This window comes from Miscanthus floridulus, chromosome 1 (assembly GCF_019320115.1).
Source record: "Miscanthus floridulus cultivar M001 chromosome 1, ASM1932011v1, whole genome shotgun sequence".
Classification (NCBI taxonomy): domain Eukaryota; kingdom Viridiplantae; phylum Streptophyta; class Magnoliopsida; order Poales; family Poaceae; genus Miscanthus; species Miscanthus floridulus.
This window is the reverse complement of record NC_089580.1, coordinates 15,044,479-15,115,805: the sequence shown is the minus strand read 5'-3', so window position 1 is coordinate 15,115,805 and position 71,327 is coordinate 15,044,479. Positions and strand designations below refer to the sequence as shown.

Sequence of the window (71,327 nt, the reverse complement as noted above, 5' to 3'; positions counted from 1 at the left end):
GTCTAATCTTGGACTTTGCATTGTGTTGTCATATAATGCACTTTAAGTATGGACGTACCTAGGGCATGTTCTGCGTTATTTAGTTTGTCGTCATGTACTTTAAATGTTGTTATGTTGATTAATGTGCTCTATTATTAGACCTTTCATAGTGTTGTTGGTTTTATTATTTGTTGTCATAATATTGAGTTTAATATTGCATAGGTAGTGAAACGAGCTCACGTAGTGCAAATAAAACGTAACAAAGTAGTGGATTACCTAATTCAACACACACAACATTAGGTAATAATGTATCTAGGGTTGCAAAATAGACGTAATATATACTAAATCAATACGTAAAAAATGATAAGGGGAGAGAGGATACCTTGCTCGCGAAGATGTATGGATCAAATCCAAGCATCCAAGGTTAAATTCATCGATTCAAGAGATTGGCCGGGTTAGGTAGAGGAAGAACCCGAGAGGGAGGAGGAAGAAATGAAAGCAGCCTCGGCAAGGGAAACTTGGCCGTGGGTTTTGAATACATGCTCGGCGCTAGGATCCACAGCTCCGAGCTCGGAGCCACAGATCTTGGTTGGCTCTGAGCTCGGCGCCAAGATCTGTGGCTCCGAGGTACCGGTCACGCCAACGTCACCTAAGATGCCCTGCTGTGCACGTCCAGGCACCTCGAAACCAAGATTTGTGGCCCGAAACGTGTTACCTCGGAGTCATAAGTCCTGGCGCCGACTCCCAGAATCTAAAGATAAGTTTACGTCTCCTAAGACGCCAAACATAAATTTTCTTAAAACAATAACTAAATTGTAAAAAATTTGGTGGCAGCTGCCGGTGGCGTAGCGAGACGATTCTGCGGCAACTGCAAGCAACCTCTGGCCGGCTCTGGCAGTCTGCCCCTGGGTGATTCGTCCACTCTCAACTGATCCAAGCTCGAACCGTTTTTTTCTATACACAAAAGATTTACGTATCATTACATCCGAAGCTAGACCATCCCAGCAAAAGCTCCAACGGTTTGTGTTTGACCGTTTCTCATCATCACAAAATAATACGTAGGTGTTAAAATTCTGTCACCACTAAGTGATATACTCCTAAGTATATTTGATATTTTTCGTTTGATCACCAGTAGAACAGGACGCAAACAAAGCCTGGCACGCACTCATCTGTGTACTCCTATCTGATATCGACGAGGCAGAGAAATCCCTGGCCGGCAACGTGACACACGATGAAACGCAGTGGTCGTACTAGTAGATTATTAGACTAGATGGATGGAGGTGGTGACTTCTCTCATTTTCCCTTTCCAAGTCCGGGATCAGGCCGTCTCCGTCACGCGGGTCTCGTGACATAACAGGTTGCGAGACTTGGCTTGGTACACGGCCATGCCGTGCGGCGTACGTGCAGTGCAGGTGCATGAGACCCGGCAGTTTCCACGGAAACAAGAGAGAATTCTGCGCCACGCGCTCAACCCACTCCATCGGAGTCGGCCAGCCTAGCCTAGGACACCAGGAAATATCAAGTTTCTCAACAAAGTCGGTGTGCTATTCCTTTTTTTGTGTGTGAATAGTCGGCGTGCTATTCAGTCACACCAGGTGCGAATGAAATGATGGTCCGACCCCAAAGTCTAGAGGCCTTTTTTGGTTTTTATTAGCCAGTCAGCCTTGCCTGACACGTGACGTCCAGGCACTCATCTGAATCTGTTTGGATGAATCCTGGTCCAGAAGCACTGAACTGATTCCGGTCCAAACAAGTCTTTAGGATGTGTTTGCTTTGCTACTCGTCAATCTTGCCTAGAGCTAGGAGCACTCCCAAGCCTGACCATGGAGCTGTCAGGAGGCTCTCAACCAAACAAGTTTTCATCTTAGACGTCTAATGTTAAACACCTAAAGTTAAAATTAATGTCTGAATTCTTCGGTGATTATCAAAACCTACAGTTTTGCATATGAAATGGTGCCAACCGATGGGTGAAGTACTTTTTATTAAAGCGAATAAAAATCAGAATGACTAAGAGTATCCCAAAGAGGCTCTTCATATTTTTCCTAAATGTTAGGAATAGATATTTTGGTAAAAAAAACTATCCTTCAACAGCTTCTCTAAATGGTCATCTAAATATAGTAATCTTCTATTCCGGATTTTTCGCTTGCCAAAAATATAAGACCAGAATGGCTCTCTAGAGTGTGCATGAGATATAAAAAAACTACTGGAAAGTGATAAGATATAGAAAATAATTTTTATGCAAATAACTCTCCGAATGATGATTTAGAGAGTGAAATTTAAAAAGACTATTGAAGATGCTCTAAAGATGGAACCTGCCGCGCCTCTTCATAATCGTAGAAGGAAAAAAAATGGGAACCACAAGTCTTAGAATGTCCTCAAGCGTGAGGAAATTTTATATTTATAAACTTCCCCATTATTCCAGCTGTCTATACCATGCTACCATATATTTATTTAAGACTGGTCTCTTCATGGGAGCCTCTATGAATGATGCCCAAGCCATTTAACAGTAATCTATGCCTTGCCTTTCTGTGTGTAACTATTATGGATTAACCCAGGAGTGTACTTCGCATGCATGCTGCAATGCTTGCATATCATTGTCAAGTTGTCAGTCATCAGGCACTCGCACAGCACAGCAGTCAAAAACGAGCTGCGACTTGCGAGGCACAAGACACGTACAGGGAGAACTTTGGAGGGCAGCAAAAAGTAAAACTCGAGTGTGCCAAATCTGCCTCTTTTCTCTGTTGCTTTTTGTCACATCTAAAATAAAATAAAAAGGGAGAACATCAAGCACCCTTATTTGCTCCCTTCGTTTTCCCCCCTTTTGAGCGCATAAAATGCCTTCCACAAATATCTCAAAACCCGCAAAAACCTGTCAGATTTTGTCAAGGCAGTAGCAGAGCTGTATAGCAGCGGCGCGGAGTACTTATTCCGCTAGCAGGTAGCGTGCCCGTGTGTTGCTATAGAATAACTAATAATTTATACTAAAAATAGACGGATCGTACGATAAGATAATAATACTGTTAAATTAAATACCGATGTTAAAGTAACATTTAATCTAAAAAGTAAAGTTTATAAATTTAACACAGTCACGGAGTGCGCGGCGTCGCAGACTCATAAACTCTAGAGCTTCCAGAGATTGGGTCGAATCCAACCTAGAGCCTCGGAGCCGTGCATCTTTTTCTGGATGGGCTTCACTTCGGATGCGCCGGTAGCAATATCAACGATCTCCGGTCGATGGACCAAGTCGTATGGATCCCCATACAATGGCTCAGACATGTAGATTTTGTTCTCCTTGTACTTGGATACACTTGTTCCACTGAAGCTTTCATTGAAATGTTTAGACACGAACAGTGTCTGATCACCGATGTCCCTCATCCTAGACCACTCCGGCGTACGGTCGTGGAGGTTACACATGTAGATCGCGCTGTTGTAGGTGAATCTCTGTGTCTCGTGGAACGTGCTCACCATGGCACCCACAATGTGCAGCTCACCCTTTGATTCTAGGTAGCTGCGGTGGCAGAGCCCCGTAGGTGGCGACAACGATGGCAGCAGCGTCGCGGTTGGAGTCGCGCCGACGACGTTGCTGCTGCAAACGGAGATTTCTCCAGTGCAGTCGATCGCCAAGAACTTGTCTTGGCAGTGGACGATGGACCCCACGGAGAACTCCAGTTTGGTGTCGAGCAGCGTCCATGCGCTGTCGACTCTAACCTGGCAGAACGCGACCTCCGTGGAGCACCCAAGCATGGCCTGGCCACGCACTTGCGGCCGGCGGCGTCAGGCAGCACCGAGAGCACGATCTCACGGAAGAACACGTCCCTCATGTCTTCTAGCTTGATGGCTCTACCTGCGGCATCCGCGTCCCCCTAGCCATTGGTGGGATAGAGGACCCACCGGCCGTGGACCCTAGACACGCGTTCCGATGAGGACGCCACTGCGACGTGTTCGCCTGCTGGCGGGAGCTCAACGCGGGGGGCACGGGCACCGGCGAATGGATTCAGCAGCGTCACGGACGTCGCCTCGTCCATGAGCGCCAGCCACCCACACGAGGAGCCGCACACCACCTTGCCGCGTACGTCGGGCAGCGTCTTGGACAAGACCTTCTTCTCCGGGACGCAGTAGAAGCCGACGCGGTCCGAGTCGGGGTCGAACGGGAGCAGCAGGAGCGGCCCGAAGATCACGAACGGGACGGCGGCGCGCCATGGGGAGCAAGCGGATCGGAAGGACGCCACGTCGTGGCCTGACGCGAGACGCTACCCAATGGACTCGAGGAGATCCTCTGGCAGGCCGAATCTCCCGTCAAGGAGAGGTAGGGACCTTCTCTTGGAATTAGGAGGCTGAGCCATGAAAGACAGATGACATCAACTATGGTTCACGCAAGAAACATCAAGCGAGGGCGATGGAACACGTGAGCGTGAAACCAAATGAAAGGAGTAAAAAGTTGTCCCTTTTGCAAATGCAAAGAGGAAAAGTAATTAAATGTAGGTAGTTTTGACAAAGTTCTCAGAAATGCAAAGATGTTGTTTTTGTCTTAATTCTCTTTCCTTCTGTGTTAATTCTCTTTTCTTTTGCTCGTTGTCATGTATGCTGGTGCATGCAAACATGCAATATGTATATAGATAACACAATAACTTTCTACTTCTTATTTTACCGTGATTCCTCTATCACATGATATACAATATTCAATTAAGGAGAATGGTACGATCAATCAGTAATTAAGATGTCGTAGGATGTAGGCGTGAGCAGATGGACGAACCAAAATAAATATTGTACCAAAAAATATCCGCACTTTGTTTTTTTCGTAGTTGTAGGATAGATAGACATGTGAATATTCGGCGCACTTTATGCGTCTGTTCCTGTCAGGCTGTCACTGAAATTCTCAGCAAAAAGGTTCTAGCTGTTTCCAAGCGAAAATCTCAGCAGAAACGTGTATCCCGTCCTGCGAATTTGAGCGGTTGGTTTGGCCACCGCTGCCTGCAAGAGTCTCTGGAATACATCACGGTACGGTTGGCCGGTTGGGGTACGTTGAGGTCTTGTGTTGAGGAACATTTGCCGACGGTGAGTCGGTGACCAGATCACGCCTGGAAAAGCGGATGCGAGTTCCTCCACCAACTTGTTGGACGCCGGCCGGCAAATACCGCGGCAGTACGTATACGTGGCTACCGAGCTGCTGCGTCATGTCACCCTCGCGTTTCAACGACCTCTGAAGCCGTCCACGTTTGAGAGGAACCTCGCGAAAGCGGTGATGTATGCATACATTGCCGGCGAGGTGTTTGTTCCGGAGTCGGGAGCGACTTTTTGGGTCCATTGCAACTTCGCAGCTTGGCGCGTGGCTGCATTTTGCGCCGCTCGTGTAGCTTTTTTCCCCATCTTTCTCCTTTTTTCCGAAATGAAGGGGAATGCAGTAATAAAACTTGATCAAGTACGGACCATGTATCATCTCCCTCAAAGATACGGAGTGGCTTCATGAAAACAGATTAGAAACGATAATACGGCACGCCTAGCGTCTGGACGTCCGGACGGACAACGCGTGTTCGAACGCTCGCGTACGCTGCTGCTCTACCCCTACCCATGCGTCCATCCACAACTCCCGCTCACACACACATGCACGTGGGCACAACTTCTATCGGACCCCCCCCCCCCCCGCACGCTTGACACGCCCGCCCCCGCCCCCATCTGTTTGCCTCGCCCTCGCAAGCGCACCCCTGCCCTGTCGTGCCCCCGACGCGGCCCCCAGAGCGCCACGTGCCACGTCCACTGGCTCGCCACGCCAAATTTTTCGACGCCCCCTGACTCTCCGAACAGCATGAAACACTTGAGTGCAACATACATCATGAAACATTTGAAACATACAGTTGCAACGTGTGTGTGAAAACATATGCAACATCCAGATATAACATTTGCAATTTGCAACATGAAAACACTTGCTGCAACAAAAGACTAAAACAGATGAAACATTTTTAAACATACTTTTACAACATATGTGTGGAACATATATTGCATCAAGATCAAACGCTTGCAACAATACATCTGGGATCAAACGAAACATTTCGAACAAAACGCTTGCAACATCCCCTAATCTATTTTTGCAATATTCATATGGTTCAACTGTAGCATACCTCTGAAACGTCTAAAATAATTAAAACGTACAATTGCAACATAGGGGAGAGAGAGCCTGGCGCACGGAGCGTCTGGTCGCCGGATCTGTGGGTATTGGGGGCTCCTGGTGGGGGAGGACGCTGGTGTAGGGGGAGGGGTGCCGCCGGGGTGGGGGAGGAGGACGCCGAGTGGGAGGAGCCGCCGGGGTGGGAGGAGGAGGACGCCGGGGGTGGGTGAAGGAGCCGCTGGGGTCGGGGAAGAGGATGCCGCGGTGGGAGAGGGGGATGCCGGGGTGGGTGAGGGCGCCACCGCTGGCTAGGGAGGGAGTCGGCTGCACGCGCGACGGGAGGGGTGAGAGGCGCGAGAGCCACTGGGCGCGAGCGAGCCGGTATGTAGCAACGGCGTGGGTTGGTGTGCACGGCACGGCGGAGCCTTGCATTGCGAGCAGGCGCACGTCGCAGGATGGAGCGAGGCGGTGTGGGAATGAGCGGACGGTGCGACAAGCAGATAAGGTCGTGGAGGACGATGCGTGGACGCGGTAGCCAATCGTTATCTGCCGCGTCCGGAAAACGACGGACATTCTAGTCAGAGCATTATCCACGATAATAGTACCCATTATGCATAGCTCAACTTCATAGTTTTTTGCTTGAGCTCTCCGAGCAGCTCTAATAGTTGAAACTATTATGATAGGCTATTTCGCAAATTAGCTCGTGATGGTAGATGAAACGATTGAAATGATTATAGTACCCTTTATGTTTTCTCCTCTTCCTATTTCTTCTTCCTTGTCCACAACATGCTTGGGCCAGCATCCTCGACCTCGAGCATCCCAGGTCGCTTGCTCGCACGTGCCCCCGCGACCATGCTCGCGCGAGCCCCGCTGGTGAAGCCAGTGTGCCTCGGTTGTCACACTCACCTGTGCCTCAATGGCCGTGCTCGCTTGCGCCCCTATGGTTGTGCCTGTCCGTCTCGCACGACAGCTCCACTCCAGCGTCCTTCACGCAAAGGCAAATCCAACGTCCACACACGCTGGGGTCACAAGTGAAAGGTGAAGCTACGAAAAACTATTATTTTTAGCTTCATATAACTTGATTCCCATGTGAGAGCAAGATTTGGTCTCGTTTGGCATAGAGTTTTTTTTTTGTTTTTGTGCTCAAACCGGCTATAAGCTTACAGTCTGCTTCTCCTCTCTCTTCTTCCTTCTCTCCTCCACCTCAGCATTTAGCTAGCTTACAACCTGTTATTATACTTGCTCTTAAAGGATACTCCCATATGATAGTAAGATTTGGCCTCGTTTGGCACAGCTCCACTTTACCAGTGAAGCAATTTTTTTTGGCTTCAGCTCCATGAGCAACTTTATCGATTAAGCTAAAGTTGTTTTGGTAAACTGTTTGGTAAAATAGCTCTATATGTAGAGCTCTTTAAAACATGTGAATCCCACGTAGGGCTGACCAGAACGAGTTGAAGCTAGAAAACATGCTATTTTAGCTTTATCCTGCACAAATGCTTTGTGAGAGCATGTTTTAACGAACTTCACAGGTAAAATTGTTTTAAAAATATCCGTTTGACACAAAACAGCTTCAAACAACTCATGAAGTCGGAGAAGCATTGCCAAATAGAGCTAGCTTCATAGGAGAAGTTTTTTTTTGGAAAAAGACCTATTTGGCCAAAAACAACTTCAAACAACTCATTAACCATGGGAAGGGGAAGATTAGGATTTTGTACCGTTGATCTTGACTCCTGAGAGCAGATTAGAAACGGCAATCATTGGTAATAGGTACAGTGTGTAGAGGGATTGCACCAGATAATTGCAGGTCCTAGTCAGCAACTAGGATTTAACTTCCAGTTTCAGCACCGGGAAGGGAAGAAAAGGTCTGCACAACGTGACAATTTTATATCTGGTTCCAGAAGACACCGTTCGGTCCAAAGATATATATAAGGCCACCACACAAAAGAAATCAGCAAATGAAGGCTTCACGGCTAAACACACCATGAGTTGTTTTGGTGACGTCTTACCGAATATAGGTTGCATTGGCGCCTAAATAAATAGACCCAGTGACCTGCTCAAAAAGAAAGGAAAACACTAGTGCATGGAGCACTAAGACCCAGTCTTTTTGTTTGTGCCGTGACAGGGACAAAGAAGCAACACTGCAGCTCAGCAAATGGCAGCAATGCAAGGCCCTGCAAGTCTTGGCCATTGGGAGTGCAGTGTAGGGCAGACCAGTTCTTTCGGTGACACCTTCAGTTCTGCCGATCTCTCCTGGACATCATATCTGCACTAGCTCTGAGTGCGGAAGCTTTAACGGATGGGCGTGCATGTCATGGTCAGATAAACTACAACGTGTCACTGAGAAAATGAGTGCAGTTCCTGTGATAGCGAAACAGAGGAACTTTCATAGTGGGATAGATGGCCTCAGCAAAGATGACAACAACGACGAGCACGAGCTGGGGCAGACCTGGAGACAGGCTAAGCCTAAGCCCAAGGATGGGCTGTATCTTTCTTTCCTGGGCCCTCAATCCCTTGATATTCTGGGCTTTAGATCATAGGCCAAGGCCCAAGGGCTGACATCCACCACTCATATAAGTTCGATGAGAAGCGCTAGCATACACTACTTTCTACACAAAAGCAGCAGTATGAACGGTGAAGAAGATGGACACTGCGCATTCAGCACTTGGGGCCTTGGGCACCCAAAACTAAACATCAAAGACACCTTAGAAATGTACTAACACGAGAGTGCCACGTAGGAAACACAAAGCAAACTTACAATAAAGTGGATATTCCAAAAATCTTAGTGTTACTAATTAGAGATCCCAAAGAGTCTTCGATCCTCACGAGACACAATAGGATAAAAGATAAATCTTAGAACTCACAATAATCATAAATATGTGGCCTTTGGTTTGGTACAATCTAAGGGCAAGTTTAGCGGGGCTCCGACTCCTAAAATGGCTCCGACTCTAGCCCATCTTGCGGAGTAGCTTTCCTAGTGTTGGTTGGCAAAAAGGCTCAAGTGGTTGTTTTATTATAATTTGTACCTTTGTGAGGAGGAGCCAAAAAGAAGTCATGTTTTTGCAGTTCCGACTTTTTAGTAGAAAATCGACTCCGACTCCTCGAGACTTCTTCATTGAAATGGTTTCTTGGATGACCATTTGTCAAACTGAGTCCTAATTATCATCGTCATAACAAGGGTTCCTTTCGTAACAAGGAACAAGGAATTTCAAATCCAACAACGGATTGGATTTTGAAGAGTTTCAAGTGTTCTGCTGAGACATCCACAATTAGTCGATACAGTGTCCTATGTTATCCAATCACGGCTGGTCTGCTGGTATTTGAATGACAACTTCTCTTGTAACCCTCTTAATATCGCCCTTAAAAACCATAAGCACTTCTCACAAAACTTATGGGTAGGTGAACGCAATAAACGCAGCGAAATAAAATGCACATTCCAACGATCTTATACGGGTACAACATATAGGCATTCAGTCTCCCATTCTCGACACATCTTGCACCTTCCCTATGAGCGGACGATCTCAACAACTACGAACAAAATACAACGAAAAGATTACAATACCGATGGACAGCGACAAAATACACTACTACTACGGTTACATCATCCAAAGGCAACTAATCTACTATGGACCACGCATCTTCATTCTCGGGCTCTACGGATTCTTCTACCGCCCTGGCTACGGATATGCCTCTTCTCTTGGCAATGACTGAGTGAGAGGAATCAAGGGTTCTACTTCTGACACTTCCGAAGGTGGAGGTGTTGGCGGTACTGCAACACTGGTTCTCCTTCTTTCTGGTGGGTGGACAGGGATTCCCTCCACGATCAAGGGATCCTGTCGTTCAGCAGCCAGCGTCTTACGCTTGCCCTGGTGACCAGGTAGACCTCTCCCAACTGGTGGGCATGCCGATCTTTGACCTCCTTCAGGGCTTTCAACATGGTAGTCTCCCGACTCTCTACGTCTGTCGCACTGGCATGCGCCTCGACAAGCTACACCTGGAGCATCATGGATAAGATCTCAGCTTTCTCGGCTCGACGGAGGCATTTCCTCAGCTCTGAGGCTTACCGGTCATACTGCTCATCCAGAGCAAGCAGGTACGTGGTCAAATGCACCATGGTTGGACTATCTTCTTGTGCATCCCGCCCTTGCAAAGCCTCCATACGAGCCCTCCATGCCCGTTGATTTTTTTCCAAAGGTGGAAAGAACCTCATGGGGGTACAGTCAATGGGCTTTTCATAGATCTGGCAAAGGTACCATAAGGCTTTGCGAGCCACAACCTGATAGGTGTCGACAAAGCGAAACCCGGTTACGGTCACATTCTAGGCTTCAGTGATGTCGGGGAACTCCTTACTCTTCCCAATGTAGACGGTAACCTCATACCGCTCAGTGCCATGTTTTTCATACTCACAACCCTCATACCCGGGACGATCTTTGACTCCGAGCTTTTATATGGTGGCATGCAGAATTCTAGGAAAACCATCAACGTTCAGGCAGTAACTACTAACCCAGGTTCCTGCCATTCTTAGCGATGGTTGCAAGGAAGGACTAAGCGAAAAGCGTGCTCAAACAAAAAAATCTAGGCGAGCTAAAGTGCATCAAGTGGTGGTACCAACGGCTAAGCCAGGCCCTGCTTATAATGGCAGAGCGGTCGGTGGTCTTGGCCCGGTCCACCAAGGTTCCTACGCGGGATTACTATGAATGAATCGACCAAATTTTTTTCACGCGTTCGAGGCGAGCGATGTCCGAGGCCATTACTAACTAGTACGGCTGTAGGGAAAGGGTTCGACAAGAGCGCAGAAAAGAGTACGGCGAGACGTGGGTCATGATAGGCGTAAACCACAGGCGAACGCGGAGCACGAAGTCACAGTGCAGTAATAACTTCGGAACAAGGACTGGTCAGTCGTGCATCATACGACACGCGTGACACCTATGGATGGCGTATCTACAAGCAATACGGCACTACAATGCACAAACAAGGTATGCATGAATGCACGTCCTGCACGTCCTTCTACTGTTGCCAACATATAGGGCAACTGTTCTTATATTTTTGGCACATCATTCTCTCTCTGTAGCTAGTCGATACTATCGAACTACGTTCGGGGTCAGTGTACCTGCAGAAAACTTGATTAAGCCTACCTAAGTCGGCAGAATGTCATCTATCCTGGATATATAACCATAGTAATAACACTACTTATATAACTTCGCATGCAACGTCCTAACTTTTAAAAAGAATTTGTTGTCAAATTTTATTTTAGAAATAGGTTCTGAAGCTTTATTTCCTCATTTACGCTCTGATACCACCTGTGGCAGAACCGTCTAATCTAATGCCTCCTAGGAGTACTCGTCTTCCATTAGACACTAAGTACTCAAGGGAGAACCACAAATTCCGCAGTTCCGTCGATCACACCCTAGGAGAGATCATGAAAATCCACATCTTTCCATCATGATCACAAATGAGAGAATAAAGCTTACAATATTCTTAACCATTTCTTACATCGCTTTTCATGCAACATCAGAGTATAATATTTATTGCTTATAATAGCGGAATATGATCATATTATCAGAGTTATGAATAATTTAATTTAACAGTGGAATATAAACATGTGATCAGAGTTATAGAGGAAATAAATATCTATTCATGATATGATGAAATGTTGATATATAAACTATGACAACAGGTTATAAAGCTTCTATTTATAAAACATTTAGTGAGAGTTATAAATAAAAACTAGGATCGTAGTGTAATGGAATCCCCTCTAAGCCCACCAGTAGGAATCCACATACAAGGGTCAGCTCTAGCATTCGCCTATCACCTGCAACAGAGGAAAATAAAACTTTGAGTACTCAATTGTACTCAGCAAGACTTATCCGATAGGAGAAAAGAAAAAGATTTCAATAATATGCAAGGCTATCTGGCTCGTGGGTTTATTGCATCTACAAGAAGTATTACTAAAAGTGCGTCCTTATATTCAATTTTATTAGCAGTCAACATTAGTTCATTAACCAACCATTCTATGTAAGCACCTGCGCTACTTTCAAGCAGGTAGTAAGCAATCAGAATTATTTTACCATATTTCATCTTTTAGTTCTTACTATGTTGATAGACTGTAAACAAGTCGTACCGGATCGTCCCGCGATTCACGAATCAATATGCCCAGCTGGGTACCCCAAAACACATGCCTCGCTTGTACCTTAGGCACAAGCAGGACCAATCCACCACCCTCCTATCATGGGGTCCAGGTCCCCATCCAAACTTGGACTTCAAGCCCCCGCCCCTGAGTCCTGGACTTAGTGGGTGCAAGGACATCCACCCAAAAACCACCCTGAAAGTCGGTCCGGAAAGAGCTGAAACCCATGACAAGAGAGTAACAAGTCTTCCCTGCATCCATACCCAAGTATATGCTCGGGATAATAAGTCTGTGACCTGCCTAGAACCCAATACAACAGCTGGTCCTTAACCGACACGGACAGGGAAAACAGTGTAACCAGGCTATGCCCCGTTGGCCGCAAGACACAACCTCTTACACCCACCAATACCCAAACCATATCCCTACCCGGTCTCTATTTTTTCTTTTACCATTCTTATCATGAGTGATAATAGTATAATAACAACAACAATATATTTTCTATCTCTCGCGAGTGACAGGCAATCACTTGACTTCTATCGGAGTCCTATAACATAGTAATCTACACGATCATGTCATACTAGTAAGACTCATAGGATAAAGATATATATATGCAAGTGGGTTTTATTCGACTCCTTAAAACTTAATGCACCAATATAATTTAAAGTACAAAAAAGTAGGGGTTATGTACCGGGGCTTGCCTGGGTAAAATATAACCAAAAGTTAGCATTCTATCTTCGTGACATGATTCCGGGCACCATCTTTTCCACTATCCGAGTTGATTCTATGATCCATCATTGTACCTATATGATATGCATTTATGCAAATGATGCAACAAATAATTAACAAGGCAACAACAACAACTTTTAAACAGGGTACATACTATGAACTAACAAGCTAGCTCTAATGACTAGCGTACTAATCTGCGTATCAACATCGTCGAGAAAGGTGCCATTCCCCAACAAGTGTTTTAGTTATAAAATTCTAAGGTGTTTCTTTATTTCATTCTATTGATTTAATATATATTCGAAATAGGGCATCATTATCTACTCTAGCAAACTAATTATTCAGGAGCTACAAAATTTATAGTGAGCAGCTAATAATATTAGTAATTTACTGTAAAATTTTTAGAGCTATCATTATCACCAATTCATCACAAAATTCCTACAAATTTACGTATTAACAATATTAAGCATGTTAAAATAATTAGAGCAACCCTAAAACATATAAAACCTATGCGAACAAAATACACTATCGATAGACCATGATTTTAGAAACTTAACAAAATTGGTTTGGTATTTTTATGATTTTTCTATGATTTACTATGAATTTTCAAGCATACAGCCGATTATTAAAATTACAAAACACCAAAAAAGAAAACAAACGATCTTTGGGCCCGAAGCGGCCCAGCTCGGCCTGGCCAGCGGCCAAGGCAGCCCAGACGGGCGGGGCGCACGCGCGCGGGCGTGAGCGTCCCAGGTGCTGCGGTGATCGGCCGGCCCAGCGGGCGCGCGGCACTAGGCCTAGGAGCGGCACAAGGCCGGCCCAGCTCGAAAGAGTTCAGGTGGGGACGTACTTTCGCATAAAAGACCCTATAGTATTGCAAAACCAACCCGAGATCCAGAGCACTATTTATATGAGTCATGCAATTTGTAACAAGCACCCTAGAAATGTCCTATTTCAATTCTCACCCTTCTCTCCTATGGTGAAACAGAGGAGCAGAGGACGTTGGCTCCGACCGACCAAATCTCGCCCATCCTGCGCACCCGCCAATGGTGGGGAGATGACGCGGGGCGAGGAAGGCAAGGCCAGGGTGAGGTTGTGGTCACCGCGCTGGACTTCGGACGCGGCGAGGAGGGACATTGCGCGGAGCTCGAAGTTGCAGTCGCGGCCGTGGTCAGGCGAGGACGGTGATGACGTGGTTGGCAAAGGCGTTCCGGCTCAATGATGGGGATGGCACAGAGTGCGATGACCGTGGATGGTGAAGCAAAGGCACTAGTGCTCGTAGTCGTTGCGCGTTGATCCATGGCGGAGCGCATTCGCTTCGATGCGATGCACGACACAACACAGACGCGCGGGGCTTGGTGCTCGATGCTGCGAAGGCTCGGTGCGGTAGAGTCCCAGGGTAGCAATGTGGCTCGATGAGGCGTCGACGCTGGACCGAGTCACGGTCGTGGTGCCGCTGTGATGCCGTGGTGGTGCTGTGGCTAGGCGCGGGGCGAGACGGAGGGACAGGGACGGCGGTGGTCGAGCTTGAGGCTCGCGGCCATGGTGGAGGACAGAGCGAGCGAGTGAGCTAGGCTAGCTGGGTGACTACATTTACACGGCTCGGCCATCTTTGGCCACGTATGCTTTAAAGGCGTGTGGCGTTCGCACGACGCGGCTTAAAGAAGACATGCCGTGAAGTACCGTGACAAGACGGCTCGGCTTTGGCTGCGTGCAGATGGCGACAGCGGAACAACGGCCGCGTGCAGAGCCTGCCACGCAAAACCAATGCACAAGGCGACGCGGGGAGAGCAGCAGCATCACAACAAGGTCATTAGTTCGATGGGACAACGGAGGCAGTGGCTACTTGGCGGTTAGGTAGTTAGGGCAGCGAGGAGAGTGCCACGTTGGCCAGATAGCGATGGCTACAGCGGCGGCTTGGGCCACGCACGGCCTGGCCGGCAGCGAGCTTGGTCGGCCACGTCGAGGCGACTGCGGCCCACCCCAGTCCACCGTGCGGTCGGCAACCAACAAGACCAGTCACAGGCGCGACCATGTCTAGGACCGACAGCAACGTGCACGCGCGGTGATTTTGGCTCAGGTCGACCAACAACGAACGATGATGAGCATGAAATTTAAAGCAACGCAAAAACTGCTAATGATCATGATTAAGACCCAACTAATGTCATGGCGCTAAAGTTGATCTCATCAGCTATCCCACGGAGCAATCCGCACAACAAACGGGCCACACGAGAGGAAGATACAAGCGCGCCAACTTGGGTTTGTCACTCGGGCACCAGTTCGCGAACAGAGTTCCGGAACATGGGTTACAGCGCGTTTCGAAAGAACTTCGAGATATTTTTGGGGTAACCCCGCAACGTCAAACCAACCTATGAACTACTCCAAGCCAAGGTACTCGCCATGAATCATCAAACTATACAAACGCATGGATAATTTGTTTTATCATTTTATGTGAGTTTAAAATTTTTAAAACACGAGAGCTTGGTTAATTAATTTCTTTTAGGCCTTAATCAAGGTGCTAAGCGAGCTCATAACACCAGAGGTGTTATAGTGATGCGCCTCCTCTTTCCTCTTTCCTGGGCAACGATTGGCATAATGGACATACTTCTTGGATTTGAAACGCTGAATGTGGATTTTATCTTTCTTGCCTCCTCCAGCGTTCTCCTTGCCTTGCCCATCACCGCATCCGCCTTGGCCTCTTCCTCGACCACGACCTCTACCACGCCCAGCCTCAGATGACTTGCTCCTCCCCGACGAGTCACCTCCGGCCTTCTTCTGCTTCGCCTCCCACTCTGACTGAGTGAGGAGTAACTGCCCACCTTCAGTCTTCGAGTTCCTAGCTCCCCCACCGAGTTCTCTCTTCATACGCCTTCAAATGCCCAACCGCCTCTTCAAACGTCAAGGTCTTGAGATCATAGAACTGCTCAATCCCAGCAACAACGTTGATGAACCTCTCCGGCACGGTGTCGAACAATTTCTTCACCATGGTCGTGTCATCCAACGTGCCGCCCAAGTTGTTGTATCTCACTGACATCCCTGTCAGCTTGCCAGCATACTGATCAAGCATCTCTTCCTCCATCTTCATGGCATCGAATTCGCTCTTGAGCATCTGCAACCGTGCCTCCTTGACACGCTCGGCACCAACAAATCTCGACTTCAGACAGTCCCAAACTTCCTTGCATGTCTTCTTCTTCGCCACCTGCATCAGCAGATCATCCGGCAGGCACTGCAACAGGTGCGCCCGCGCCTTCTTGTCCTTGCCGGACTGAGCTGCTGTCTGCGTCTCCGATGTCCCCTCCGGTGGTTCCACCACCTCCCAGACGCCTTGATCTTCCATGATTGCTTGTACTCGGATGCTCCAACTTGTGTAGTTGGTGGCTGTCAGTTGCGGATAGGCGTACTGCCCGTGACCGCCAACACCGCCGCCGCCTACACCTCCGCTTCCCGCACTCAATGCTTTGGCTTGTGATTCGGCTCTGGTACCGGATGTTAGTCACATATCGATCACAATCACCAAATATCACAATGGCTAGATGAAGAACACACAAGAACACAGGATATGTGACCCTGAACCCCAAAACGCGGAGGACAGAGCTATTTTTACTTAGATATGGGAACACAGAGTAGTTGAGGTTACAATGACACATCGTACATCCCAGAGGGTAATACACAAGCTTAACTAGCTAACGCATGCCCTCAGACTCGACGCCTAAAACAAGATACAACCGTCGCTGCTGTCTGCGCACGACGTCGCCCACGTTCCCTGAGCGCGGTCACCAACTACTGGTCGCCTCCAACTGCACTCCTTTTGAATCAGCGTTTCTCGCTTCTTCTCCGGCTTCAGTTGATCAGCTTGTTCGCTGGTTGGTTTCTGGGCTGATAAGCCCGGCTGGTGCTGGTTTGTTGTGAGAGAAAAATACTGTTAGCTGGCTGATAAGCCCTACCTAAAACCAACAAGCGAACAGGCTAGATAGCTCCAACCACCGGTGATTACGCCAACATATAGCTGGATATTTTTCTGACTGCACACATGGTCAAAAAGAGGAAGATGCATACCTGTACATCCTGTATTGTTTTTCTAAGCACTACAGGAGCAATATTTGCCAGCCTAAGGGCTTCGTGTATAACCTATTATATGTGATGTAGAAAGAGATCAATGCACAGGAAAAATTCACTGCGTAGAACCAAGAACCAGTTCAAATTTCTAATTTACGGAGAACATCGATCTCTGACAGTTATGACCATACATGAGATGTGAATTTCATAGATTTGTACTCCTCCCAGGTGATTTCATCAGAGTCTGAATCTGCCCTTCTTTTCTGGACATTCTCATGCTCTTCCTGAAAACACCGCATAAAAAAAATCAATGCAACGGCAACGGTTTCAATTTGTGGTATGGAGTCTGGACCAAACAATTTGCTTACCGTTAGTTCCTGCAATGCTTTGGGGGTTATCTGTCAGAAACTTGAGAATCGCGGTCAGTCCAATCGACGTGGTCTCGTGGCTAGAGCATCAGAAACAGCAAGTCCAGCGCGATGTTCTCGTTCAGTTCAGAGTCTGGCTTGTCCAGCTCGTGGATCACAAGATCGAAGAAATCTACCGCCTCGCGCTCCGGCTCGTTCCTGCGTGCACCGAGCTGCTCCTTCAGCATCTTCATGACCCTCTTGCGTCCCTGAAGAGATGAATCAAACAATTTGAAAATTGTCACTGATCAAAGGCCAGGCAGATAGTCATCTACCAAACAAATAATAGATAGATGATTATTAGTTTGCCTGCATGCATCTGTAGAAGGCTGTGCCGGGAACGCAGAGCGGGAACGCCAGCAGCCCCCTGGTGCACGCGTCGAAGCACTTCCACAGGCTCCCTTCCGAGGCCGCGTCGTCGTGGCTGATCAGCTTCTTCGCCGTCACGCCAAATATCATCTGCGGATGCCGGATAGGTAGTACGTAGTAAGCATGAAGAAACTGTCAGAAGTGTCATCGTCGACAGAGATACATGCATACCCTGAAGGTGGCCGCTCTGACCTCGACGTCGGGCAGCCGGAGCCAGGACCGCAGCTCGGCGCGCGCGCTCCGCTGCACGTCACGTAGCAGGACCAGACGGAGGCTCTCGGGGCCGAAAAGGCGGAGCACGAGCGCCCTGATGTGGCGGTGGAGAGGACCCAGAGCGGTGATGATGCTGTCGGCGCCCAGGACGCGCATGAAGGACGGCGGGTACCATATCTGGAAGGCGCGCTCCTCTTCCTGCAGCACGCGCGTGCTCAACTCCGGGTCGACCGACACGATCAGGTCCTCACCGACAAGGCTCGTCCGAAAGATCGGCCCGTATCTGCAGGATCCACGTGCAAGAGACAGAAATTAGGAGTGTACTAGTAGTGCTTGGTAGCCAAGAGTTCCATAACGAAATTTTTGTATTTCAGATGTGAAATTCTTTACTTTGAAAGTGGCTAGATTACATTATTACCTCTCCAACCGTCGCTTGAAGAAGGGCAACAGCTCGAGGGTCGGGGACGCGGTGAAGAACTCGAGCGTCTCTCCGACGAGCGGCAAGCCCCTCGAACCCGGCGGTAGCCTTGGATCGCAGAGCTCGCCGATCCCGAATCTCAAGAACAAGCGGAGCAGCAAGGTTGCTAGCGCTAACGTCACGAACAACACAGCAGCTAATAAGTAATCCATGCCCATTTCCTATCTAGCGAATTGGTAATCTGTATGCACTCAGTACTTGGAGTCTTTCCTTCGCACGCCTTGGGGCAACTCCAACCAGCCCCCTATCTCAACTCCTATCTTATTTTTGAGGGTTCAAACATAAAATTTCGTCTCCAACCAATCCCTCATCCAAACCCCGATGGATGAGGGTCTCATATTTCTCTCTCCTCATCTCCTAGATGTGGGGGACTCTCAACCGATACCTCGTCCTCCTGGGAGACCAAACTTGGTTCCTGCGTCGCCGCTAAGTTTTCTGTTCAGGTGCGCGCGGCCACTTCCTTCTTCTACCTGTGGCCTTCATCCCTGCCCACGCTCGCTCAAGGGCAACGGGTGACCTGTATTCATTGAGAGAGTGAGGGAGAAGAACCTGTGCGTTGTGGATCTAGCCGCGCCGGCCACGCTCCGATCTCCTGCACGTGCGCTCGTTCCGCAGAGGCCAGCTCGTCGGCGCGCCCGAGTGCAGCCCCATCTTGCCGCTGCCACACCTGTACACGCAGCCGCCGCTGCTCCAAACCAGCCCTGCAAGCTTTGACATTATTTAATCAAGCTTTGCCGCTGCTCCCAACCGGCCCACGTTGCCCCACCCGTAGTAGCATGGAGTGTTGTGAGGGAGCTGTGAGAGTGGCGTGAGGAGAGAAAAAATAATAGTTGCCAATTATTTAAAAAATAATAATTCCTCCAATATTTAGCCATAAAAAATGTTGTTAACAAGTATCTATTTCAATAATACTAACACGGTTTAGATATAAAATACTGGACTTGGTAGTTAGAAGTTATGTATAAATATAGGTGAGAGAAATTAGGGAGGCTGAAATGAGAGTTCGATTGGAGTGCAGAGAGAAATGAGGGCTGAAATCTGGATGAGAGATCCTCATTTGTGAGAGTAGGGGGGCAAATTTTGAGGGATTAGTTGGAGTTGCCCTTAGTTATTTGCTAGTTGGAGCTTGCAGGGGCGGTAGCATATACTGTACAAGTTACTCCATAGTCGGTAGTCCCTTGCCCAGTGCCCCAGTTGCCGCTTCATTTCAAAAATATAAGACGTATTTCGTTTTGTAAAAACAAGCTTAATTTGACGAACTATTTCTATGTTAATATATATGATATTTTTACACATAATTTAGGTTGCTAGCTAGACTCATATTGAAAAATATTTACTTATGATTATGATTTTGTGTCACATGTATCTATACTACTATATATATCCTCGATCAGCATAATGTGTACACTGTCATCTAACATTGTAATGCGTATTTTGTTTCGTTGGAACAAGACTTTTACTCTAGTCTTTTACCGGCACATTTGGTAGACTATAAGCCCTATATTTTGAAATTGACAATCATTATATCTCACTATTGACATGTATATACCCTACCCTACAAACGGCAGTATTGTTTCTTTCTTGAACAAGTATAGGAAAACACATAAAACGACGCCAAATGGAGAATACTTCCATGATAAAAAAAAGTATAGGAAAACACAAGCATATATGCCAAGTTTAGAATTTAAGCTTAGATTGACTGCTTCCATCACCTGAATCAACTACTTACACTCGCATGTATAAGATAAGGTAGATATATCGAAGGAACTGATAATACTGGCTGCTGACAATAAGCTAAGGGTCATCCATATTTGGTTGCTTTGGCAATTTTTACTACACAACACACTAGCCATGTCACTGGTTCTTAGGCGCATGTTTGGTTCATGCGACGAGTGTGACCAGTGGTGGAGGGAAGGGGGCTGGTTTCCAACGTCCTAAATGTCCCCATAATAGTACACCCCTAACTAGCAACTTAACGACATTAGTGATTTATTTGTTTGTTCTCTTCAGATTCATTTTCATGGCATCTACATGATATAGAATTAGTCTTCTTATTAGCTTCCCCCGTCTTTTTGTTCTTGTTATTGTAGTTTTTCTGACCTACCCAAACCCAACATACTAGTTGGTTCTCACAAGTCACAATACACCCCAAATTAATTAGTTAATCAATATAATTAACAAATAGTTTCCGCACAATCATTTTTCCAAGTGCACAAAGATTGCAAGTTGAGAGCATCTCCAATAGTTTCCAAAACCCACTTCCAATCCTGATTTTTTGGCAAGATTGAAAAGAAAACTACTCTCCAACAACTCTTAATCTATCTGCACTTGGGAAAATCAATCCAATTGCGTGTGTATTGATCAGTCAATCTAGAGGTGAAAGGATGTGGGGAAGAAAGGGTTAGGACAGGGTTCCCAATACAAATGTAGAAGAGAGCAAGAAAGTATAAAAGTAGTTTTGGATAATTTTAAAATAATTTGGGATTTCGGATGCAAAATTATATTTTATATTTTAGGAGCGAGATTTTAGAAACTGTTGAGGAAACCCAATAATATGCTCTTAACTTTTTTAGCCACTTGAAAAAATCATTGATTTATCAATTAGTTTTTTTTAGAACTATTGGAGATGATCTACGATAAGAGTTGCTGGAAAGCACTTTTTTCATCTTATAAAAATAACAAGATTGGGAGTGGATTCTGGAAACTATCGGAGATGCTCTAAGTTATATGCCGTTAGGATCCTTTTTTTCAATGAGGATCCAAGCTAAAATTCTGCATTTTTTCAGCTCTGGCTTTTCATGAGATCGAGTGTTGTGACAGTTGTATTGTATGCCCCTAAACATTAGCGAGCAATTTGGTAAACTTTTACTAGTATATTTTCAGGTACTCGTATGGATTTTACGATCGGTAACCTAGAGTACACTCAAGGCAGCGCAATTCGATGGCTCGTGGTATTACAAGAAAAAAAAAAGGAAAAAACCAAGAAATTAAAAACGGGAAGACAGCCTTATCCTCAGCCACGACAACCCCCCCCCCCCCCCCCCCCCCCACCCCCCCCACACACACACACTTCAGTCACACCCTATGGCCGCTGCTTCAGCATTGCTGCTCCACCTCGCGACCCCGACCCCAACTCGCTCCACTCACCTCAGCGTCCGGCTCCCCAGCTCTCAGCTGCCTCGCCGCCGGCCGCCGGGGGCACGCATCGCCACCGCGCAGCCGCCGCGGGCCTACAAGGTGACGATCGAGCACGGCGGCGAGTCGCGGGTGGTGGAGGTGGAGAAGGACGAGACGATCCTGTCCCGCGCGCTGGACGAGGGCCTGGACGTGCCGCACGACTGCAAGCTCGGCGTGTGCATGACGTGCCCGGCGCGGCTGGTCTCCGGGGTGGTGGACCAGAGCGACGGCATGCTCAGCGACGACGTCGTCGCGCAGGGGTACGCGCTGCTCTGCGCCGCCTACCCGCGCTCCGACATGTACACGCCGCTCTTGTTGATTAGTAGTACTGGTGGCAGAGCTTTTCTTGAGAATAGATATTGTGGTATGCCTCATTGCCAAATTTCTTGTGTCAGAATCGAGCATTTCCCAACATTTGGTAGCATACTGCGAATTATCTCCACTTTCAGTGGCTAATGATGCTTCAGTTCTGAAACTGAAACACTGAGACGAGAATGACAAGGAAAGTATTCAGACTTCATTTGCCAATTGTCATGCAGGAAATCCAATCACGTACAGAGCGATTTTACATCCTACAACATTCTGAGGGCAAAGCGAGATCTTTATTAACTAGACATTGTTAGGATTATTACAATCATCTTGGATGAGATGCAGCAAGAACGCAGGCCCTTGTCTCAACCAAACAACAGTGTGAGCAGAGCTTTGATGAGCTTCGGATTTATTTATTTTACGGAACATATCCGGTTTCCATCGCATTTTGCAGGCAGTGATTGCCGAGGTATTGCCTGCAACCAATCCACATAAAACAAGATGAATCGTATCGTCAATTCAGCACTCATACAAGAACCAGAAAGGAACAGAAAGTAAAAACAAATGCAATACTATAGCACATCAACTGCCTCCTCAGTTTCCAATGGGTGCCAGCACCAAACCAAGGAGCATAAGATACAAAATATGAAATAGAAACATGAGCTTACACGAAAAAACAGAAGGACACTGCAAATCATGGTCTCTGTTCACTTATCATTGCCTGCACCAGCGCTAGTAACCTCTAGGCCATTGCCTGCAACAGAACCAAATAACAGAGTTGTAGGTGTGCTTGTGTGCGAAACAAGAAAAGGTAACCAAATGGCTAATTGACCATTTATTTATCCTAAAAGCCATAAATCGGAAAGTGTTACAAATAGAGTCACTACTAATGTGGAACTGGAACCAGGAAGGCAGGTAACAAAGTGTATACTATTTAGAAATTAGAATCCTGTTTCCAAACATGTGTGCACTTTTAAGAGAACCTAGTTAGCAGAAAGTACACAGGACACCTTGATAGATTTGATCATAATCAGGCCCGCACTGCATAGTTTAGTTAAGGATATTCTCTGGTTGCCAATAGCAAATTCACCCTTCTACTCTGCTCTCTGCATAGGTTGCTCAAAGAAAATGCATAGCCCTAGCCAAAAGTCCAAAAGAAAAACAAAATGCATAGCTCTAGCCGAAGTCCAAGGGAAAAAACAAAACTAACATGACTTCAAAAGCCTAAGTTAGCACCAAATACTTATTCTGTAAAGAGGCCACACAACATGCACATTCCTAAAACTTCTGCAGATATTCAGAAGAACGTCATAATAGACAAGGTATACAGATAGCACAACTCATGGACTGAGATCAAGGCAAGCCGACTGCATTGGAACCAACGATGTCAAATTTCCGTACTTAATAGTTACTAGTTTTACACTACTTATTAGTGAATGAATTGAAGAAACAAAATTCAGAGGTTGCAATTAATAAAATGTCATGAACTGATGTGCCAATGTAAGTACTGATAATACTACTTATTAGTGAATGAATTGAAGAAACAACGACTGAAAATTTTAGATGTTGCAATTAATAAAAAGTCATGAACTGATGTACCCATTCTAATAAATAATGCTGCAATTACTGAGAAGATTTCATATCATGTTACACGTTAGTAAACATGGAACTAACAATGGAAAGAACATGACACTTGCATACCATTATGCTGTCACAGACAATAGAGCCAACTGGGTAGCAGGGACTAGTCCAGATCCTTAAAGAATGAGGCCGAAGCTGAGCTAGATCCTAATATTCGGATATTCCTTGAGCAATCCCCTCATCCAAACACGCCCTCAGAAGCAACAGGTCATAGGATTTCGTTTGTACAGCTTTTGTAGGAGCAGCCTGTGTCTAACTCAAGTACTCAACAGAATATACTAGTATTGAACTTCTGTAGCTACTAGTCTGTACTCAGTTCAACGAAGGTTTAAGGCCCTGTTTGTTTGAGCTTTCCTTTTGGCCATTTTCAGACTACTGCCTTTTAGACTGTCCAAAAGCCCAACAGCTTCCATAGCCTGAGCTTTTGAGTTTTTGGCTTTCGGGAGCTTTTTGGCTTTTAAAAGGTCCAAAAGCTTTCCGAAAGCCCAAACAAACAGGTCATAAGACTTGCAGGTAACCATAAATTTAGCAGAACTTCAGAACTTCCAAGTTGTGGACTCTTGAACAGATACAATTCTCTAGCCAATTGCAACAAGCATGAACCAGATATATTTTTCATCAATTTGACAATGACAAAAATCAACACAAAAGCGTGGAACCTCGATTGATCACCACAAAAAACAGTAAAAATTGAGATGAATGAAACGAGTAGGGCGTCTCTATTCTCTCACCGTCGGGGTCGAAGAAGAAGACCTGGCGCGTGCGCCCGTCTGGCTGCGTCTTCTCGAACACTTCGGTGCCGCGCGCCTTCAGCCCGGTCACGAACCCGTCGTAGTCGGCGACGGAGAAGGCGAGGTGGTGGCGCCGGGGCAGCTGCGACGGCGGCGCGCCCTCGGCGCCAGGCCCCACCGCGACGGGTGCCGCGGCGGGGTCCCGCTCGATGAGGTGGAGCGCGACGTCGGGGGAGCTCGGGAGGCGGAGCCAGGCGACCTGGAAGCCCGAGTAGGTGGGCGAAGGGATGCGCTCGAACCCCAGCACGGCCTCGTAGAAGGCGGCGAGGCGGACCACGTCGGAGGTCTCCCGCGCGATGTGGTTGAGCTGCAGCGTCGCCATCGGAGGAGAGGAGAGGGTGGGGGCAAGAAGAGGATCACTATCAGAGGACGAGGAGTTGGGGGCGGCGCGGCCGGCGAGGCGTCTCGTAGTGTTGAGACTTGAGAGTGTGGTGATGCCGTCTTTGACTCTTGCAGTCTGGCTTGAGGCCAGGCCAGCGACAGCGGGCTTCACACGTGTGATCAGTTGGCTCCTCCCCGGATTACAATTCAGGGGGAAAAAAGTGGGACAGATGTGTGAAGGAGTCGCTTTCCTTTGATTCGGGACACGTGTTTCGGTAATGCTACGGTGCGGGCGTTCATTCGTCCAGACGCTGTCTCCTTAAAAAAAATCTCTCACTCCGCCAGCCGCTGGTCGCATGTATGTTCTGCTTCTGCGAGATCTAGTCTACTCTTGCTCTCCCCTAATCCAGCACTCAAAGTCGCCCCCACCTAGTCGAGGTCCGTACCCCCGGCGACTCGCCGTGGCCTATGGCCGTTCTCCTCTCCTCTCCTCCTCCGTGGACGCCTAGCCCTCATTCGCCCCCTACCTCATGCTCCTCTTCATTGTGGCTCTCGCCGCCACCACGGCCTTCGTCTTGCTTCGCCCACCCCTCATCGTTGTTACCGCGACATCCGCTGCCACGCGGCTTCTCCTCAAGCCAGTGGTGTTGCTCACATCCTCGGATGGCTTCCGCTTCGGGTACCAATACAAGGTTCTTCTCCTACACATTCGCCGCCTCATCGTCGGCGCCAGCACCAGCATCTTCCTCATCGCCTCTTCCTGCGGCTAGAGACGGCAAGGGTGTCGTGGTCGTGCTGTACTTCGCGACCGCCTCGAGGCTCGCTAGACATGGTGGTCGCCGTCACGCCTAAAATGTTTCAAGCGTATGTTTCAAGTGTTTCAGATGTTTCAGAGATATGTTACAAGTGTTTCATGCGGATGTTGCAAAATTTGATCGGGATGTTGCACATGTTGGTGTACACGTATATTGCAAATGTCTGTTCTAAATATTTCATCTGTTTTTCTAGACGTATGAGTGTGTTTATTTGGATGTTGCATATGTTTCACACATATGTTGCAAGTGTTTTATCTGGATATTGCGTATGTTTTACAATGGTTTCAAGTGGGCAACATATCATGTGTAAACCAACTAACCTGTGCAAAGTTGGAAACTACCAATCAGGACCACTAGATGCTGATCCAATGGATGGGGTGAGGGGCTTAAGCGCAAAAAAAGGTCGGCGGGTGAGGGGCTTAAGCGTAAAAAAATCTCACCTCTCACCGCATCCATTGAATCAGCATCTAGTGGTCCTGGTTGGTAGTTTCCAAGTTTACACAAGTTGGTTGGTTTGCACATGATACGTTGCCTTTCAAGTGTTTTTATGTGTGTGTTTGTAAGTGTTTCAGATGCATGTTTCAAGTATTTCATTTGCCTTTGGACGTATGTTACAAGTGTTGTATCTGGATGTTGCAAAAGTAGATCGGATGTTATATCTCCCTCATCGCTTTCTGCTGCCTCACCCTGGTGTCTCCTCCTCCTCCTAGCACCGGCTGGGCATACGCCACCCTCCCCCTCTTCTCGATGCTGGTGATGTTCGGGGCGGGGCGGGCCCCACGTTGGCGCGTGAAACGGCGTGGGAAACAAAATACAGGTGCGGACATCTGGATGCCGAACGCCCGAACGCTAGCAAGCTCGTACATGTTTATGCGTATGCATTCAGAAAGGTTATAATTTTTTTAATTATTAATTTTAAATTTAAGTAACAACCCCATGTTAAATGTACACCTATGAAATTATGTCGTAAACTCGTAATCAATGATAGATGTCTACGATTGTTTTATAGGAAAATTCAGCCGACAAATTGGATAATCCAGACTTTCTTTATTTAGAAAGAAAATATTTTCACTCTTTTTTATTTTTAGACAGTTATAAAGTTATACTTGCAGCTTTTATGCTTAATGTTTTACAAGATATAACTTCTAATCTTAACTTTTTTAATATAGTGTTTTATTTAATTTATAGATAATTTATCATGTGAACCTTTTTAAGTAACCCCTGAAACACATTTTTTTGTCAAATTTCTAGTAACACTAGCTTTTATCGAGAACAGATATTGTGATATGCCCCTTTGGCAAATTTCTTGTGTCCGAATCGAGCATTTCCCGACATTTAGTAGCATACTGCGAATTATCTCCACTTTCAGTGGTTAATGATGCTTCAATTCTGGAACTGAAACATTGAGACGAAAATGGCAAGGAAAGAAGCATTCAAACTTCATTTGCTCAGAGCGAACGTCTGCTCATCTAGAATTGGACATGTGCTAGGGTAGCATTTGCGTCGGACGATTCAAGTGACTTTTGTTTGTGTTTGTTTATTATTAATCATAACTGTAGCAAATATGTTCGTAAATTACAATGGCACGCACAACTTGTTGCGGATTACAAATCGTTGTTGATTTGTGGTTCGAAAATTTATTTAACAATCATCCTATTTTCCAATATTGAAATCAAACCACGATGCATTTTGGAATCAAACTTTAATTCGTATAAGCATGGTCTATGAAGGTCATATATGGGATAGCAGGGATCTGCAAGGACATTGTGACAAGAAGTAAAAAAGACGACAGAAAAATCCATCTCTCTAGTTTTTAATATTAAGTACAGATTCTATATATGTCAGAAAAGTGGGTTTAAACTTGAAGACGTCATATTATTAATTCGCGTCTTGCACAATCAAATTCTTATATAAGGGACACATAAAGTACGACATGAGTGAAGTCCTTGTTATATATTATCAACAGTAAAACGGTTCTTGTAGGGTAAAAGGGAAACCAAATACGTAAATAAAAAAAACACTTGGAAACTTATTGAAATTCTATTTATATTTGGAGAGAATGCATCACATAGAGAGAGCTGGCAATGCTCTCATCATTAGTACAAATTGCTAATATCAATACATTTTGCCAGGGAACCGGAAATTTCCCTCTGCTTTCTGACAAGCTTTCCTCTGCTTTCAGGGGCATGCATACAATTACGAGTAAAAGAAAATCCATAGGTGAGCACTGGTGACCAGCAATGTATTGCTGCACTTGTTCCGCCTTAGTCCAGATTCTTCCATTCAGTGCCTTGTGTCCACGCCTCCTGATGATCTGCGACCCCATCTCCTCTTGAAATTACGTTCATCGTCGCTTGCATCCTCCTCACGGGTGATACTCCTGGAACCATGTCTCGACCTCCGGCTGCTCTGTTTATCGTCATACGTTGGAGAGGAATCGCGCATCCGCTTCCCACTAGAGTGATCCTCAACGGAGGCCCTGTCAGAATGCCCATGTTCCCTTCTCTCAGAGCTTGACCTTGTTCTGTTCCTTGTTCTTGATTCTGAGCCATGAGAAGAGACCAGTTGCCGCTTGTGCTCTGGTGATTGCGGCTGAAGACGAGTGTCCTTGGGCCTCTCACTCCTCTCAGGGCGCTTTGAAAGTGCCCTAGTAGCTGCAGTGCCCCCACGATGCATGGGCTCAGTTTCAGGCCTGAAGAAATCAGCAATATGGACTGTTAGCGTCACAAGTAGCAAGTGAAGCTCTGAATAACTGGAAGCTGAGTATAATTCAGTTAAAGAAAAAGAACACTCTAAACCAAGGATGATAGGACAATACATACCTTTGGTAGCTTGCTGGATAGCCTTGCATTGCAAGAACCTGCGGTGGCATGCCAGTGAAGGTATTCACACAATATGGATCCATTGGATAACCAGTGTACGGCATCCCCATTGAGCTATACATGTAAGGTTCAGTTGCCCAAGGATATCCATTGATGAAGGGATTGTAATATGCAGGGTCAAATGGAACATTGTAACCATAGCCAACATTGTTAGGTTGAACACTCTTAGTTAAGTCTGCCTTCTTCCGCTTCTTCTTCGGTTGATCTGTCCTTGTGACATTGTGTTTCAGGGCCCCTGAAACAGTGGTGGCCTTTGAAGTCGTTTCACTTCCATCCTTTACTTTGGGGGCTTCAGCATTTGCTACAGCCTTCTCTGCTGACACTTCTGCAGAATTGCCTTCATCTTTGCTAAGGATTTTGGCAGTGGCTGCCAATTTCTCTAGAGGCTGGTTCACTAGAGCACCTTCTGTGGCAACATGGAGCGCATCATCAGGTGCAGATGCTGCTGGTAGCTGGTGGTCTGTAGGTTGCTTCACCTCCCTTGCTGAGGCAGCAGAAGCAGTGTGGCTCAGTATTTTGGGGTCAGGGTTGCTGCCTGACGAACTTCTATGCCTTGCTGTACCACTTCCACCACTGCTAGTCTGTGTTCCCAACATATTGCTGATTGTGCTCCGAAGTGTGTGATTGGGAATGAGGTCATCTGCTAGTGTCTTGACTCCACAAATGCACTTCGACTCTGTAATAATATAATCCCGAATGCCTGACAAAAGGTAAATAGAAACTCGTTCCTTATATTGTTCTTATATTATTCGAATGATAATTACTTGACACAGAAACAGCTAGATACTGCTATAAAAACAAATTTGGTGTAAAACATCTTGGATACTTTTGGATAATGCACTCATTGACACCAAAACAAAGACTTTGAAGATACATACAAATGGAGTATATGAAAACCACTTACATCTATCACAAAAACTGTCAAAACAGCACTTGCTTGTCAATACTGCATCTCTCATCACTTTTTTACATAGTCGGCAGTGGAGCTCTGCTGGCAAATCATCAACAGCACTAACTGGGGCAGCCGGGACAAGTGAATCCAAAATGCCATCGACAGGACTGACAGTTACTACTGGGACAAGAGACCGACTCATTTTATTATTGTCGAACTTGGGATCGCCAATGGTTGGGCAATAGTGAATAAAATGCCCTGGAATTCGGCATCTGTAGCAAATGTATCCAGGTGGAGGCGTCTTGTTTTCCTGTGAGCAGTGTTGAATGAAATGGCCTGGAACACCGCAAGAGCGGCAGACATATCCTGGTGGAGGTGTCTCCCCTTCCAATGGCCCATAGTTACGTCCTGATGTAAACCTTCCACTGCCTTGTCCTCTTTTAGACGGGTGCTGTTCCCTACATGCACCATGGAACAAGATTATCAGAGTGAAGGCAACAAGAAAAACTACTACCATTTCGTGAAAAAGCGAGAAAGTGATATGCTTACAATTTGAGTTCAGCAGCATCAATCACTGCTGCAATTGCAGCATCTTCATCTTGCACTACTGTGGAGGAACATGACTTTGAGCTTGAGTCAGTAACGACTGACTTACAAGGTACAGAACATTCTTCTGTGACTTTCCGCCTGCAATTAGTTACATGAAGTTAGTACGCTTAGTCCTCATTTTCTGCCCTGCTTGTTCTCAGTTGAAACAGATTTAATTGATGATGCTTCAGCTATAGACCTTGTAGTATGACACCACAATTGAACTGTGTTTGGACAGAGGACTCAAACAAAACAATCAGCTTTTACTGGGAGCAGTTTAATAAACAAAAAACAACAGTAGGGAAATAGAGAGAATTATTCTGTTGGGTTTCATTGTGAAGTCAAATTGTTCAGACTGTAGCCCTGTAGGCCCACATTGTCTAAGAAAAATATATTAATGTTACTTCCAGGTGATTCAGGTTCCACATGAATTGGTCTATGATTTAAAATGTTTGTCTCCTAGCCTCTCTTTCCAAACAGCGAATGATATTGCGAAGAAAAGATTGAAGAGGGGACATTACGTGGGGGACAAGACGATCTTCTCTGACAGTTGCCCAGGAATGGAAATTCTGCGGACCAGCACAGTTGTGTTCTGTGGTACGGATGCTCTTTCATCTGCATATTCTGAATTCAAACACAAACACAGAAAACAGAAATGTCAACTAATAGTCCACTAAAACAAACATATTCTGGCAAGCTATAAGATAACTCTTCTCATATATACCAAATGATGCATTTAATTGAATTGAACATCGAAATTGAGATGTTTAAATTGATTTATAATATGACAGATTGACTTTTATCCTTTAGGTTCACAATTGAGATTTCTCAATTGATTTATAATATGACAGATTGACTTTTATCCTTTATCCCAATGGCCCCGTTCGGCTTGCTGAAATTTTGCTGGAACTGGCTGAAAGCACTGTTCTGGCTGAATTGTTGTGAGAGAAAAACACTGTTCCGGCTGAAAAAACAAGCCGAACAAGCCGGTTTCTGGGTAAGCCGAAGGAGATGTCCTGGATTCATGAACATATTGGGAAAAAGAAAGGGAAAAAAAAAAAGAAATTCTACACTTCACAATTTACAAATATAAGCTTTACATCAGTATGCCAAGGTGTATTTCCAATAGGATGCACAGATACATATGGATCATCATTCATCCAGTATACAGCTTGGCTGAACTCCTTCAAGAGCTAGTAACACATCCCATGGGCATACAAAATGATAGGAGACCAAATACAATTACAATGTACACGTATTACAGTTCTCTTATTTTTATCAACAAAACAATGGAAACACGAGTAAACAGTGACCATTGTACTTAACGGAATACCTATCCGTATTGATGTACAAAGCAAAAGTATCACAAAATCTCTGAGAGCTGAAATTGTTAGAGAATCATCAACTTGCACTAACACAGAAATAGCCAAACTGAGTAAGGAATCCAGATTGAAATAAAACATGCAAAATCATTGGCATCAAAACTAGGACAATCGATAAAACCATATGCAAAGCCAAACTGAGTGAGGAATCCAGATTGAAATGACCAATGCAAAATCATTGGCACCAAAACTAGGACAATCGATAAAACCTATGCAAGTCGCTTTTTGTTCAGAGCTACAACTAAGCAATTCGCATGCACCACTGAACACTAAAACAAAGTTCAGGTGTCCTGATCCCGACCAGATTGATGTTATCTAAACTATGCCATGTCTTGCAGGCTTCATGAATCCAGACATCTCAGCAAAGCCTAATTGATTTTCCCAAAAATTGCGATGATCCAAGATCAATTGCGCATAATTTTATTAGGCTGAAAAATCGGTTGTGCTTCAAAGTAAAGGCAACTACGATGAAGTGTTTGACAGAATCATATGCTCGGCTGTATATACAGAAAGTAATCGAGTACAGTTAAGCTATTTGGCGTTAAACGAACCTTCGCCAGTGTGGGCGTTGGAGATGACAATATCCTCTGTGGCACGGCCGCGGGTTCGCCCACGGCCGTGCTTACCGCTCGTCATGATAAGCTGCTTGAGTTCAGACACAGAGATAAAAGCATGGGGCACAGGCATAGAACAGATTTCCTTTTCACTCTTATGTTGATAATACACAACACCCATGATGGATGGCGAGTACTGTCTCTTTTTTTCACGAATAAAGGCCTCTCTATCACGAGATGGCCCGAATTTTTTTCCCAGATCTCAGATGAAATACAACGAATTGCAACGAGAAGAATCACTGAACAAATTCGATCTACGAAGAGGCGATCGGCGATCGACGACGGCACGGATCCTTCGCGTCGTCGATGCGGGCTTGGTGGAGAAGTAGCCTGTCGACCAAGCGATTCCTCGGGACGGCCTGGGGAAGATCGCAGATCGCAGGTGTCGAAGACGGGTAGAGGACGCCGGGTAGCCGAGATGCCGGAACGCGGCGACCGGGGGTAGGAGCTGGCGAATCCGCCGGGTAAGGGCGCCGGATCTGAAGGCGTCGCCGGGCCTAGGGTTCCGAGGCGCGTGCGGAGGCTGGTGGCGGGATTGGGGAATCTTGCGGAGGCGACGGGGGCCGCGGACTTTTATATATACGAGACAAAGAGGCGAACCGCGAACGCGTGAACGAGTGGACGCGGCTTCTGCCTCGTTTCCTTGGCCACGACGGATTCTTTGACCTGTCTTGGGCCAGGCCTCTAAAGGTGGACCTGAAAGCTCAGCCGCCTAAAGCCCCAAAATGGACATGCACTCACGAAGCCCACAACCTGGCCCTGGCGTGGCGTGCACATTTTTCCTGGGCCGCATTTTCCTTCGCAGCCAGAATCTGGAGTCCTGGAAGCGTGTCTGCGGCTGGTTCTATGTCACCGAGCGAATCTCCTGCTATCATACAACTAAAAAAATAAAGCGTAGATATTTTTTAATATAACATTTGTTTTAGATCTGCCCCTCTCTCTCTCCATGCGATACCGCAAGCGCTACCTCGGCCTACTGGCATGTAATGGCTCATGCTTGCTCGGTCAACGGAGGTAAAAACGGAAAGCCAACGCAATCACCGCAATGAATTTTGCCTTCCTACGATCCCACTTCGCCTTCGCCTGATCGGTCGCACTCCTCATGCAGTGGATTTGGCCTTCTACCGACGTCGCCCTCGCCCTCGCCCTCGCGCGTCGGGGAAGACGGTGGCCCTCGAGGTCGAGGTCGAGGGCCTTGAGGATGAGCGAGGCGGAGTCGTGGGGATCGATGGCGATGGTGCGGTCGACCTCGGCGACGGCCGCGCGGGCGACCTAGCCGGGGGGCCTGGGGGCCGCAGGGAGCACCGGCTCCGCCGCGCCCTCTCCTTCGATGAGGCGGGGACCCCGTGCCCAGGGAGGTCATGGTGGAGGTGCTGCTCCGGATCAGGCCCCGCAGGGTCATGGCTGCAGCGGGGTCAGATGCGACTGGCAGGACTGCGCCGCCCAAGTCTAGAGGGCAACCGAGGAGCTTCGCAGTCGCGCCCTCGCCTTCTCAGCGCGCTGCTCCTGAGGGGATGGGCGGCGACGAGCCGCTGTTGCTGCGGCAGCGGAGGCGAGGGTTGGTTTGTTGCAGAGGTATATGCTGCTAATTCACGATTGAGAAAATTGCAGTGCCCATGATAATTTTTTTTCTTTGTTGTGGCTGAGAATTTGGGATATGTCCAGCAGGCCGTGGTGCTCGCCGAGGACAATAAGTACCCCATCGCCAACGAGATGAGCGGCATCTTAGTTTGGAGATGGCGTCTTATTGTGGAGATGCTCATGGATGAGACGAGTGACGCTTGAGCTGCCCATCTTTGCAACGCTCTGTGTTGTCAAGTTTAAGATCAGGCCGGCTAACTTCAACTGATTTGGGTTGGCTAACTTAAGTGGAGATGCTTGCCTTATGGAGAAGAACATTGGGAGGCACTGATTTTTTGCTTGAGGATGGTAAATTTTGTCGAGAAGAACACTGGGAGGCACTGATTTCTGCTACTGGGACAGACTTAGAATATTATTATGGGGGCCCTGAGAGATGAGAATCCATTACTCCAGGATATGCATGTCATTATGATGAAATAATCTGAGTACATAGATAGGCCAAGACAGTTGCATCCAAGTACTGTACTGCTAGTCTCTGGACACATACAACTATGGGGGTTGGCCATCATGCTGCAGACCAACCAAATTCTACATAAATAAGGTGCAAGTTCTCAAACTTTTTCAGAATGAGATGTATGGGTTTCTACTAGATGCTCTTCTACTTTGTTGTTTGGGTTGCTGAATAATACATGGAGAGGATAAATTTTCGAAGGAACTTGCAACATTTCTGTAACTGTTTTAAAATTAAGTGATTGCTCCATCTCTTCTGTTTGGTGTTTGTAGCTAAAGAAAGCGTGAATCTCTTCTTCAAAAGGTGGTTGAAAGTAGGGAATTTTCCAGTAGTGTGCTAAAGAGCCTGAAAATGAAAGGTGTATCCTTTTCTCATCACTGATTTTGTTCATTACATATCTGGCTGATGGTAGTTTAATCACTATATACAGAGTCTGTATCTATTTGTTGATGGTTATTCTCCGGCTTATATATATATATCACATTTTCAGCTTATTTAGTGTGTGAATGGTTGCGGCAGCTTATCTCTGCATGATTTATGCAAATAATATAGTTGTGTCATTCTACTTTTGCCCAAATGGCCAAACTAGATTATTGCTGCCATGTTCATTCTGCATCAACTAATAAACTACTGGGTTACTATTGGCATGTATACATTGCCCAGTGATATGACATCGTTTCTCAGTTTCTGCATTGCTAATAAAAAAATAGAACTGATAAATACAATTTCTGTCCTGACAAATTTATATTGGATCCACACTGAAAATTTTCACATTGATTTTTTTTAAAGGTTCACACTGAAAATTTGTCCCGCCATGTACAATCCACACTGAAAATTTTCGATCCTGGGTTACCGTTGACAGTTCAGTTTCATTTGCCACCGAGTGACCCTTCATATTGGCTCCGCTATGATGATTATGTTCTCCCTTTTTTTAGTCGGTCTGCATTTCTATGAGCGATTAATGTACCAAGTTGAGTAGAGCGATTATAACATGTTCTTTACATGTACGAAAAATAAGATCCTACATGTGAATATAAAGTGATGTCTCTCCTGTTAAAAGAAAATGATGTCTCTCTTGTTAACTTATATGCAGTTATGAGGTACTTATGTTGGGAGAAGCAAAGCTGGGCCGGTTGAAAGGCCCTAATAGCTAGAGGGGGGGGGGGTAAATAGCCTATTAAAAATTTCTACAACAACACTTACAAACCGGTTAGACAATTATAAGGCGAAGCAAGTGTTGCGCTAGCCTACTAAAAAGCAAGCCACCTACCATAATTCTAGTTTATATAGTTTTTATCCACACAAAGGCTACATCACTATACTAAGTTAGTGCGCTCTCAAAAGCTAACTAAAGAGCCACACTAACCAAACTAACAAGCTCTCACAACTAGCTATACTAAAGAGCTTGACAACTAGTTTGCGGTAATGTAAATAGAGTGAGCAAGATGGTTATACCGTCGTGTCGAGGAAGGAGTCAATAAATCATAAGAATGAATACCAATGAAGACCAATCACCTCGGAGCCAAATGATGAGTCAAAGATTTTTTATCGAGGTTCACTTGCTTGCCGGCAAGCTAGTCCTCATTGTGGCGATTCACTCACTTGGAGGTTCATGCGCTAATTGGCATCACACGACAAACCCTCAATAGGGTGCCACACAACCAACACAAGATGGGGATCACACAAGCCACGAGCAATTCACTAGAGTATATTTTGCCTCTCCACCGCGAAAAGGTCAAGAACCTCTCACAATCACCATGATCAGAGCCGGAGACAATCACCAACCTCCGCTCGATGATCCTCGCTGCTCCAAGCCATCTAGGTGGCGGCAACTACCAAGAATAACAAGCGAATCCCGCAGCGAAACACGAACACCAAGTGCCTCTAGATGCAAACACTCAAGCAATGCACTTGGATTCACTCCCAATCTCACAAAGATGATGAATCTATGATGGAGATGAGTGAGAGGGCTTTGGCTAAGCTCACAATGTTGCTATATCAATGCAAATGGCCAAGAGAGTGAGCTAGAGCTGGCCATGGGGCTTAAATAGAAGCCCCTATGAAATAGAGCCATTGTACCCCTTCACTGGGCACAACTCGGGGTGACCGGACGCTCCAGTCAGATCTACCGGATGCAGGACCCCAGTGTCCGGTCGTGCGATGCACACCACGTGTCCCCTCTCTTCAAATACTGAGCGCCCGATCCCAACGGTCAAGTGATGACCGGACGCGCTGCATGCGAAGTGACCGGACGCAGGACCTCAACGTTCGGTCGTTTCTAGTAAGCATTCAGAAGCGAGAAATCACGACCGGACAAGTCCGATCATGCCCGACTGGACACACCCAGCGTCCGGTCACTCGGCGTCTCCCCTGTGCGCTGCCATGTCAGCAGGACCGGACGCAACCCTCCAGCGTCCGGTCACTAAGTGACCCAGCGTCCGGTCAGAGACTGACGCCAGCGTCTTTGTAGCTTCTACTGACCGGACGCGCTGGTCCAACCGAGGCCAGCGTCCGATCACTTACAGTGACCTCCGTCTTTTCTATATAGGGCGCCAATGGCATCGTCGGACTATCCGCACTCTACAGGCAGACACTCCGCCGGTGAAGTTCCTAACCCTTGCTCAAATGTGCCAACCACCAAGTGTATCACGTTGTGCACATGTGTGTTATCATATTTTCGCAAATATTTTTAAGGGTGTTAGCACTCCACTAGATCCTAAATGCATATGCAATAAGTTAGAGCATCTAGTGGCACTTTGATAATCACATTTCGATATGAGTTACACCCCTCTTGATAGTATGTCTATCAATCCTAAATGTGATCACACTCACTAAGTGTCTTGATCACTGAAACAAAATAGCTCCTACCATTTATACCTTTGTCTTGAGCATTTTATTTTTCTCTTTCTTCTTTTCAAGTCCAAGCACTTGATCATCACCATGGCATCACCATCATCATGTCATGGTCTTCATTTGCTTCATCACTTAGAATATGCTACCTATCTCATGATCACTTGATAAACTAGGTTAGCACTTAGGGTTTCAATCAACTCACCAAAACCAAACTAGAGCTTTCACCCGCGCTCATGGAAGGTGAGAAAGGACACCGCCTCGTTAGGCCAAGGTTGCAAGAAGTCCTCCCTCCCGAGAGCCCTCCAGTGCACCACCTCCTTCGGTGGCAGGAACCCCTTCGCGACGAAGGCCTTCAACACCGACTCCCTTATAGTGGACGACCTCCAGTCCGACATTTTGCTCTAGGATCACAAAAGGATTGGTGAGTTTTTCTCTTCTCCCTCGCTCTCTCCCTTTTCTTTCCTAGAAACCATCGTGGCTCTCAAGAACGCTCTTGGCAAGGAGGAAAAGGAAAGGAGGCGGCAGATGAGGAACAGGCAAAAAGAACAGAGCGAAAGCCTTCTCCTTTCTCCTACTTAAGAAAAAGGGTACAACAGTTAGGGGAGGGCACGCATCGGGAAAGTTGAAACGACGGAGCGAAAAAACCTCTCTTTCCCATTTAATGCAGATGAGACGTGCCCTGACCGATGAGACGTACCCTGCCCGATGGAACAGCTCCTGATCAGACGGGACGTGGCCTGGGTATGGCCCACCACTACCGCACGCCAGCCACTACCGCACGTCGGGCATAAGAACCAAAGCGCCACCGCACACAGGCAGCCCTCCGCATCCCTAGGCGGGACCTAGAAAAAACCCCCAAAATGAGATCTCCACCAGGAGAGACCGTCGAGCTTCCTAAGTCGATCGAATGGCTCAGGAAACACACCGAGAGATAGGTAGGGAGCAAAGGGGCGCCCATGTAGGCTATGTCGACTCCATCACGAATGATGAGCACGAGTCCCGGTCGGACATTTCCAACTGGAGCTCTTCAAACCCCATCACTCGAGTCATCGAGGTAACACTACCGACGTCCTCTATTTCTTTATAAATCATTTCATACATCCATACACACATTCATTCCATGCGCCCGTGCCTCCCGGACGATTCGGGCCCTGAACCGCTCGAGGGCTCTAGAACTAAGCATCGCACGTGCAGCGAAAAGCATCACAATGCTCTGTGTTGCATCACGAAGCGGCGGTTGCCTCATTCGACATAAGCAACCAACAGAGCTAGGGGAGAAAAACACAGATGAGCCCCGTGCGGCCCTCGCCCAGTCTGGCAAACAGGGTCATCTCAACCTTCTCGTTCGATCCTGAACCTCTCGCCAAGCCCACAGAATCTCCATCGAGGGGAGGCCGTTAGGCCATCCGGGTCGGTCTCCGAAACAACCCAGGCATCTGTCGGTGAAAGGATCAAGATGTCCAAGAGGGGGTGAATTGGGCTAATTCTAAATTTCTTTGCAATAATTAAACCCTACGGTTAGCCCAACTTCACCCCTTGTGCCAAGAAAGTATTTCTAATGTTCTACCGTACAAAAAGTCTTGCAACCTAAGTTCCAATCCTACTCTAACATGGCAATTCTATGAATGTAAAGACAAGAATTGAATTGCTCAAAGTAAATGCTCAAAGTAAAGAGAGAAGGAGGAACGTGGTGATGTTTTGCCGAGGTATCAGAGAGTCGCCACTCTCCACTAGTCCTCGTTGGAGCACCCGCGCAAGGGTGTAGCTCCCCTTGATCCGCGCAAGGATCAAGTGCTCTCTACGGGTTGATTCTTTGACACTCCGTCGAGATGAATCACCCACAACCGCTCACAACTTGAGTTGGGTCATCCACAAGCTTCGCCGGATGATCACCAAGCTCCCAATCACCACCAAGGCGTCTAGGTGATGACGATCACCAAGAGTAACAAGCATGAACTCTCACTTGACCACGACAAGCCTAATGAGAAGGGTGGATGCACACTTTGCTACTCTTGCTTTCACTAATGAGGGCTCTCTTTTGGATTCTTAAATCTCAATCATCTCACTAGGACCTTACTCTTCTTGGCACTCTCAAGGGTGTTTCTCAGTTGTCGGAATGAGCAAAAGTACCCCCTCACATGAATGGAGGAAGTATTTATACACACGTGTTCAAAACGAACCGTTATGTGCCTCTATGGGGTGACCGGATGCTCCGGTCAGTTCTCCCCGAAACCCTATGTTTAAGTTGTGACCGGACGCTAGACATCGTCCGATCAGCACTGACCGAATGCGTCCGGTCATGATTTTTCCTCTCTAGAACCTTACTGGAGTCGATCGAACGCTGGCACCTAGCATCTGACTCACCTCTCAGCGTCCGATCGCGCCAAACAATTTCACCTTGATCAAATGAACTGACCGGACTCTGCGCTAGCGTTCGGTCACACCGGAACCAGCGTCCGGTCAGCATTTGACCCTCCATTCACTTTCAACTCTCAATCATATGTGAATGAAATTTGCTCCAATTGATCTAAGGGCATTTTAGGAGCTACCTAGTGCTAGATTTGATAAGTGTGCACCACACCTAACTCACTAGACTCACCTAGGTCAAGCTACCCGTCCATACCCCCCTTAATAGTACGGTCAAAGGAAAAACAAAGTCCTAAACTACTCTAAGTGTCTCTTTAACTCCAAACGACACTTATAACTAGTCCATCCTTAACCTTGTCGTTCATTCTTTGAAAACCGAAATGATTTCCATCGTAGGGGCATGATAACCATGATTGCCCAATCAATTGCCATTACCGTGACCTAACTTAATTGCATCTACAAAACACACGTTAGTCACAGTAATCATGTATTGTCATTAATCACCGAAACCCAACTAGGGGCCTAGATGCTTTCAATCTTCCCCTTTTTTGTGATTGATGACAATACAACCTCGAGTATGTGAAAGAGATGAGGTTTTTAACATGCTTGGTACATATAAGCTTTTGACAATAAGAATAAAAGAGTTAGGCTAGCTTATATGACCCAAGCCAACATGATGTACTCAAAAGATATTAAATAAGCATGAGTACAAGTAATAAAGCTCATTTGCATCGGAGTAAAACGCGAAAGCAAAGCAAATGAGCATAACACAAGTGATATGACGTATAAATAATTCAAAGTAGAGAGCACACATGTCACATATCACATAGCTATCACGATCACGTAGATATCACTATCACATAAATATAGTTCTATGCATGAAAGTAAACGCATGAATGCATAATAGTGTATCACACATAAAAACCAAATATAATAGATAAGCTAAACTCCACCTAGATATGTCGCTCCCCCTAAGTCTAACATACTCGATCCCTCTCCACCTTTGGCGTCAAATACCAAAACCTAAGGGTCGGTCGGTAGGGCTGTAGCGGACGAGTCGGGCGCTGAGGTACGAGGAGCGAGCTAGAACTGTGTGCCATCATCATCTAATCCTGAGCTCTGAGCTATCTGACCCTCTATAGCTGGAAGCGATGCTGAAGCGGTCTGGGTCGGATGAGGGACTGGTGCGGCCTGAGACTCTATAGGTATGACTATAGCAGGCTGCTCTAATGATGCAACTAAAGAAGGGAGTGTCTCTGTAGTCCCGGTAATAGGTGCAACTATGGAAGGACCTGGGACATGAAGATATGGTGGAGTAGGCTGCCCTATCAACTCACTGAATGTAGCACCAAGGCTCCTAGAAACTGTGGTATCTAGCACTAGCAGCGAGAAAGTCTGAGTCGGTGTGAAGCCCGTCTGAAAAGGTGTGAACTATGGGGCTGGCACTGGCAAGGCAAACCACTGGGACACCTGCTCTATAGGAGAAGGAAACTGTGCTAGTGGCTATCCTTGACTCTGAAGCCCACTGGGCTGTAAAGCTGGAGTCGTAGAAGTGATGGCAGACTGGCCGATCTAGGGTGAAGGCTATGGCGGTGGAGCCCCAATAGCTATCACAACATGCTGCATAAATCCAAAGAGATGTTGCATGAGGAGCTACTGCTAATGCATGGTCTGTTGCTGCTGCTGTCGCTGGAACTCATCCTGCCTAGTCTAGAATTGTGCGAAAGTAGCAGCGGTCTCCTGAGCCAGGCGAGCCTGATCCTACTTCATCCGCTCAAGGATAGCAAGTAGAGCGGGGTATGTTTGTGGTGCAGGTGGAACTAAACTAGAGCTACCAGCCTATGGTCATGTCGTTGTGGAGGCATATGAGGGATAGCCTGGTAGTCATCATCTGAGCTGTCACTGGGGTCGCTCTCGACCATCCTCTCCTAGTAAGCATCAAGCTCCTCCTCCTCTGTAGCTGCTATACCCCTAATGGTCTCATCCTACTGGGCTACAGTCTCTGGCATCTCTAGACGATGGTGCGACTGGCTAGGTGTCCTCACTACACTGTGGCGGAGCATCTGAGTCATGTTGTATGCAGGGAACTCTGTAGTAGCACCACTGTACTCTGATAGCATCTTAGGTGGCCTCACTATAACTGGCCTGTGTATCAGAAAAGTAATCTAGTGAGCATAGGACAACTATCAGTGACCTCTGAACCCCTCTGCAATAGTATTCTCCATCTTTGACAGTAGGAGATCCCAAATATCAAATATAGTATGTTACATCAGAGAGTTCAGTAGTCATAACTGTATGCGAGTCAGGCCCTCATGATATCCCATCCTTGGAAGCAGGGTCCTCCTCATAATAGCATCAAGCACTCTAGCTATAGGAGTGAGGTCTCTGGGTGTCTTGCTCGACCCCTCGCCAAAAGGCTCTATGAAGCAATGGCGGACTAGATCTATAGGGGGCACAAGATCGCCGTGAGGGCGTCTGGGAGGCTCTGTCTGTCCATAGCACACCTCATGTAGCTAGATGGGCTGCTCCTGAAGCCTGAGTATCTCTCTGACCCTAAAGCTCATCATCCGGTAGTCTCTGCCTCTAAAAGCTAAATGTATAAATCTATGCTGCGGGTCAATCCAAAGTGTAGCATAGAACTCACGGACCCAAGATAGAACATATAAGCCTGTCCGTCCGAGTAAGTCTATCAGCCCTAACAAGTAGGATATGTAAGGGCGAATATGCTCTCTAGCTGCTGCTACAATGGACTCAATGTTGCACACCCTCTGTGATCTGAATATAGACCCACTGTTAAGATATGCATGATAAAAATCCTCCAGCAGTGGTGTGTGTCGACAAAATATGGTCGGCAGTCCACCGAGGGGGGTGCCTGTGGTGGTAGATTATCGGTAGACGATGCGCGTAATCAGGAATCAGATGGTGACACAAGGTGCAGAGACAACGATTTAGACAAGTTTGGGCCGTCTGATCGACGTAATACCCTACGTCCTGTGTCTTTGGTGTATTGTATTGAGATGTATATAGATTAATCTATCCTCTAGGGGACCCTTGGCTCTCCTTATATACTCCGAAGAGACAAGGTTATAAGTAAAGTATCCAATTTGGTACTATTACAATATCTAGTACAACTTATAATCTTGATGTGCATGCCTTGATCTTACGGGCCAGGCCACCTCGGATGGTGCGGCCCATGTACCATCTTGTGGTACCCGGGGGTGTATCCCCCATAGCTAGTCCCCGAGTGCCATGTGTTCTGATGCGATACGCCATTTTAACCTTCTCCGAACAGTGAGGCTTGAGTTCTTGACATCTCCGACCACCGTTGTCACCGGAGAAGTAGATTGTCCAAAGAATGTATGGTGCTCTTAAGAAGAAAGAAAAAGATTTCTGTCCTGGGAAGTGTGCCCACTTGTATTTCTGAAAAGAAATGTAAGTGCATCTTGAAGCGTAGCGTCCTTGATCATCAGAGGCGTAGAGGTCGAAAAACAAACACATTCATCGCAAGGTGAAGTGTGCCCACTTAGTCCCCAAGCCTGGTAGTAGGTGACGTAGGCACATGGTGCCAAGGTCTAAAAAGAATTCCTAGTTAAGTTGAGAATCCAATCGTCGTGCAGGCGATACGAGATGCACCGGTAGGTGCATCGTACCGATGTAGTCCCTAAGCTTGCTGGAAGGCGAGGTATGAGCCTTGTAGCAAGGTCTAAGTGAGAAAAAATATCCCAACTATATGCGAGTTGCCAGTCACATGTAGTCGAGACGCAAAGTCCCCGAGCCGTGGTCGGAGAGTGGTCGAGGCAGTCCCCGAGCACAGGTCGAGGAGCGAGCGACGAAGTCCCAGAGCCGTGGTCGGAGAGTGGTCGAGGCAGTCCCCGAGCACGGGTCGAGGAGCGAGCGACGAAGTCCCCGAGCCGTGGTCGAAGAGTGATCGAGGCAGTCCCCGAGCATAGGTCGAGGAGCGAGCGATGAAGTCCCCGAGCCTTGGTCGGAGAGTGATTGAGGCAGTCCCCAAGCGTAGGTCGAGGAGCGAGCGACGAAGTCCTCGAGCATAGCTCAAAATTCCTATAGATAAATATGTAGAATGGTAGTACATGATGTACAAAATAATAAATTATGGAGAAAAAAATCAGCGGTGAAGAAATAGCGTATGACGCTCAGCAGTCATTTGCAAATGAGCATGATGTGATAAAGCAGTTGGTGCTTTGTAAACATCAGTGTTAATGTGAAGTTTGTGTTTATACTTAATATAAATCGTCCGACCAGTTAGTATATAGCTGAGCCTCCAGCCCTAGCTAGCCCGTTAACCATAACACGGGGCGCGGAGCCCATGCACGTGTAGGAAGAACAAAGCATCGCTAAGGAGCTGCTGCCGACCACCCATAATGCAGAGGGCAGACGCTCGTGCACATGTAGGGAGGAGCCGGAGACAGGGCCTTTTCTGGAAACATCGAGCGTCAACATGACTAGTCGAGGATTTACATTAAGTATAGCTGTATGTTATATTTAAGATTGTATATATGGACAAACGTTATTTGAAGAATAACCATGACGAGGACGTTGTGGAGAAACATCGTGATGAAAATTATATTAAATATAAATATTAGAAGTGTACTTATCTTTGGATAGAAATCCGGTCGGCGGTGATGAAGTCGTCCGGTCCTCGAGCTTTCTGACCTGTCATCATGACGGTGGTCGTGGTTATCATAGCGTCATTCTTCGCGGCGATCATTATTGCGATGTGGTCTGGTGGTCGATGTGGTCGGAGCTCGGCAGAGCCACTCGGGACGTGGTCGAAGCTCGGCGGAGCTGCTCGGGACGTGGTTGGTGCGGTCTTTGGTCGACGTGGTCGGAGCTCGGCAGAGCTGCTCGGGACGTGGTTGGCGCGGTCTTTGGTCGACGTGGTCGGAGCTCGGCGGAGCCGTTTGGTATGGCTCGCTAGTCAGCTCACTTGATAGCTCGGCGTGCTCGACGTGGCTCGCTTGTGGCTCGGTGTCGCTCGCTAGACAGCTTGGATGGCTCACTTGATGGATCGACGCGGCTGCTCGGATGGCTCGCTTGGCTCGACGTGGCTCGCTTGGCTCGCTCGGAGTTGTTATAATCAGACGACTCACATGCTGCTGTAGTTGAAGTCAATCGGGCATGGTCAGAGCGTGTGTTCTGTGCAAAGGCCAGGCTCATGGATGATCAGTAGAGGTGAGGCGAAGTGTGGGATCTTCCTTGCCACTCCAGACAGTAGCACGGGGCCTCGGTGAGACAATCATCATGGGGATCTAAAATTGAATCCATCTTGCAAACAGCAGCCAAAGGCAGCATGCCTTGGTCAACTTGCATGAACGTACATGTAAGGCCTCCGTTTGCTTGTGGTTGATTCGCATCCATATATCTTGATGTAAAAAATCGGCTTGCATGTCTGTACTCCGGTGCATGAAGATGCACGTGGACCTCCTTGCCGTGGCTTGCATGAAGATGCATACAGATCCCTCGATTATTACCATGAGTTGCCGTGTGTGCAGCCGAATCTTGTCCCATCGAAAGATGCATAATTTGTTGAGCCCTAGAAGTTGGGCTCTGTCGTGGCAGCAGCATTAAGGCCAGATGCATGGAGCTCGTGACGCCGAGTTGTCGCAGATCTTGTTTGACGACGGATGTCCAGCGCGGGAAGCCGAGTCACCGTAAATGACGTTGACAAAGAAAATTGCCATCTGATTTGCCGGAAGATCAGCGCGCATAACCCCTAAAGGGGGACCCCTACCTGGTGCGCCACTGTCGACAAAATATGGTCGGCAGTCCACCGAGGGGGGTGCCCGTGGTGGTAGATTATCGGTAGACGGTGCGCGTAATCAGAAACAAGATGGTGACACAAGGCGCAGAGACAGTGATTTAGACAGGTTCGGGCCATCTGATCGACGTAATACCCTACGTCCTGTGTCTTTGGTGTATTGTATTGAGATGTATACAGATTAACCTATCCTCTAGGGGACCCTTGGCTCTCCTTATATACTCCGAAGAGACAAGATTACAAGTAAAGTATCCAATTTGGTACTATTACAATATCTAGTACAACTTGTAATCTTGATGTGTACACCTTGATCTTACGGGCCGGGCCACCTTGGATGGTGCGGCCCATGTACCATCTTGTGGTACCTGGGGGTGTATCCCCCATAGTGTGTAGAAGCCTTCTGATGCACGTTCATCCCACCTCGGTGGAAACCACTCCTCAAACTGAACAAACTTGAGCTGTTGCACCTGCTTGGCCATGACGGCCCTCAAATCCAAGTGAGTCACTGGAGGCGGACCCTGTGGTCTAGGTGGCGGACGAGAACCCCTCCGCTGTGTCTCTGCCCTCGGTGTCACCTACGTATGAGTACGACTAGAGCGACGTAACTATGGCTGAGGTGCCGGCTCTGTCTCCTTAAACTACACTCCCTCCCGAGTCTGCTCTACTGGCTATGGCTCCTGCTGAGACTCTCCCTAAGGCAAACTCTCATCAATAGCGACACGCCATCCTCCAACCATGGTTGTCCTAGCTGGACCACCATGACGACGCTCAACCTCCTAGACAGCGGCCCTCTGAGCTCGTGAAAGCTGATTTGCAATGACTACACCACTCCTAGCACCTCCTGCCTCTGCACGCTCTGCGGCAGCTGCAACTGCGGTTGCTCTAGTTGTATCAGCAACTAGATACTTGCGCTTCTTTGTTGCAAGCTTCTTCGTCGCCTTGCCTTTTGACTCAGAAGGCAGGCGAGGCGGGGGTCTCGGATCCTCATCACCGGGACCACCTCCGACGTTCTTGACACGAGCCATCTGATGGATTTGAAAAGATTAACTGCGCTGACAAGAAACAACTGCCAACTATCACTTCCGAGGCTTGGCCTTGATCTATACTCACGAGCTTGGCCCTAAGTTGACTAACAAATGGTAATGAGACCTCTGAAACATCGACTCGCTGCATGTTAGAATAGATCGGATATATGAATAATTACAATATATCTAGAGATACAAAACCCTAAGAAGCAAGCAATAGATACAAAATAGGAAACAAAGGCTTGCTACCTGATGAACCGGTGAACCGAAGAATAAGGAACGGATCATGGAGAACCACCGGGTCGGCACTGTATAGCTAGGGATAGGGTTGCACTGGTCGTTGTGGATCGGCGGCAGGGAAGATGTAATGTAGGCAGTGAATGCTGTTGGCTTTGGTGTGGATGGAAGCTAGGGTTTCGGCGAGGCTCTTGAGGCGGCGCTGGTGTTAGGGCATGGGAGCAGCGAGAACGGCGGCGACGCGGAATAGAAATCTAGGCACGGTGGCTCGGGAGCGAGGCGCACGGGGCGAGTGGCGGCATGGATTGCTACGAGCGACGCGCAGGCACTAGAAAGCGCGGCGCAGCGGCGCGGACGTGGGTGCATGGGGCGAGGTCGCGGCGGCGAAGGCATGGGAGCAGGGCGGCGCGGCGAGTTGTGGACTCGGCGACTAGAGCGCTGCGGTGTTGTCGACACGATGTGGGATGTGGGATTAGGGTCACGGCACGTACGGTGGTTATATGGTGGCCCCCAGCATGACAAAAAAGGAAACGGAGAAGAAGTTCTATACCCGAACGATTTCTACTGATCGGACGCTCTGGTGGCAATGACCGAACGCTGCCACCTAGAGTCCGGTCGATTCTAGAGAGGTCCAAAACCTCTGAAATCGTGACCGAACGCATTCGATCACCACTGACCAGACGCAGCCAGAGTCCGGTCCAACCTGTCTCCTTTGTCTTCGCTCGACCGGACACAGGAATGCCTTCTGACCGGACGCTGAACAGCAGAGTCCGGTCACTCCATCGCAGCAAAGTTCACCTTCTGTGAACCGACTAGACGCTAGACTTTAGAGTCCGGTGTAGCGTCCGGTCACTCTTTTCCAGTAAATCTTCAAAGTTCCTTCGTGCTGTTTGTTCTCAATCAAGTCCCAACTTTAATAAGACCCAAATAAACACCAATTGGGACTGATGTGAGTGACCTCTCTCAAATCCTCAAAATTTTCAAAATATTTAGCCTTAGACTATAATTCTTTTTAAGAAAATAGGCAATAAGAGGGCAATTAAAGGGAAACAGCAAAACAATATTCATGCATATGCAATGCAATACTTGAAAGTAAATCTAGTTACTTGTCAAGTTTGATCCAAGGTTAAGCTTCTTCACTCGCTTTTCGGCGGTTATCTTAACCATGTTAGACAAGCCCTATATGCATTACCAAAAATTAAATATGTTGTATATTACAATGGAATGCAAGGGACAACATAAGCTCATTTTCTAGTAAAGTTGCTAAAATCAAGAACATTGAGCTCATTCTGCAATCTACAAAATGTTGCCTCATCTAGCGGTTTAGTGAAGATATTCACCAATTGATTCTCGGTCCTTACACCTTCTAATGATATATCATTCTTAGCAACATGATCTATAAAAAAGTGATGGCAGATATCTATGTGCTTGGTGCGAGAGTGTTAAATCAGATTATTTGCAAGTTTTACCGTACTTTCATTGTCGCACAAAAGAGGTACTTTTTCTAGAACTACACCATAGTCTAGCAAAGTTTGTTTCATGTAAAGTATTTGTGCACAACAAGCACCTATGGCAATGTATTCCACTTTGGCGGTGGACAAAGCCACACTATTTTGTTTCTTGGAGGACCAAGACACAAGTAATCTATCAAGCAAATGGCACCCTCCGGATGTGCTTTTTCTATCAACTTTGCAACCGGCATAATCCGAATTGGAATAGCCAACTAATTCAAATATAGCTCCTTTGGGATACCAAAGGCCAATTCTTGGTGTGTGTGCTTAAGATACCTAAAAATTCTTTTAACGGCAATCAGATGAGTTTTCTTAGGATTAGCTTGAAATCTAGCACACATACACACACTAAACATGATGTTAGGCCTAGATGCAGTTAAGTATAACAAGCTATCAATCATAGAGCGATAGAGAGTTTGATCAACCGTGTTACCACCCTCATCTAGGTCGAGATGTCTATTAGATGGCATTGGTGTCTTGATTGGCTTACATTCATCCATTTTAAATCTCTTGAGAAGATCATTTGTATATTTCTCTTGAGAGATGAAAATCTCTTCTCTCATTTTTTGACTTGAAACCCAAGCAAGAATGTAAGCTCTCCAATCATTGACATCTCAAACTCTTTTGACATCAATTCACCAAACTCTTTGTAAGAATCTTCATTTGATGATACAAAGATAATATCATCAACATACACTTGACAAATGAAGATATGTCCATCAAGCTTCTTGGTGAATAGTGTGGTGTCGACCTTCCCAATGGTGGAGCCCTTCTAAATGAGGAAGTCCCGAAGGCGCTTATACCAAGCTCTTGGGGCTTGCTTAAGCCCATATAACGCCTTGGACAACCTATAAACATGATTAGGATATCTAGGGTCTTCAAACCCGGGTGGTTGATCAACATAGACTAGTTCATTAATAAAGCTATTTAAAAATGCACTTTTCACATCCATTTGATATAGTTTCATTTCATGATGTGATGCATATGTAAGGAGGATACGAATGGCTTCTAGTCTTGCAACCGGTGCAAAGGTCTCTCTAAAATCCAAACCTTCAACTTGAGAGAACCCCCTTTGCAACTAGCCTTGCCTTGTTCCTCACAACAATGCCTTGATCATCTTGCTTGTTGCAGAACACCCACTTTGTTCCAATGACTCTTGCGCCTTGCGGTCGCTCTTCAAGAGTCCAAACTTCATTACGGGTGAAGTTGTTCAACTCTTCATGCATGGCATTTATACAATCCGGATCTTAAAGAGCTTCTTCTACCTTAGTAGGCTCAAAGCAAGAGACAAAAGAGTGATGTTCAATAAACGAAGCAAGCTTTTGAGAGCGAGTCATTACTTCCTTTGATGGACTCCCTATGATGAGATCTTATGGATGAGCTTGTAGTAGAGGTGAATTTCTTCTATCAATCACTTGAGGGGGGTTGTGGAGCATCAACATTATGTGCTTGTGTCACCATTTTCTCATAGGAGATATAAGTGTCTTTATTTTCTACTCTTCCATATTTTTACCATCTTGTTGCACACTTGATGAAGAAGGAGGATTGATCACTTGTACATCATCTTCATCATCATTAGGCTTGTTATCTCCAACTGGAATGTTCTTCATAGCCTCCATCAATGGTTCATCACCTACATCATCAAGATTCCCATGTGCTCCTTGGGAGCCATTAGATTCATCAAATTCCACATCATATGTTTCTTCAACCAAGCCGGTGGTATGATTAAATACTTTATATGCTTTGGACTTTGATGAGTAACCAACAAGAAAATCAATATCATATCACAACGTCTTTAAAACTTCCCTAGGTGTTGCCGCTTTTTGTAGATGTAGCATTTGCAACCAAACACCCTAAAGAAGGAGACGTCTGGCTTCTTTCCATTGAGCAACTCATAAGGTGTCTTGCCAAGAAACTTTTGAAGGAATAGGCGGTTGGATGCATAGTAAGCGATGTTGATAGCTTCCGCCCATAGAGCTTCGGGAGTGTTGTAATCATCAAGCATTGTTCTTGCAAGAGTGATCAATGTCCGATTCTTTCTCTCAACTACACCATTTTGTTGAGGAGTATATATTGCGGAGACCTCATGCTTGATCCCAACTTCATCACAATAGGTTTCAATATTTGTGTTGTTAAATTCTTTCCCATTGTCGCTTATAATCTTCTTGAGCTTCACTTCAAACTCATTTTGTGCTCTCTTGGCAAACTTCTTGAAGCATGATGCAACTTCGGTTTTGTCATGAAGGAAGAATACCCATGTGTATCTTGAATAGTCATCAACAATCACAAGATAATAAAGATTTCCTCCCAAACTCTTGTATGTTGTAGGTCCAAATAAGTCCATGTGAAGGAGTTCTAGCACTCTTGTGGTTGACATGAAAGCTTTTGTTGGATGAGTATTTGCAACTTGCTTGCCGTCTTGACATGCACTACAAAGCTTGTCCTTCTCAAACTTCACATCCTTCAACCCTCTCACCGAATCATTTTTCATTAGCTTCTTGAGTGAGCTCATCCCAACATGAGCAAGTCTTATATGCCATAGTCACCCAAGTGTTGTTTTGGTGACTAGACATGTCTTCAAGTTAGCATCTTCAGAGGTGAAATCCACTAAATATAGGTTGTTGTATCTAAATCCTTTGAATATCACTTGATCATCATCCTTCTTAGATACAACAACTTTCTTCTCGGTAAATAGGCATTGAAAGCCAAGATCACACAATTATCCAATGGATAGAAAGTTGAAGCTTAATGAAGCAACATATAGCACATTTGAGATTAAATGATCATTTGATATTGTCACTTTGCCCAATCCTTTAACCTTGCCCTTTGAATTATCTCCAAATGTGATTCTTTTTTGTCCATCTACTTATTTATCTAGTGAGGTGAACATACGAGGATCACCGGTCATATATTATGTGCAACCACTATTAATTACCCAATGACTTCCACCGGTCTTTTAATTCACCTACACACAAGAGATCAAGCTTTAGGAACCCAAACTTGTTGAGGGCCCTTCACCTTCTCAACAAGTGACTTTGCTACCCAAATTTTCTTAGGCCTATTCTTGTTGAAAGGTCCTAAGAACATGACTTTCATCTTTCCACTAGAATCCTTTCTAAGCATGTAGTGAGTATTGAAAGCAAAAGATCTAGCATGCTTGGACAAGGGTTGTGGTGGTGGAGTTTGGCACTCATGGGCAAAGTGGCCTTCTTGTCCACACTAAAAACATCTCTTTGGCTTTAGCTTTGACTTGTGTTGTTGTTGAGCTTGAGCCTTCTTCTCTTGGTTTGCCAAGTACCTAATACCACTTCTATCCATCTTCATGATGGTGTTCATTAGTAGCTCACTTTGAAGATGATTGCCTCTTATGAATTTGCTCAATCCAATCTTAAGATGCTCTTTCTCCAACTTGAGCTTCTTGTTCTCTTTCTTGAGTGCATCATTGTTTTTTCTCTTCCTTGAGTTTCTTGTTCTCTTCTTTGAGCTTCTCATTCTCAAGAATCAAGTTACCATCATGATCAAGAGTTTCTAGCACTATAGTGTTGGTGGTTTTGAGCTCTTTAAGATCTTTCTTTAGCTTTTCATTGTCATTCTTGAGCTTGACATACTCATCATAATTATCGGTCTCAACCACTTGCTTGCCCTTGCTACCAGAACTTTACTCAATGCTCTTAATGATCAAATCATCACATGATGTAGCTATATCAATCTTAACAACATTGTTAGTAGCATCATGTGGCTTATTGGATAAAAATTCTTGAGCAATGACAAGATTATCATGATTAATCTTAAGATTGGTATATTCATCTTTTAGCATACTATGTCTAGTGATGAGCTCATTGTGTATCATTTCAAGTTTATCATGTTTATCTTTAAGCTCTTTCTTAGAATATTTGAGCTCTTTGAGTTTGGATGACATAACATCATTTGCTTCTCTAAGCTCAACACTAGCCTTTTCGGCCACATCACATTTAGCTAAAAGAGAATCATTCTTAGCTTCTAGCTTGTCATTTTTAGCTCTAGTCTTTCTAATGATCATAGTATATTGATTTAGCAATTTAACAAGATCATCATATGAAGGTGTTTCATATTCATCATCATCACTATCATCATTGTTAGCATGATCATCACCACTACTATCATCATCATTTGATACCTTGCGTTCACCTTTGGCCATAAGGCATAGGTGTGTAGAGGATGATGGCGGTGGTGTCGGTGAAGATGATGAAGAGTCAATCACATTGGCGGCCACCTTCTCATTATCACTATCATCATCGAATGAGCAACTTGATGGATCAATGTCCATGAGCTAATCACCGACGATGTATGCCTTACCATTCTTTTTTTTCTTGTGGAAGTCCTTCTTCTTGCCATCCTTCTTCTGGTATGACTTGTTTTTCTTCTTCTCATCTTCTTCATTACTTGAGTCATCTTTTTTGCCCTTGTACTTGTTCTTATGCTTGTCTTTTTTGGGCTTTGTGCATTGGTGTGCTAGATGACCAAGTTCTCCATAATTGTAGCAATCCATTTTTGAGATTGGCTTCCTTCTAGAGCTAGTGAAGAACTTCTTTTTCTTGCCATCAAACTTGATGCCACTCTTGTTAAGCTTCTTTAGCATCTTGGCGGTTCTTCTTACCATGAGAGCAAGACTTGCATCATCAATTTCATCATCACTTGAGCTCTCATACTCAAGCCTTGTTTGCCCTTCTCTTGGCTAGCTTTGAATGTTAAGTCCATGTCTTTCTTCTTAGTAGAGGATGAGCCATCTTGTGGTGTGATGTGCATGTACATCTCATGAGCATTGATCTTTCCCAAGATTTGTGTCGGTGTAGCGGTGGAAAGATCACCTTGATGAAGCACGGTCACAATATGCCCATATTTGTCAATGGGGATGGCACTCAAAATCTTTCTTACAACGTCGGATGGTTGCATTTGAGCAAGTCCAAGCCCATTGACTTCCTCTACAAGAACATTCAAGCGTGAGTATATTTCATTAGCACTCTCTTTAGGAAGCATGTCAAACGAATTTAGCTTTTTCATGACAAGATGATAGCGTTCCTCATGCTCGCTCTTTGTTCCCTCATGGAGCGTATAAATATCCCACCATAGTGCATGGGTGTCTTTGTGGTTCCTCACCCGGTTGAACACATTTTTGCAAAGACATCAAAAGATGGCGTTTCGAGCCTTTGCATTCTATTTCTCATAATTCACCTCATCGTCTTGTAGGTGTGTGGCATCCCAAGGTTTTGGGAAGCCTTGTGAGGCGGCTTTAAGTATTCTAACATTTAGAGCTTCTAAATACGTCTCCATGCGGATTTTCCAATATGGAAAATCATACTCCTCAAAGATAGGAGGAGGACCATCCCTGTGAGACATCTTTCTCTAGACGGTTAAGTCTAAATACATGAGCATGAGGCTCCGATACCAATTGAAATGATCAAGATGCCCAAGAGGGAGGGTGAATTGGGCTAATTCTAAATTTCTTTGCAATAATTAAACCCTACGGTTAGCCCAACTTCACCCCTTATGCTTAGAAAGTGTTTCTAATGTTCTACCACACAAAAAGTCTTACAACCTAAGTTACAATCCTACTCTAGCATGGCAATTCTATGAATGTAAGGATAAGAATTGAATTGCTCAAAGTAAATGCTCAAAGTAAAGAGAGAAGGAGGAACGCGATGATGTTTTACCGAGGTATCGAAGAGTCGCCACTCCCCACTAGTCCTCGTTGGAGCACCCGTGCAAGGGTGTAGCTCTCCCTTGATCCGCACAAGGATCAAGTGCTCTCTACGGGTTGATTCTTTGACACTCCGTCGCGGTGAATCACCCACAACCACTCACAACTTGAGTTGGGTCATCCACAAGCTCCGCCGGATGATTACCAAGCTCCCAATCACCACCAAGCCATCTAGGTGATGGCGATCACCAAAAGTAACAAGCACAAACTCTCACTTGACTATGACAAGCCTAATGAGAAGGGTGGATGCACACTTTGCTACTCTTGCTTTCACTAATGAGGGCTCTCTTTTGGATTCTTAAATCTCAACCACCTCACTAGGACCTTGCTCTTCTTGGCACTCTCAAGGGTGTTTCTCAGCTGTTGGAATGAGCAAAAGTACCCCCTCACATGAATGGAGGAAGTATTTATACACCCATGTTCAAAACAAACCGTTATGTGCCTCTGCGGGGTGACCGGACGCTCCGGTCATGTTGATCGGATGCTCTGGTCAGTTCTCCCCGAAACCCAGTGTTTTAGTTGTGACCGGACGCGTCTGGTCACGATTTTCCCTCTCTGGAACCTTACTGGAGTCGACCGGACACTGACACCCTACGTCCGGTCACTCACCTCTCAGCGTTCAGTCACGCCAAACGATTTCACCTTGATCAAATGAACTGACCGAACACTGCGGCAGCGTTCGGTCACACCGGAACCAGCATCGGTCAGCATTTGACCCTCTATTCACTACAACTCTCAATCATACGTGAATAAAGTTTGCTCCAATTGATATAAGGGCTTTTTAGGAGCTACCTAGTGCTAGATTTGACAAGTGTGCACCACACCTAACTCACTAGACTCACCTAGGTCAAGCTACCCGTCCATACCCCCCTTAATAGTATGTCCAAAGGAAAAACAAAGTCCTAAACTACTCTAAGTGTCTCTTCAACTCCAAACGACACTTAGAACTAGTCCATCCTTAACCTTGTCATTCATCCTTTGAAAACCGAAACAATTTCCATCATAGAAGCATGACAACCATGATTGCCCAATCAATTGCCATTACCGTGACCTAACTTAATTGCATCTGTAAAACACACGTTAGTCACAGTAATCACATATTATCATTAATCACCGAAACCCAACTAGGGGCCTAGATGCTTTCAGCCAGGTTACATGTAAAGGAGCAGTGGAATGTCACAAAAGGGCTATGCCGACCCCATCATGAACGATGGACCTGGATTCCACTCGATCATACCCGTTAGCGAACTCACCGAGCATGTCACTCGAGACCGAGCGATCGAGACAAGCGACAAAACTCAGCCCCTCTGGTTGTGAGAAACCGAGGACGGGGTAATGCACACAAACTCACACCGACCCCCACTAAGGCCTAACAGGGCTCGGGGGCTCAAGACACAAAAACGCCTAGGTCTACGACCCCAAACTCGCCCCATCCGGCTACGCTCCGACTATGCTCCAAACACCTAGGTCTGTGACCCTAAACTCGCCCTATCCGACTACGCTCCGACTGCGCTCCAAAAACCTAGGTCTACGACCCCGAACTCGCCCCATCCGGCTACGCTCCGACTGCGCTCCAAAACACCTAGGTCTGCGACCCCGAACTCGCCCCATCAGGATCTACAAGCTCTGGCTCACCCGATCCCAAACTAACTAAACTAACTGCCTTAGTTGCGCGGGCCGCACCAAGGCCAGGATCCACGACTCCGACTCGCCCGATCCCACGGCGCGCATCGACGCCAGGATCCATAAGCTTCGTCTCACCCGATCCCTAAACAACTAAACGCCACGGCTGCGTAACGACGCCTTGGTTGACGACTCCATTTTCGACTAAAAAGCACGCACACACGCCCGCTGACAAACACCCCCAGACGATTTTGCCCGAATCGCTCGGGGGCCCAGGGGCTACACCCACAGGTGCGCTCACGCGTACCCGCTAAACAAAACAAAAACCTCCCCCGCTAGCAACACGAAACCTCCTAGACGGTTCTGCCCGAAACCACCCGGGGCTCGGGGGCTACGCCCGCGGGTGCGCTCGCGCGCACCCGCCGTCGAGGCAAAAATCCCCCAGGCGATTCTGCCTGAATCGCCCGAGGACTCGGGGACTCCTATAGGGTTCATAAACCCGGAGTCCCTCGCGGACCGGCTTCCTCGAATGCTCGGCCCAAGCAGATAGCACGCAACTCATGGGCTGGTCCAAGTATCTAAAACAACAGGCCAGAGGAGGAGCAGCGCCCGCTTTCCGACTCCGGTCCACCTCTCCGACCGGAGCGCTCACTTCGGTCTCCAGTCACCGCCGGATGGCCTCTCTGATCGAAAGGCCTAGCCAAAGCATCGCTTCTGACTCTGACCCCGCGTCTCCAACCGGGGTACGCAAAAACCCTGCTCGCTGTCCTTCTGCGACTAGCGCGACCAAAGTCGACTGGGACTAACTGACCGGGGACGCCCGCTCGGAAAGGATCAGGCAACGGACGGAGAAAGCAGGGCAAGGCGCACAAGTCAAACCAGGATACTAGGGACCATACCCTGTACACCTGCAGGAATAGTACTCTATAACCGCCCTGACACAAATAGTGTTGTAGGCGCCTACATTTTCCCCTACAGTATTGTGGGCGCCATTAAAACCCCCATACGGTAAGGCTTCCCCCACATGCCTCTGGGCATCGATAGTGTTGTGGGCGCTGGGATTTGCCGTACCGAGTGCATATGGTGAAACTACTCATATGTCTCTGGGCATCAACAGTATATACAGGTGCCAACATCTGCCATACCCAAACAAGGACGACAGAACCTCCCATGTGCATCTGACATCCAACAGTGTTGTGGGCGCTTACCATCATCCTATACCTGCCGGCATGGGCAACAAGGTTTAGAAACATACGTACTCTCTCCCTCTCACTTGTAAGGCTATCCCCTTCATCTATAAAAGGGGATGCGCTCTCTCCCAAAAAAAGTCAGTTAATTCAGATCGATCAAGCTCTCTAGTACACAACCACAGAACCGTCAGGTTCGAACCTCAAGCACACGCTTGAACACTTAGATCATAGCAGATCTCCTGTCGCTCTTGGCCCTTCCGACCGGAGCCGACCGGACCTCTTGTACCCCCATCTTTCTCATTCTCGTTTATAACCCCACTACAAACTTCGAGCACCTAGGCTCAGGAATAAAGTCACCGACCGACTCAAACTGGACGTATGGCACGTTATCTGAACTAGTATAAACTCTGTGTCATTGAGTGCTAGGCCACCTCCAATCACAATGTACGGTAAAACTATAAATATTTACTTGTTAGTCACTTTCTGCATTGATAGTAAGTGACTAATATTATTGTTCCTTCATTTCTTCCAGATGTTCCTTCATTTCTTCTAGATCCTATTCAATTGGAAGAGGTAGTGAGAGAGCAGATTGCAGGGGTCGAGTATCCTGAATGCTCTTCAGCTTTTGTGAAATTTTGTACTCACTTGTCACTATTCTTGTTTGCCACGTCAATTTGGTGGCCGCAAAAGGATTCAGTGAGAGTCCCTTTTTCAGTCCATTGAATTCACTGTCATGTGACGAAATACCACCATAGTTTGGTTGTTTGGTTGTTTTCATGTGTATCCCTCAAGATTTATGGATGGCATCTTTATTGAGATATCCGTTTATCTCCATGGTTTCTAAATAACATGACAACATCCTATTTGGTTATTAATTCAAGAAAATGACTTGGTTCTGAATCTCTGAATTATACCTTGTGATTTATGCCTTGTTTTTCTCCCTGTGGCAAATATGGCCCTGATACTCTTGATTGTTGCAGATATCTGAGGGTTTGCTTGACAAGTATGGCCCTGATAGGAGCCCAGCTGGAGCTGCGAGCTAGCAGCTGCCCTGCCTAGGACTAGGAGGCGTTAGCGCGAATCCAGCAGCGTCGGCTCCCGGCTGTGGTTCTCGGCGCTTGGACTGATGACCTGTAATCCCATCCCAAATTCTCCTTCAGATGACCCTAGGAAGTAATTCAGCTTGTGAACTATAGTCCAATAGTCTCCCTTATTTTTTTCTAGCATTTTTTGAAGACTCCTAAAAATATATGGCTTACTGTTCCACCACTCAATTATACATCTGTAATATTTGTAAATTTTAACTATTCCATAACACATTCGTGAGTTTTCTTTCTATCGCTGTCCAGCATCTTTGTTCATAGAGCAACAAGTATTTTTTTTTACTTAAAATCCGTGTGAACCACTAATTATGTAAAGGAAGCAACATGTTTCTGTTGAACACATTTTCCATCTTTTTCGAACTATTGATATTAATGGTGACAAAATCAGCAACTGGGCATGTGTTCATTTCTGTGAAGATATATCCAAGAAAGCTATCGAGGAGTTTTGCTTTAAGCTGGCTGAAATGTCTCGCATTACTGGAGTGGTAATATGCCTTCCATCATACTTTTTCACCGTCTCTAGGTTGAAACTGTCTTGTCTACCATTTTCACTTTAATTTCAGGACTTCGCCAATTTGAAGCTCCCAATATTCACTGCTCGTCCAGATCAAGTTGAACTTGGTATTCGTATATGCTATCAGGAAGCACAGAACAAGCTGAGAGATTAGAAGATTGACTTACTGCTTGCTATTCTGCCGGATGAAAATGGCGGTTTATATGATTTATACGGTAGTGTAGTTTTTATGACAGAAATATTAAAAGGATCTGTGAGACAGATATCGGTCTCCTGTCACATATGCTTGGAGTGTGATTCTGATCACATAATGCTGTAGATAAGGAATCTGTCAACACAAGTATATATTGCATGTCTTGCTCATATGCAACTATTTCCCCAAAGTACTTTGTTTTTGCTGGTACTTAACATTTGATTAACACAACATATATGTGTGCCATATGTGTTAATCTACTTCCCAGTGAGAATGTTACTATATTTCTTCTGTTCTACTACTTTCTAATGGTTACAATAGTATTATGAAGCATCACATGGACCTAAGATTCTGTGTAAGCACATTTTTATAATTAATTATCGTGCTATATTACATTGTCTTATTTATTGTTCTTCTAATTATATAAAGTAAGCCAAGTTATACTAATCCTGACTCTCGATATCCTTCTTTTTCAGAAAATGTGTGCTTAGGCAAAAATGCCAGAATACCGTAAAGAATACAGTACGAAAGAAATGGCTGCTGCGATTGGTGTATGTGAGAATATGGAATACAACTTAGCACAATGCAGATACGTAAGTCGCTTGCTCCTACTTTTATTACGTGTTTCCTATATATTATTCTAATCGCTACCATATTTACAATTTTTTTTTGCCATGGCTACATGTTGAAAAATATATGCTTTATATTTTCGACTAGAAGAAGAATACACTTATCATGATTGACTCTAGACCTGCTGAAAGATGGTGTAAAGACACACTAGCACTGATGTATGTCAGGCAAACTCTTGGATTTAACTTGCACATATTCCTGGATAGAACGAGGATATCTTCAAATGAAAATTCATCCGTGAAAAAAACATTACAGATGACATAGATGGGTAATTAACTCAAAGCCACCGTTGTTTGCAATAATAATACATATGATTTAACTATTTTTATATATTGCTGATGGTCAATCTTACCATAGACACTCAAATGGATACTTTATTCTACAGTATATGTCTGCGTGGAATAGATCTAAAGACACACATATTTATATGGTGAGTATAATATACTTTGTTTTAAGATTTTGTGAGATATTTTTAAGATACGCAATATTACTCATGTGACAGGCACTAATATTTACGTATATACTCGAACCTGTGTACAGGATGGTATGGATATGAGGCGGAACTTATTCGTGGAATTATTGGCGTACAAAAGAAATGGATATAAGAGATTACTTCCCGCCGATATAAAACATTATTTTAGTTGCATCACGAAAAAGTCTATATAGTAGAGTTTGTATGCTTATGACGCCGCGCTCTCCATAACTATATTAGATTAAATATCATTTTAATATCGGTATTTATTTTTATAGTACTGTTATTTTATTGTGCTCTTCGTGTATTTTTAGTATAAAAGTTTATCTGTAGCAACGCACGGGAAGGCTATCAGTCACAGCGTAGAAGGGAAAACCCTAGCAGCCTTCGTCCGTCCCAGACACGCGACACCATGGCCGCAACTAACGGCGGCGGCGGCGGACCCGGCCCCGTCCCCGGCCCGATCTCAGCCGAGGCGGAGGCGGCGCTTGGAGAGGCTATCAGGCTAGTGTTCGGGCGGTGGACGGCGCTTCAGATGGCGGTGGAGAACCAGTGGGGCGGCCGCGACTCCCGCGCCAAGGCCGACCAGTTCGGCGAGTCCGTCCTCTTCTGGTTCTGTCGCACTAAGGGTACATACAGCTCCCCCCAACATCCTCGGATGATTTTCTCCTCGTGAGGCGGGATCCGGAAGTACAGTTGGTATTGTTTAGTTTATAGTCTCTGAATTCTCATATCTTGATTCAGAGATCAGAGGGTTTGGAATTTTGATCGACTGCAGGTAGTTGCTATGTTAAATGTAGCCGTGGCTCAACCAGCGAGGATTCGGGTTTCTGATTGCGTGCAAAAGTTCGATGCATTACAGGGAAAAACGATGTGATTTTTATGAATTGATGATCATCGTAATTGGTTGTTGTGTCAATTAAATGTGAAATGCGGAGGAACTTAAGATTATTAAATTCTTTGTTGGAGGTTTTCCTTTTGAATTATCTTGATCCATAGCTGCATTTATCCTCAATAAACTACAAGTTTTTGTCTAATTGAAATCTTGGACAACTTTGGTTCTATAACAGTTTGTACATTTCATTTAAAATTTAAAATATGGGAGCCATTCAGCTGCCATGCATTATGCAGTCCATTTTACTGCAAAAACTGCCTCATTTAGTCATTTATATTTTTTAAAAGAAATTTAGTCATTTATATTTATCATCAGCTTCTACAATCGATGACATAAAGACAGAATTATTAGAAGAAAAAAACTATTAGATTCAGGCATGTGTAAGTCTTAACAGATGATGGATGTCGTCTGTATAAGCAAGGAAATGCCTAAGTTCTATTATGTCATGATGCATTTAAGCGGTTGGAGCCTATGAATCGGTCACAGTTGGAGAGATTTATGAGACACTTGTAGCTGGGAGAGATTTAGAAACACTTGTCACTTGGAGAGATTTACTAGGCACTTGTTAGGTTCAGCATAGTGGGAGTCACGGATCAACCATGAAAGCGATACTTCTCAGTTGAGCATTGCAACTCAGTTCCACATGGCCATATTAGTATTGTTCTTTACTTTAGTGGTTTGTATTAAAATTTTAAGGGCACAAGTGCATACATTCACTCAGGATTCTTTAGCCAGGAAAAAATAGATTTCAGTCTAATTTTGTATAGCTTCTATTTATTTTAGGAAAGCTTTTTTCCCATCTTGCTTGGACTGAAAGGCTATGTTGTTGTTGTTGTTGTTGTTGTTTTCCCATCTATTCAGTTGGCTGTGGGCTTAACTTAGTCAGCTTGGGCACTTTTCTGGGTCTATTTGTACTAATAATGTTTCCATTTCAGGTCCACGTTATTTTGAAGACTTGGTGGATATGATGTATGGCAAAATTTCCGAATCCTTCAATGCCGACTTTGAGGATAATAGTGTTGAGGAGGTAATTATGCCCCGCCTCCTTCTGTTCATTTTTGGCGTCAACTTAAATGTTTAACTTGATGAATGTTGCCCTGAACCTAGCTCCTGGTAAAACTCTATCAGTACATTGTATTACTGCTCTGTAGTGTGGATGTTTATGCATATTCCTTTCTTACTGTTACCATAACTGATCCTATGATCTGCCATACAGGGCAACTTTGATCATTGCCCAATCTTTAATCATGTGCTCCTGATTTTGTTCATGGATGTACAGTAGGCTAGATCCTTATGATTACTGTTGTATGTCATGTAAATTCTGTATACAGGGAATGTACTATTCCCTCACCCAGGAACCTAACACTCCTTGTGGTGTGTAGTTCTTCCACTCGAACTATAAAAAGGTTGGTTCGGTTGTGTAGTTCTTCCACTCTTGAACTATAAAAAGGTTGGTTCGGTTTAGCGTTAATGGAATATGTTTGATTAAGTCTGGATACCTAGATACCTCATTTACTGCTTTTACCTGACTGTTTTTTTTTACAAGTTGCTATTGTTGCTGTTCAGCAGTGTAAGACATTAAGGTGTTTCTCACTTGTCAGCATGGAAGAACAGATCCAATACTCTTGCTGAATAGTATGTGGCAATTATGCTCAAGACATGTACTTGATATTAATAGCCTTATCAGATCATGATACTTGCCTTTGAAGTGAAATGTACCAGATAGGCTCCCTAAGAACTATGGTTTGGTTGGTACATGGATGGATATTTGGTTGTGGATTGGACAATTTCAATTTCGCACAATGAGTATTGGGGTTGTAAAGATCTTGTGTACATAATGACATATCACTCACTCAACAGTAGCTAATAATATTCTTAAGAAGTAGGTCTAGTCTAGTAATAATATCTCATCAAATTTATCTTCCGGGACAATTCTGTATCATAACACAAACAGAAACTTCTTGCAATCAGTGGTGTACTAGTGTTCATTAGTTTCATTAATTTTTTGAACAGGTTGCTGAACAGTTATTGATCATACATGAAGAATGCCTGCAAAACAACTATTCATCTATAGAGAAGTTAAGGAATTCTCATGTTCAGGGGAATGCTGTTTCTCAAAGTAGACAGGTCTGTACTATTGTTGAATTTTATTGGATCAGATGTTTCCCAGAATGGACATGTATGTTCTGCTATTGCATTCTAGTATATCATAACATGCTTCCTTTTCCTGATTTTTATAATTCAGTGTTGCATGTGTTCAAACTTCTCAACGAACTTTTGCTGCAATTTAGCTGTATATAATTGAAGGACAGTTGTTTTCATTCTTATGAAGCTGATTAGTTTTAAACTGCAGCATGATTCAAGTGTTTAGCTGCAGTAGACTACCAGTTGATGTGACTCTTTTACGTTTTTTCTGTTAATAGAATGTGTTTGAGAATGGATAAAAATGAAATAGTTGTGAATTTACACCTTACTACTTTTTGAGCTGGTGTTGCATTCTTTATTTAAAGATCTGAGGTTGGTAAGATTGAAAAGGTTGATTTCACAATTATTTTACAATGTTTGTGGATTATGACCGTGTATCGAAGTGGAGTTAATAATGTGACTGAGAATCAGAACCAGAAATTGGATACAGGAACACAGGATACCTATTGCCATTGTTTTTTTTTTCAAGTTTGTCATTAAGTTTTCTGTATCCATTGCAGAATGTAAATCAATGGGAACATGACAAAGCCCTTGCATATTTTATTGTGCATTTTTGTCAGTTCACCTTATGGTAGCATCATTGATCCACCTTGATATGAATAATAGTTCGTCTAGCAGAGAGATTAGAATCTTCATTTTCTCTGTAATATTGCTTTCATTCCCGACATTTCGCTGTTATATTTCACCATTGGTGATTCCTGGCAAACTGTAATTGGTCTTCTCATGAGCAGATAGTGGCCGATGACGACGATGACAGTGATAGCTCAGATGATGGTGATGACACATCAATGATGGATGATCAAGAGGCTGCGCCGGAAGATATGGTGGTGGACAGGCCAAGGCCTCCCAGGCCTACTCCCGATGCTGATGGGTGGACCGTTGTGCCTCCCAGGCGTGGTGGTCGCACCAGGAATTAGGCACAGCTGGAACAAACCTTGTTGAATACATACATGTTGCTAGCTGCCGGCTTTCTCACGCAGTGTTTCTGGGTGTTGCAGTTTCACACTTACATGTATCGCTTGGTATTTTACTCGAAAGGGATGTTGAGTTTGTAGTATGTTTCGTTTGCCACCGCCCACCAAATTGGTGTAAAAATGGTAATTATTATAGATGCAACTTGTGATCAGGTTTTGAGTGTTGCTGTCTCATCGTTTACAATCCCAGAGTTTCTTCGTAGCAATTCTAAGACACCTGGGCCCTGTTAGCCGTGATTACCGTGCATGCTTTAGCCACCCCATTGAATGCGCATGCATTTAGGGGGAAGGTCACCGATAAGCATCTGAATTTGCCGAAAAGTATGGATTCTGTTGGCCCACACAGTGTTTGCCTGCTGACCGGAGAGTTTCCGGGTAGCAGAACAGAGGGAACGGAGAGGGGGTAGGGAAGCTCGGGCGGGTTGAACCAAGGAAATCCGTAGGCGAAACGAGAAGGCAACAGCAGCAGTTGCTAGCACAAATGGCGGCTTCTATCTATTTCAGTGATGTCAGCGTGAGAACTTCTGGATATGCAGCTGAAGTTAAGGTACCATGCACACACTCTGTTCATATCTGTGGATTTCAGCGTGGTAAACACGACTGTCATCATGATAATCCTAATTATTAGCGTGGAACAAGTCCATTGTGCTAAGGTTTGTGGATACGATCGGCAGCCTAAATCCTAAAAAGGGAGAACCTTAAACTTGAGGGTACAGCTACTGCCTACTAGTCCTGCTCCTGCATTGGATGTTCACCTCCTCCGCGCGCGTTACGTGCAGCAGTACGTGCTCACTGTCGCAGCGGAGACGCGGAGTGCTGTCTGCCGCGCAGTGCGGCCAACGCCTTCATATGGGATGGGAGCATGGGACTGACCTGCTGGGGCCGAGCCGTGAACTCGAGATGTTTGGTCATCAGAAGTGTCTTCCAGTGCAGGTGCGGGTGCGGGAGCGGGAGTATGTCTTCAGTTCTGTGAGCGCAACTTCTGCATGCCTCTTGCCTCATGCTCTCACTCCCCCTAGGGGCTTTGTGTGTGATGGCATCTGCTATTCCCAACGGCAGAACTGTGCGTTCATTTTTGGCATGTTTTGCTCTCACGCAGATTAAGCATGCAGCCTCTGGGGCAACCAAACGACCAATCCACATTGATTGGAGGCTTGGAGCCAACCCTGCGAAAGCCCAAAATGTGAATCGAAAGCGTGCCGGACCTGCGGAGCAATTCCCATGTTTATACAAACAGATAGTGTCGGTCTTGATGCACACAGGCACACAGCAGTATCATGTGGTCATCTAAAGAAAAAGCAACATGATGGTGTTGGACTGTTGGTGTACATTTGGGCACAGCTGACGGGGTATCGATCAGGTGCTGCTGGTAGGAGGGAGTATCAGTAATTTGTCTGCACCGGAGCAGAGCAGGAGAAGATCGATCAGTGGCTCATGTGATGATGGTGCTGATGGTGTTGCCTTCATGTGCCCCATGTGATGATTGGAGTAGAATCAGTCCTTAATTTGTCAGCAACACTCCTATGGTTAAGTAGTAGTACTACAGTACTCTCTCTACATATGTGTGTGTTGCAAGTACGGAGTACCTTCTTAAGAAAATGGTTTGTGTTACTAGTTGTACTGTTGAATGGCTGATAGCAAAAGATGCTTCTTTAGTTCCACCTTTTCCCATTAAAAAGGAAAAAAGATAAAAAAAAAACAAAGAAAGAAGCTGCTCTGAATCTCTCATGCATGTGCGAGGATCAAACAGACTGCTCAAAAGAGGAAAAACATTCATACCTAGCAGTACATCTTTAATTTGTTTTAACAAGAAAGAGGGTAGCTTAGCAATATGATGTACTACTAACTGCCATCCAGTTAATTATCTCCTTGCATGCATTAATTAAGATTTCAAAGAAAACGTCACAAAATCATACGCTATCTTCGATCACTAGCGTGTGTTTAATTTGGAGATAAGGATAAGACGAACCGTCCATGAGTTTTGGGTGGCGCCATCCTACTTGTTTTTTTGGCTGATGGTAGGTTTATCCTAAACTACCGTTTGGTATTTCGAAAAAAAGAAACCGTTTGATTTGCGGGATTCAGACGGATAGGATGATACAATTTTTTTATACGGTTAACGACCGTGTGCGCCTTGAGCCAATGGCTAGATCTTGAGCTTATCTTCATCTTCTGTCCCTTTATCTATGCGACATCAAAAGGGAATGTCGGGTTCATAAACCCGGATCCTTCACGAACCGGCTTTCCAACAAAGGCTCGGTCCAGTAGACGGCGTAGCGAACGACGCGCAACTCCTAGGCCGGCTCAAAAACCTAACGACATGCCAGAAGGACGATCCAATCTCCGACCGAAAGACCTAGCCAAGGAGGAACGACACCCGCTTCCAACTCTGGCCTGCCTCTCCGGCCAAAAGGCCTGGCCAACAACGCTTCTGACTCCGACCCACGTCTCCGATCGGGGATACACCGAACCTCTGCTTACAGCTCTTCTCCAACTGACGTAGTCGGAGCCGACTGGGACCAACCGACCGAGGACGTCCACTCGGTGAGGACCAGGTAACGGGCGGGGCAGGTAAAACAGGACACTCAAGTCAACCGCAATATCGAGGGTCATACCTTGTACACCTGCAGTACCGACATGACATATAAGAAGGGTGCTCTGCAACCTTCCAGGCATGTCAGAACTCAAGCAGTATTGTGGGCACAGACGTTTGCCCTATAGTGTTGTAGGTGCCATCAACTCCCTTACCAAACAAACACGGTAAGGCCCCCCCACGTGCCTCTGGGCATCAACAGTGTTGTAGGCGCCATCATTTGCCCTATATGGAGAACACGGTAAAAACCTCCCACATGCGTTAGACATCAACAGTATTGTGGGTGCCTACAATCATCTTATACCCGACGGCATGGGCAACAAGACTTAGTACCATATGTACTCTCTCTCTCTCTCTTGTAAGGCCGTCCCATTCATCTATAAAAGGAGACGCGCGCTCTCCCAACAGCGGGAGGATCAATTCACTCACATCGGTTCATCCTCTGCTAGCTTTAGACACTCTAAAGCTACGCAGAGCACACACACGATCCGAACGACCAAGGATCCCAACGAACATAGACGTTCGACACTTAGCGCATAGCAGAGCTCCCGTCACTCTCGGCCCTTCAGACCGGAGTCCGACCGGACCACTTGCACCTCCCATCTTTCTCCCTTCCGTTTGTAACCCCACAGCAAACTTCGAGCACCTGGGTTCAGGAATAAAGTCATCAACCGACTCAAACTGGACGTAGGGCATGTTGCCAGAACCAGTATAAACCCTATGTCATTGAGTGCTAGGCCACATCCGATCATAACGTACGACAAAACTAAAAATATTTATGTGTTGGCCACTTTCCGCACCGACAGTTGGCGTCGTCCGTGAGGAAGACGCCGTACGTTCACACTTTTGGTCATCGGATGGCCACTTTTCTGCCATCTCCGCCATGGCGGGCTCAAGCGATACGACTTGTTTCGGCTCACTGGAGTTTCCCGCACTCCCACTTGTTGGGATGTGGGTTCCACCCGTCTTCGAGTTGTCCCAGGCCTTCCTCTTCGGAAGCCTGGACTTCGTCGTCGACCGGCTCGGCGTGCTACACCTCCGCGAGGAGGCATTTGTTCCGGCGCCTGTTGGAGGAGGTGTGTCCTCCATCGGCTCTGGTGAAAGGTCCTAATGGCTAGAGGGGGGTGAATAGCCTAATAAAATTTTCTACAACAACACTTAACAAAAGGTTAGACAATTATGAGGCGAAGCAAGTGTTGCGCTAGCCTACTCAAAATACAAGCCACCTACCACAATTCTAGTTTAGATAGTGTATATTCACACAAAAGCTATGACACTACCCTATGTTAGTGTACTCTCAAAGGCTAACTAAAGAGCCACACCAACCAACCAAGCAAGCTCTCACAACTAGCTACACTAAAAAGCTTGACAACTAGTTTGTGGTAATGTAAAAAGAGTGATCAAGAAGGTTATACCGCCATATAGATGAAGGAACCAATCAATCACAAGGATGAATAACAATGAAGACCAATCATCTCGGAATCAATGATGAACACAATGATTTTTACCGAGGTTCACTTGCTTGCCGGTAAGCTAGTCCTCGTTGTGGCGATTCACTCACTTGGAGGTTCACGCGCTAATTGGCTTCACACGCCAAACCCTCAATAGGGTGCCGCACAACCCACACAAGATGAGGATCACACAAGCCACGAGCAATCCACTAGAGTACTTTTTGGCGCTCCGCCGGGGAAAGGTCAAGAACCCCTCACAATCACCACGATCGGAGCCGAAGACAATCACCAACCTCCGCTCAACGATCCTCGCTACTCTAAGCCGTCTAGGTGGCGGCAACCACCAAGAGTAACAAGCGAATCACACAGCGAAACACGAACACCAAGTGCCTCTAGATGCAAACACTCAAGCAATGCACTTGGATTCACTCCCAATCTTACAAAGATGATGAATCAATGATGGAGATGAGTGGGAGGGCTTTGGCTAAGCTCATAAGGTTGCTATGTCAATGAAAATGGCCAAGAGAGAGAGCTTAAGCCAACCATGAGGCTTAAATAGAAGCCACCACGAAATAGAGCCATTGTACCCCTTCACTGGGTACTGATCGGGGTGACCGAACGCTCCGGTCCTACTGACCGGACGCTGCTCCTCAGCGTCCAGTCGCCCGATGGCGGCCATGTGTCTTCTGTGTTCAACGGTGATCGTTTGATCTCAACGGTCGAAATGTTGACCCGACGCTCTGATAGAGCTGACTGGACGCTGGACCCTCAGCGTCCGGTCGTTTACAGTAAGGGTCCAAACCGTGTTTTTGCCGATCGGACGCGTCCGGTCATGCTTGACCGAACCCTGCTAGTGTCCGGTCACACTGTGACTTCTTACTGTGCTGATCGACAACACGACCGGACGCAGCCCTTCAGCGTCCAGTCGTAGAGCGACCCAGCGTCCGGTCGTTTGACCGACGCCAGCGTCTTCGCTGCTACACCTGACCAAATGTGCCGGTCCAACCGAGGCCAGTGTTCGGTCACTCCCAGTGACCTCTGTCTTTTCTGTCTAGGGCGCTGGTGGCACCGGCGGAGTGTCCGCACTCTACGGGCGGACACTCCACCGGTGGAGTTTCTTACCCTTGCTCCCAAACTTCACTACCCTTGATCAAATGTGCCAACCACCAAGTGTATCACCTTGTGCACATGTGTTAGCATATTTTCACAAACATTTTCAAGGGTGTTAGCACTCCACTAGATCCTAAATGCATATGCAATGAGTTAGAGCATCTAGTGGCACTTTGATAACTATATTCCGATACGAGTTTCACCCTGCTTAATAGTACGGCTATCAATCCTAAATGTGATCACACTCTCTAAGTATCTTGATCACCAAAACAAAATAGCTCCTATGGTTTATACCTTTGCCTTGAGCTTTTTGTTTTTCTCTTTCTTCTTTTCAAGTCCAAGCACTTGATCATCACCATGGCATCATCTTCATCATGCTATGATCTTTGTTTGCTTCGCAACTTGGAGTGTGCTACCTATATCATGATCACTTGATAAACTAGGTTAGCGCTTAGGGTTTCATCAATTCACCAAAACCAAACTAGAGCTTTTAATCTCCCCCTTTTTGGTAATTGATGACAATCCTTATACAAAGATATGAATTAAAATTCAATTGAATCCATGTTGCTTGTCCAAGCATATTCACCATGTGTAAAAGGATATGGACAAGTTTTATGAACCCCAAATGGTAACAATTGCTCCCCCTATATATATGCTAAGAGTTTGGATTGTAGCTTGCACATATGCTTGGATAGGAAATATAGGAGTCAATGTCTACCAAATGATGCTAAGGTATAAAATATGGACCTTTGAAGCGTGATACCAATCGGAGTGCACCAATATATCATCCTTAGCACCATGGTTAGTTTGATACCACTTGGAAACAGCACTTGAAACGAAAGTTATCTAGTGATTTTATTTCATCATTCAATCTTACAACTAACATACATCACACAAGCATGGATGTTTAAATTTAATACTTGTGCCATGCAAGCAAACATATGAAATGCACATTCAAATGCACCATACAAGTTCATGAGCTTGCTCCCCCTACTTGTGTGCTCAAAATTTTAGTTGATCCCTTTCCTTTGTCATATCTCTCCCCCTATGTCATATATCAAGATATCTTTATGTTTCTCTCCCTTTATGATATTTCTTCCCCTTTTTCACTATTTTTACTACTATCTTTGTTTCTCTCCCCTTTGCCATCAATGACCACAAAGGTTCTAAATATAGATAGTATTACTTGTAGGGTCGAGACTATCAATGTCAATCAATGGGGTGAGGATCATTTTTCCAAATTTGGTCAAGTCTAGATCATTTATCAAAGATATTTAACTCAGTTTGATCCAAGGACAAGCTTCTTCACACCTCCAAATAAGGGTTATCTTGTACCATGTTGAGTTAAATACTTAGAGCTCATTTTCTAGATTAAACACTAGGTTTACAAGCCCATAAACATGTCATATGCCATCACTAGATCAAGTCAAGCATAGAAGCAATAGTGATACCATATAGACATCAAAATCATTTGATTTACATGAATGAGCCTAATAAAATAGAACCACTTGAAAGGTCCTAATAAAATTGAAAATGTGACTAGATGCACTAATCATGTCCTTAGCAAAGATGTATGTCATACCAATCAACTTTTACCTTGGATTGCTCGAAGGAGAGGCATGTCATATGAGTGGGGGTGCATCAACACATATTTGAGAAATTCAATATGTTCAACTCATTCCTTAGCTTGCAAAACCTTTTCTCATCCAATGGCTTGGTGAATATGTCGGCAAGTTGATCTTCGGTGCCTACACTCTCAATGCAAATGTCCCCTTTTTGTTGGTGATCTCTTATGAAATGGTGGCGGACATCAATGTGCTTTGTTCTTGCATGTTGAACCAGATTGTTGGTCAACTTGATTGCACTCTCATTATCACATAGCAATGACACTTTCTTAAACTTGATTCCAAAGTCACTCAAAGTGGCCTTCATCCAAAGTACTTGTGCACAACAACTACCGGCAGATATGTATTCAGCTTCGGCGGTTGATAATGCAACACTATTTTGCTTCTTTGATGACCATGAAACAAGTGATCTTCCCAACAATTGACATGTACCCAAGGTGCTCTTCCTTTCAACCTTGCATCCCGCATAATCCGAGTCAGAGTAACCAACTAGCTCAAACTTTGCTCCTTTGAGATACTGCAAAACAACATTTGGTGTATGCTTCAAGTACCTCAATATCCTCTTTGTAGCCTTCAAATGACTTTCTCTTGGTGAGGCTTGAAATTTTGCACACATGCATACACTAAACATGACATCCGGCCTTGATGCGGTCACATAGAGTAGGCTTCCAATCATAGACCGATACAACTTTTGATCCACCGTATTTCCACTTGCATCACTATCTAAGTTGCCATTGGTTCCCATTGGTGTGTTAATGACTTTGCTATCACACATGCCAAATTTCTTGATCATGTCCTTGATATACTTGCCTTGACTTACAAATGTACCATTCTTTAATTGCTTGATTTGAAGACCAAGGAAGTAACTCAATTTTCCAATCATGGACATCTCAAACCCATTAGCCATCATCTTTCAAAATTCATCATAAAAGTCTTAATTGGTTGATCCAAATATGATATCATCAACATAGATTTGCAAAACAAATAGATCTTTTCCAATCTTCTTGATGAAAAAAGTGGTGTCAACCTTGCCCATTGTGAACCCTTTAGAGAGTAGAAAATCCCTCAATCTCTCATACCATGCTCTAGGTGCTTGCTTCAAGCCATACAATGCCTTCTTCAACTTGTACACATGGTTGGGCTTTTTGTCATCTTCAAAACCGGGAGGTTGCTCAACATATACTTTTTCATTGATGTAGCCATTGAGAAATGCACTCTTAACATCCATTTGATAGAGCTTGATGTTGTGGGCACAAGCATAGGCTAGCAAGATTCTAATTGCTT

General features: G+C 45.7%; 4 protein-coding genes, 1 long non-coding RNA gene and 2 pseudogenes across 9 annotated transcripts; 4 read left to right on the top strand and 3 right to left on the bottom strand.

Moving 5' to 3' along the window:
* Window positions 1-16,777: 16,777 nt before the first annotated feature.
* LOC136452413 (cytochrome P450 87A3-like) lies at window positions 16,778-18,604 on the bottom strand (annotated as a pseudogene).
* Window positions 18,605-21,536: 2,932 nt separating this feature from the next.
* Window positions 21,537-22,092, top strand: LOC136473818 (ferredoxin, chloroplastic-like). Its single transcript, XM_066471463.1, has one exon. It carries the CDS (start codon window positions 21,537-21,539, stop codon window positions 22,083-22,085), a length of 549 nt encoding a protein of 182 aa, XP_066327560.1. The 3' UTR covers window positions 22,086-22,092.
* A 32-nt stretch (window positions 22,093-22,124) lies between these two features.
* LOC136473828 (uncharacterized) lies at window positions 22,125-24,818 on the bottom strand. Its single transcript, XM_066471471.1, has 3 exons — window positions 24,311-24,818; window positions 22,607-22,692; window positions 22,125-22,414 (listed from the first exon to the last, which is right to left on the bottom strand). Exons 1-2 carry the CDS (start codon window positions 24,690-24,692, stop codon window positions 22,646-22,648), a joined length of 429 nt encoding a protein of 142 aa, XP_066327568.1. The 5' UTR covers window positions 24,693-24,818; the 3' UTR covers window positions 22,125-22,414; window positions 22,607-22,645.
* Window positions 24,819-27,440: 2,622 nt separating this feature from the next.
* On the bottom strand, window positions 27,441-32,431 carry LOC136548313 (E3 ubiquitin ligase PQT3-like). Its single transcript, XM_066539905.1, has 6 exons — window positions 31,802-32,431; window positions 30,390-30,492; window positions 29,830-29,967; window positions 29,293-29,738; window positions 28,329-29,088; window positions 27,441-28,198 (listed from the first exon to the last, which is right to left on the bottom strand). Exons 1-6 carry the CDS (start codon window positions 31,983-31,985, stop codon window positions 27,790-27,792), a joined length of 2,040 nt encoding a protein of 679 aa, XP_066396002.1. The 5' UTR covers window positions 31,986-32,431; the 3' UTR covers window positions 27,441-27,789.
* Window positions 32,432-32,803: 372 nt separating this feature from the next.
* Window positions 32,804-57,623, top strand: LOC136473807 (uncharacterized). 5 transcript variants are annotated; one of them, XR_010762737.1, is made up of 4 exons: window positions 32,804-32,878; window positions 32,973-33,439; window positions 33,530-34,046; window positions 34,229-34,735. It is a non-coding gene; the product is annotated as an uncharacterized lncRNA (long non-coding RNA). The 5 variants fall into 5 exon arrangements; XR_010762747.1 differs by adding an exon at window positions 57,259-57,623 and having other exon boundaries at window positions 32,833-33,439; window positions 34,229-34,314; XR_010762748.1 differs by adding an exon at window positions 34,746-34,959 and having other exon boundaries at window positions 32,833-33,439; window positions 34,229-34,314.
* A 944-nt stretch (window positions 57,624-58,567) lies between these two features.
* LOC136473798 (uncharacterized) lies at window positions 58,568-59,400 on the top strand (annotated as a pseudogene).
* A 132-nt stretch (window positions 59,401-59,532) lies between these two features.
* LOC136473788 (pre-rRNA-processing protein TSR2-like) lies at window positions 59,533-63,416 on the top strand. The gene is made up of 4 exons (XM_066471426.1): window positions 59,533-59,819; window positions 61,021-61,112; window positions 62,099-62,212; window positions 63,022-63,416. The coding sequence occupies exons 1-4, from the start codon at window positions 59,603-59,605 to the stop codon at window positions 63,205-63,207; spliced, it is 609 nt and encodes a 202-aa protein (XP_066327523.1). The 5' UTR covers window positions 59,533-59,602; the 3' UTR covers window positions 63,208-63,416.
* The last annotated feature ends 7,911 nt before the right edge of the window (window positions 63,417-71,327 follow it).

Excerpts from the sequence above, each read along its gene's own strand:
- LOC136473818 (XM_066471463.1), top strand. The coding sequence starts at position 21,537 with ATGGCCGCTGCTTCAGCATTGCTGCTCCACCTCGCGACCCCGACCCCA.
- LOC136473828 (XM_066471471.1), bottom strand. The coding sequence starts at position 24,692 with ATGGCGACGCTGCAGCTCAACCACATCGCGCGGGAGACCTCCGACGTG. Across the intron at positions 22,693-24,310 it reads CTTCTTCTTCGACCCCGACG|GCAATGGCCTAGAGGTTACT; the intron begins GTGAGAGAATAG and ends GTTCTGTTGCAG.
- LOC136548313 (XM_066539905.1), bottom strand. The coding sequence starts at position 31,985 with ATGGGTGTTGTGTATTATCAACATAAGAGTGAAAAGGAAATCTGTTCT. Across the intron at positions 29,739-29,829 it reads GATGCTGCTGAACTCAAATT|GGAACAGCACCCGTCTAAAA; the intron begins GTAAGCATATCA and ends TGGTGCATGTAG. Across the intron at positions 28,199-28,328 it reads TATCCAGCAAGCTACCAAAG|GCCTGAAACTGAGCCCATGC; the intron begins GTATGTATTGTC and ends TGATTTCTTCAG.
- LOC136473788 (XM_066471426.1), top strand. The coding sequence starts at position 59,603 with ATGGCCGCAACTAACGGCGGCGGCGGCGGACCCGGCCCCGTCCCCGGC. Across the intron at positions 59,820-61,020 it reads CTGGTTCTGTCGCACTAAGG|GTCCACGTTATTTTGAAGAC; the intron begins GTACATACAGCT and ends TTTCCATTTCAG. Across the intron at positions 61,113-62,098 it reads AGGATAATAGTGTTGAGGAG|GTTGCTGAACAGTTATTGAT; the intron begins GTAATTATGCCC and ends TTTTTTGAACAG.